Below are 70,228 nucleotides of genomic sequence, written 5' to 3' on the forward strand. Positions count from 1 at the left end.
GGAAGCTGATGGTGCGGTCTGTTGGGTTGATGATGAGGAAACTGATGGTGCGGTTTGTTGGGTTGATGATGAGGAATCTGATGGTGCGGTTTGTTGGGTTGATGATGAAGCTGAAGGTGGTGTTTTTTAGGTTGATGATGAGGAAGCTGATGGTGCGGTTTGTTGGGTTGATGATAAGTAGCTGATGGTGGGGTTTGTTGGGTTGATGATGAGGAAGCTGATGGTGCAGTTTGTTGGGTTGATGAAGAAGCTGATGGTACGGTTTGTTGTGTTGATGAGGAAGCTGATGGTGCAGTTTGTTGGGTTGATGCTGAGGAAGCTGATGGTGCGGTTTGTTGGGTTGATGAGGAAGCTGATTGTGCGGTTTGTTGGGTTGATGATGAGGAAGCTGATGGTGCGGGTTGTTGGGTTGATGATGAGGAAGCTGATGGTACGGTTTGTTGGGTTGGTGATGAGGAAGCTGATGGTGCAGTTTTTTGGGTTGATGAGGAAGCTGATGTTGCAGTTTGTTGGGATGATGAGGACGCTGATGGTGCAGTTTGTTGGGTTAACGAAAAGGAAGCTGATGGTGCAGTTTGTTGGGTTGATGATGAAGCTGATGGTGGGGTTTTTTTGGGTTGATGATGAGGAAGCTGATGGTGTGGTTTGTTGAGTTGATGAGAAAGCTGATCGTGCAGTTTGTTGGGTTGATGAGGAAGCTGATGGTGCGGTTTGTTGTGTTGACGAGGACGCTGATGGTGCAGTTTGTTGGGTTAACGAAAAGGAAGATGATGGTGGGGTTTGTTGGGTTGATGATGAGGAAGCTGATGGTGCGGTTTGTTGGGTTGATGAGGAAGCTGATGGTGCAGTTTGTTGGTTTCATGAGGAAGCTGATGGTGCGGCTTGTTGGGTTGGTGATGAGGAAGCTGATGGTGCGGTTTGTTGGGTTGATGATGAGGAAGCTGATGGTGCAGTTTGTTGGGTTGATGATGAGCAATCTGATGGTGCGGTTTGTTGGGTTGATGATGAAGCTGATGGTGGGGTTTTTTTGGGTTGATGATGAGGAAGCTGATGGTGTGGTTTGTTGAGTTGATGAGAAAGCTGATCGTGCAGTTTGTTGGGTTGATGAGGAAGCTGATGGTGCGGTTTGTTGTGTTGATGAGAAAGCTGATCGTGCAGTTTGTTGGGTTGATGAGGAAGCTGATGGTGCGGTTTGTTGTGTTGATGAGGAAGCTGATGGTGGGGTTTGTTGGGTTGATGATGAGAAAGCTGATGGTGCGGTTTGTTGGGTTGATGATTAGGAAGCTGATGGTGCAGTTTGTTGGGTTAATGCGGAAGCAGATGGTGCGGTTTGTTGTGTTCATGATGAGGAAGCTGATGGTGTGGTTTGTTGGGTTGATGAGGAAGCTGATGGTGGGGTTTGTTGGGTTGATGATGAGAAAGCTGATGGTGCGGTTTGTTGGGTTGATGATGAGGAAGCTGATGGTGCGGTTTGTTGGGTTAACGATAAGGAAGCTGATGGTGGGGTTTGTTGGGTTGATGATGAGGAAGCTGATGGTGCGGTTTGTTGGGTTGATGAGGAAGCTGATGGTGCGGTATGTTGGGTTAATGGTGAGGAAGTTGATGGTGTGGTTTGTTGGGTTGATGAGGAAGCTGATGGGGTTTGTTGGGTTGATGATGAGGAAGCTGATGGTGCGGCTTCTTGGGTTGATGAGGAAGCTGATGGTGCGGTTTGTTGGGTTGATGATGAGGAAGCTGATGGTGCAGTTTGTTGGGTTAACGATAAGGAAGCTGATGGTGGGGTTTGTTGGGTTGATGATGAGGAAGCTGATGGTGCGGTTTGTTGGGTTGATGAGGAAGCTGATGGTGCGGTTTGTTGGGTTGATGATGAGGAAGCTGATGGTGCGGTTTGTTGGGTTGATGATGAGGAATCTGATGGTGCGGTTTGTTGGGTTGATGATGAAGTTGATGGGGTTTTTTCGGTTGATGGTGAGGAAGCTGATGGTGCGGTTTGTTGGGTTGATGTTAAGGAGCTGATGGTGGGGTTTGTTGGGTTGATGATGAGGAAGCTGATGGTGCGGTTTGTTGGCTTGATGAGGAAGCTGATGGTGCAGTTTGTTGGGTTGGTGAAGAAGCTGATGGTGCGGTTTGTTGTGTTGATGAGGAAGCTGATGGTGCGGTTTGTTGGGTTGGTGATGAGGAAGCTGATGGTGCGGTTTGTTGGGTTGATGATGAGGAAGCTGATGGTGCGGTTTGTTGGTTTCATGAGGAAGCTGATGGTGCGGCTTGTTGGGTTGGGGATGAGGAAGCTGATGGAGGGGTTTGTTGGGTTGATGATAAGGAAACTGATGTTGGGGTTTGTTGGGTTGATGATGAGGAGGCTGATGGTGCGGTTTGTAGGGTTGATGAGGAAGCTGATGGTGCGGTTTGTTGGGTTGATGATGAGGAAGCTGATGGTGAGGTTTGTTGGGTTGATGATGAAGCTGATGGTGGGGTTTGTTGGGTTGTTGAGGAAGATGACGGTGTGGTTTGTTGGGTTGATGAGGAAGCTGATGGTGCGGTTTGTTGGTTTGATGAGGAAACTGGTGGTGCGGTTTGTTGGGTTGATGATGAGGAATCTGATGGTGCGGTTTGTTGGGTTGATGATGAAGCTGATGGTGGGGCTTTTTGGGTTGATGATGAGGAAGCTGATGGTGCGGTTTGTTGGGTTGATGATAAGGAGCTGATGGTGGGGTTTGTTGGGTTGATGATGAGCAAGCTGATGGTGCGGTTTGTTGGCTTGATGAAGAAGCTGATGGTGCAGTTTGTTGGGTTGATGAAGAAGCTGATGGTGCGGTTTAGTTGTGTTGATGAGGAAGCTGATGGTGCAGTTTGTTGGGTTGATGATGAGGAAGCTGATGGTGCGGTTTGTTGGGTTGATGAGGAAGCTGATGGTGCGGTTTGTTGGGTTGATGATGAGGAAGCTGATGGTGCGGTTTGTTGGGTTGATGATGAGGAAGCTGATGGTACAATTTGTTGGGTTGATGATGAGGAAGCTGATGGTGCGGTATGTTGGGTTAATGGTGAGGAAGTTGATGGTGTGGTTTGTTGGGTTGATGAGGAAGCTGATGGGGTTTGTTGGGTTGATGATGAGGAAGCTGATGGTGCGGCTTCTTGGGTTGATGAGGAAGCTGATGGTGCGGTTTGTTGGGTTGATGATGAGGAAGCTGATGGTGCAGTTTGTTGGGTTAACGATAAGGAAGCTGATGGTGGGGTTTGTTGGGTTGATGATGAGGAAGCTGATGGTGCGGTTTGTTGGGTTGATGAGGAAGCTGATGGTGCGGTTTGTTGGGTTGATGATGAGGAAGCTGATGGTGCGGTTTGTTGGGTTGATGATGAGGAATCTGATGGTGCGGTTTGTTGTGTTGATGATGAAGCTGATGGTGGGGTTTTTTGGGTTGATGATGAGGAAGCTGATGGTGCGGTTTGTTGGGTTGATGATAAGGAGCTGATGGTGGGGTTTGTTGGGTTGATGATAAGGAAGCTGATGGAGCAGTTTGTTGGCTTGATGAGGAAGCTGATGGTGCGGTTTGTTGTGTTGATGAGGAAGCTGATGCTGCAGTTTGTTGGGTTGATGATGAGGAAGCTGACCGTGCGGTTTGTTGGGTTGATGATGAGGAAGCTGATGGTGCGGTTTGTTGGTTTCATGAGGAAGCTGATGGTGCGGCTTGTTGGGTTGGTGATGCGGAAGCTGATGGTGCGGTCTGTTGGGTTGATGATGAGGAAACTGATGGTGCGGTTTGTTGGGTTGATGATGAGGAATCTGATGGTGCGGTTTGTTGGGTTGATGAGGAAGCTGATGGTGGGGTTTTTTAGGTTGATGATGAGGAAGCTGATGGTGCGGTTTGTTGGGTTGATGATAAGTAGCTGATGGTGGGGTTTGCTGGGTTGATGATGAGGAAGCTGATGGTGCAGTTTGTTGGGTTGATGAAGAAGCTGATGGTGCGGTTTGTTGTGTTGACGAGGAAGCTGATGGTGCAGTTTGTTGGGTTGATGATGAGGAAGCTGATGGTGCGGTTTGTTGGGTTGATGCTGAGGAAGCTGATGGTGCGGTTTGTTGGGTTGATGAGGAAGCTGATGGTGCGGTTTGTTGGGTTGATGATGAGGAAGCTGATGGTGCAGGTTGTTGGGTTGACGATGAGGAAGCTGATGGTACGGTTTGTTGGGTTGGTGATGAGGAAGCTGATGGTGCGATATGTTGGGTTAATGATGAGGAAGCTGATGGTGCGGTTTGTTGGGTTGATGAGTAAGCTGATGGGGTTTGTTGGGTTGATGATGAGGAAGCTGATGGTGCGGTTTTTTGGGTTGATGAGGAAGCTGATGTTGCAGTTTGTTGGGATGATGATGAGGACGCTGATGGTGCAGTTTGTCGGGTTAACGAAAAGGAAGATGATGGTGGGGTTTGTTGGGTTGATGATGAGGAAGCTGATGGTGCGGTTTGTTGGGTTGATGAGGAAGCTGATGCGGTTTGTTGGTTTCATGAGGAAGCTGATGGTGCGGCTTGTTGGGTTGGTGTTGAGGAAGCTGATGGTGCGGTTTGTTGGGTTGATGATGAGGAAGCTGATGGTGCGGTTTGTTGGTTTGATGATGAGCAATCTGATGGTGCGGTTTGTTGGGTTGATGATGAAGCTGATGGTGGGGTTTTTTTGGGTTGATGATGAGGAAGCTGATGGTGTGGTTTGTTGAGTTGATGAGAAAGCTGATCGTGCAGTTTGTTGGGTTGAGGAGGAAGCTGATGGTGCGGTTTGTTGTGTTGATGAGGAAGCTGATGGTGCAATTTGTTGGGTTGATGATTAGGAAACTGATGGTGCAGTTTGTTGGGTTAATGAGGAAGCAGATGGTGCGGTTTGTTGTGTTCATGATGAGGAAGCTGATGGTTTGGTTTGTTGGGTTGATGTGGAAGCTGATGGTGGGGTTTGTTGGGTTGATGATGAGAAAGCTGATGGTGCGGTTTGTTGGGTTGATGATGAGGAAGCTGATGGTGTGGTTTGTTGGGTTAACGATAAGGAAGCTGATGGTGGGGTTTGTTGGGTTGATGATGAGGAAGCTGATGGTGCGGTTTGTTGGGTTGATGAGGAAGCTGATGGTGTGGCTTGTTGGTTTCATGAGGAAGCTGATGGTGCAGCTTGTTTGGTTGGTGATGAGGAAGCTGATGGTGCGGTTTGTTGGGTTGATGATGAGGAAGTTGATGGTGCGGTTTGTTGGGTTGATGATGAGGAATCTGATGGTGCGGTTTGTTGGGTTGATGATGAAGTTGATGGGGTTTTTTCGGTTGATGATGAGGAAGCTGATGGTGTGGTTTGTTGGTTTCTTGAGGAAGCTGATGGTGCGGCTTGTTGGGTTGGGGATGAGGAAGCTGATGGAGGGGTTTGTTGGGTTGATGATAAGGAAACTTATGGTGGGGTTTGTTGGGTTGATGATGAGGAGGCTGATGGTGCGATTTGTAGGGTTGATGAGGAAGCTGATGGTGCGGTTTGTTGGGTTGATGATAAGGAAGCTGATGGTGCGGTTTGTTGGGTTGATGATGAAGCTGATGGTCGGGTTTGTTGGGTTGTTGAGGAAGATGACGGTGTGGTTTGTTGGGTTGATGAGGAAGCTGATGGTGCGGTTTGTTGGTTTGATGAGGAAACTGGTGGTGCGGTTTGTTGGGTTGATGATGAGGAATGTGATGGTGCGGTTTGTTGGGTTGATGATGAAGCTGATGGTGGGGTTTTTTGGGTTGATGATGAGGAAGCTGATGGTGCGGTTTGTTGGGTTGATGATAAGGGGCTGATGGTGGGGTTTGTTGGGTTGATGATGAGCAAGCTGATGGTGCGGTTTGTTGGCTTGATGAAGAAGCTGATGGTGCAGTTTGTTGGGTTGATGAAGAAGCTGATGGGGCGGCTTAGTTGTGTTGATGAGGAAGCTGATGGTGCAGTTTGTTGGGTTGATGATGAGGAAGCTGATGGTGCGGTTTGTTGGGTTGATGATGAGGAAGCTGATGGTGCGGTTTGTTGGGTTGAAGATGAGGAAGCTGATGGTACGGTTTGTTGGGTTGATGATGAGGAAGCTGATGGTGCGGTATGTTGGGTTAATGATGAGGAAGCTGATGGTGCGGCTTGTTGGGTTGATGATGAGGAAGCTGATGGTGCAGTTTGTTGGGTTAACGAAAAGGAAGATGATGGTGGGGTTTTTTGGGTTGATGATGAGGAAGCTGATGTTGCGGTTTGTTGGGTTGATGAGGAAGCTGATGGTGCGGTTTGTTGGGTTGATGATGAGGAAGCTGATGGTTCGGTTTGCTGGGTTGTTGATGAGGAATCTGATGGTGCGGTTTGTTGGGTTGATGATGAAGCTGATGGTCGGGTTTTTTGGGTTGATGATGAGGAAGCTGATGGTGCGGTTTGTTGGGTTGATGATAAGGAGCTGATGGTGGGGTTTGTTGGGTTGATGATAAGCAAGCTGATGGTGCAGTTTGTTGGCTTGATGAGGAAGCTGATGGTGCGGTTTGTTGTGTTGATGAGGAAGCTGATGCTGCAGTTTGTTGGGTTGATGATGAGGAAGCTGATCGTGCGGTTTGTTGGGTTGATGATGAGGAAGCTGATGGTGCAGTTTGTTCGTTTCATGAGGAAGCTGATGGTGCGGCTTGTTGGGTTGATGATGAGGAAACTGATGGTGCGGTTTGTTGTGTTGATGATGAGGAATCTGATGGTGCGGTTTGTTGGGTTGATGATGAAGCTGATGGTGGGGTTTTTTAGGTTGATGATGAGGAAGCTGATGGTGCGGTTTGTTGGGTTGATGATAAGTAGCTGATGGTGGTGTTTGTTCGGTTGATGATGAGGAAGCTGATGGTGCGGTGTGTTGGCTTGATGAGGAAGCTGATGGTGCAGTTTGTTGGCTTGATGAAGAAGCTGATGGTGCGGTTTGTTGTGTTGATGAGGAAGCTGATGGTGCAGTTTGTTGGGTTGATGATGAGGAAGCTGATGGTGCGGTTTGTTGGGTTGATGCTGAGGAAGCTGATGGTGCGGTTTGTTGGGTTGATGAGGATGCTGATGGTGCGGTTTGTTGGGTTGATGATGAGGAAGCTGATGGTGCGGGTTGTTGGGTTGATGATGAGGAAGCTGATGGTACGGTTTGTTGGGTTGATGATGAGGAAGCTGATGGTGCGGTTTGTTGGGTTGATGCTGAGGAAGCTGATGGTGCGGTTTGTTGGGTTGATGAGGAAGCTGATGGTGCGGTTTGTTGGGTTGATGATGAGGAAGCTGATGGTGCGGGTTGTTGGGTTGATGATGTGGAAGCTGATGGTACGGTTTGTTGGGTTGATGATGAGGAAGCTGATGGTGCGATATGTTGGGTTAATGATGAGGAAGCTGATGGTGCGGTTTGTTGGGTTGATGAGTAAGCTGATGGGGTTTGTTGGGTTGATGATGAGGAAGCTGATGGTGCAGTTTTTTGGGTTGATGAGGAAGCTGATGTTGCAGTTTGTTGGGATGATGATGAGGACGCTGATGGTGCAGTTTGTTGGGTTAACGAAAAGGAAGATTATGGTGGGGTTTGTTGGGTTGATGATGAGGAAGCTGATGGTGCGGTTTGTTGGGTTGATGAGGAAGCTGATGGTGCGGTTTGTTGGTTTCATGAGGAAGCTGATGGTGCGGCTTGTTGGGTTGGTGATGAGGAAGCTGATGGTGCGGTTTGTTGGGTGGATGATGAGGAACCTGATGGTGCGGTTTGTTGGGTTGATGATGAGCAATCTGATGGTGTGGTTTGTTGGGTTGATGATGAAGCTGATGGTGGGGTTTTTTTGGGTTGCTGATGAGGAAGCTGATGGTGTGGTTTGTTGAGTTGATGAGAAAGCTGATCGTGCAGTTTGTTGGGTTGATGAGGAAGCTGATGGTGCGGTTTGTTGGGTTCATGATGAGGAAGCTGATGGTGTGGTTTGTTGGGTTGATGAGGAAGCTGATGGTGGGGTTTGTTGGGTTGATGATGAGAAAGCTGATGGTGCGGTTTGTTGGGTTGATGATGAGGAAGCTGATGGTGCGGTATGTTGGGTTAATGATGAGGAAGCTGATGGTGCGGCTTGTAGGGTTGATGATGAGGAAGCTGACGGTGCGGTTTGTTGGATTGATGAGGAAGCTGATGGTGCAGTTTGTTGGGTTGATGAGGAAGCTGATGGTGCATTTTGTTGGGTTGATGAGGAAGCTGATGGTGCAGTTTGTTGGGTTGATGATGAGGAAACTCATGGTGCGGTTTGTTGGGTTGATGATGAGGAACCTCATGGTGCAGTTTGTTGAGTTGATGAGGAAGCTGATGATGCGGTTTGTTGGGTTGATGAGGAAGCTGATAGTGTGGTTTTTTGGGGTGATGAAAAGGAAGCTGATGGTTGGGTTTGTTGGGTTGATAAGGAAGCTGATGGTGGGGTTTGTTGGGTTGATGATGAGGAAGCTGATGGTGCAGTTTGTTTGGTTGATGAGGAAGCTGATGGTGGGGTTTGTTGGGTTGATGATAAGGAAACTGATGGTGGGGTTTGTTGGGTTGATGATGAGGAGGCTGATGGTACGGTTTGTTGGGTTGATGACGAGGAAGCTGTTGGTGAGGTTTGTTGGGTTGATGATGAGGAAGCTGATGGTGCGGTTTGTATGGTTGACGATGAAGCTGATGGTGCGGTTTGTTGGGTTGATGAGGAAGATGATGGTGTGGTTTGTTGTGTTGATGAGGAAGCTGATGGTGCGGTTTTTTGTGTTGATGAGGAAGCTGATGGTGCAGTTGTTGGGTTGATGATGAGGAAGCTGATGGAGCGGTTTGTTGGGTTAATGAGGAAGCTGATGGTGCGGTTTGTTAGGTTGATGATGAGGAAGCTGATGGTGCGGTTTGTTGGGTTGATGAGGAACCTGGTGGTGCGGTTTGTTGCGTTGATGATAAGGAGCTGATGGTGGGGTTTGTTGGGTTGATGATGAGGAAGCTGATGGTGCGGTTTGTTGGCTTGATGAGGAAGCTGATGGTGCAGTTTGTTGGGTTGATGAAGAAGCTGATGGTTCGGTTTGTTGTGTTGATGAGGAAGCTGATGGTACAGTTTGTTGGGTTGATGATGAGGAAGCTGATGGTGCGGTTTGTTGGGTTGATGATGAGGAAGCTGATGGTGCGGTTTGTTGGGTTGATGAGGAAGCTGATGGTGCGGTTTGTTGGGTTGATGATGAGGAAGCTGATGGTGCGGTTTGTTGGGTTGATGATGAGGAAGCTGATGGTACGGTTTGTTGGGTTGATGATGAGGAAGCTGATGGTGTGGTATGTTGGGTTAATGATGATGAAGCTGATGGTGCAGTTTGTTGGGTTGATGAGGAAGCTGATGGGGTTTGTTGGGTTGATGATGAGGAAGCTGATGGTGCAGTTTGTTGGGTTAATGAGGAAGCAGATGGTGCGATTTGTTGGGTTCATGATGAGGAAGCTGATGGTGTGGTTTGTTGGGTTGATGAGGAAGCTGATGGTGGGGTTTGTTGGGTTGATGATGAGGAAGCTGATGGTGGGGTTTGTTGGGTTGATGATGAGGAAGCTGATGGTGCGGTTTGTTGGGTTGATGAGGAAGCTGATGGTGCGGTTTGTTGGGTTGATGATGAGGAAGCTGATGGTGCGGTTTGTTGGGTTGATGATGAGGAAGCTGATGGTACGGTTTGTTGGGTTGATGATGAGGAAGCTGATGGTGTGGTATGTTGGGTTAATGATGATGAAGCTGATGGTGCAGTTTGTTGGGTTGATGAGGAAGCTGATGGGGTTTGTTGGGTTGATGATGAGGAAGCTGATGGTGCAGTTTGTTGGGTTAATGAGGAAGCAGATGGTGCGATTTGTTGGGTTCATGATGAGGAAGCTGATGGTGTGGTTTGTTGGGTTGATGAGGAAGCTGATGGTGGGGTTTGTTGGGTTGATGATGAGGAAGCTGATGGTGGGGTTTGTTGGGTTGATGATGAGGAAGCTGATGGTGCGGTTTGTTGGGTTAATGATGAGGAAGCTGATGGTGGGGTTTGTAGGGCTGATGATGAGGAAGCTGATGGTGGGGTTTGTAGGGCTGATGATGAGGAAGCTGATGGTGCGGTTTGTTGGATTGATGAGGAAGCTGATGGTGCAGTTTGTTGGGTTGATGAGGAAGCTGATGGTGCAGTTTGTTGGGTTGATGATGAGGAAACTCATGGTGCAGCTTGTTGGGTTGATGAGGAAGCTGATGATGCGGTTTGTTGGGTTGATGAGGAAGCTGATGGTGCGATTTTTTGGGTTGATGATAAGGAAGCTGATGGTGGGGTTTGTTGGGTTGATGATGAGGAAGCTGATGGTGCATTTTGTTGGGTTGGTGAGGAAGCTAATGGTGGGGTTTGTTGGGTTGATGATAAGGAAGCTGATGGTGGGGTTTGTTGGGTTGATGAGGAGGAGGCTGATGGTGCGATTTGTTGGGTTGATGAGGAAGCTGATGGTGCGGTTTGTTGGGTTGATGATAAGGAAGCTGATGGTGGGGTTTGTTGGGTTGATGAATAGGAAGCTGATGGTGAGGTTTGTTGGGTTGATGATGAGGAAGCTGATGGTGCGTTTTGTTGGGTTGATGATGAAGCTGATGGTGCGTTTGTTGGGTTGATGAGGAAGATGATGGTTTGGTTTGTTGGGTTGATGAGGAAGCTGATGGTGCAGTTTGTTGGGTTGATGATGAGGAAGCTGATGGTGCCGTTTGTTGAGTTAACGATAAGGAAGCTGATGGTGGGGTTTGTTGGGTTGATGATGAGGAAGCTGATGGTGCGATTTGTTGGGTTGATGAGGAAGCTGATGGTGCGGTTTGTTGGTTTCATGAGGAAGCTGATCGTGCGGTTTGTTGGGTTGATGATGAGGAAGCTGATGGTGCGGTTTGTTGGGTTGATGATGAGGAAGCTGATGGTGCAGTTTGTTGGGTTGATGATGAAGCTGATGATGCGGTTTGTTGGGTTGATGAGGAAGATGATGGTGTGGTTTGTTGGATTGATGAGGAAGCTGATGGTGCGGTTTGTTGTGTTGATGAGGTAGCTGATGGTGCAGTTTGTTGGGTTGATGATGAGGAAGCTGATGGTGCGGTTTTTTGGGTTAATGAGGAAGCTGATGGTGCGGTTTGTTACGTTGATGATGAGGAAGCTGATGGTGCGGTTTGTTGGGTTGATGCGGAAGCTGATGGTGCGGTTTGTTGGGTTGATGAAAAGGAGCTGATGGTGGTGTTTGTTGGGTTGATGATGAGGAAGCTGATGGTGCGGTTTGTTGGCTTGATGAGGAATCTGATGGTGCAGTTTGTTGGGTTGCTGAAGAAGCTGATGGTTCGGTTTGTTGTGTTGATGAGGAAGCTGATGGTGCAGTTTGTTGGGTTGATGATGAGGAAGCTGATGGTGCGGTTTGTTGGGTTGATGATGAGGAAGCTGATGGTGCGGTTTGTTGGGTTGATGAGGAAGCTGATGGTGCGGTTTGTTGGGTTGATGATGAGGAAGCTGATGGTGCGGTTTGTTGGTTTGATGATGAGGAAGCTGATGGTACGGTTTGTTGGTTTGATGATGAGGAAGCTGATGGTGCGGTTTGTTGGGTTGATGAGGAAGCTGATGGTGCAGTTTGTTGGGCTGATGATGAGGAAGCTGATGGTACGGTTTGTTGGTTTGATGAAGAGGAAGCTGATGGTGCGGTTTGTTGGGTTGATGAGGAAGCTGATGGTGCGGTTTGTTGGGTTAATGATGAGGAAGCTGATGGTGCGGTTTGTTGGGTTGATGAGGAAACTCATGGTGCGGGTTGTTGGGTTGATGATGAGGAACCTCATGGTGCAGTTTGTTGAGTTGATGAGGAAGCTGATGATGCGGTTTGTTGGGTTGATGAGGAAGCTGATAGTGTGGTTTTTTGGGGTGATGAAAAGGAAGCTGATGGTGGAGTTTGTTGGGTTGATAAGGAAGCTGATGGTGGGGTTTGTTGGGTTGATGATGAGGAAGCTGATGGTGCAGTTTGTTTGGTTGATGAGGAAGCTGATGGTGGGGTTTGTTGGGTTGATGATAAGGAAACTGATGGTGGGGTTTGTTGGGTTGATGATGAGGAGGCTGATGGTACGGTTTGTTGGGTTGATGACGAGGAAGCTGTTGGTGAGGTTTGTTGGGTTGATGATGAGGAAGCTGATGGTGCGGTTTGTATGGTTGACGATGAAGCTGATGGTGCGGTTTGTTGGGTTGATGAGGAAGATGATGGTGTGGTTTGTTGTGTTGATGAGGAAGCTGATGGTGCGGTTTTTTGTGTTGATGAGGAAGCTGATGGTGCAGTTGTTGGGTTGATGATGAGGAAGCTGATGGTGCGGTTTGTTGGGTTAATGAGGAAGCTGATGGTGCGGTTTGTTAGGTTGATGATGAGGAAGCTGATGGTGCGGTTTGTTGGGTTGATGAGGAACCTGGTGGTGCGGTTTGTTGGGTTGATGATAAGGAGCTGATGGTGGGGTTTGTTGGTTTGATGATGAGGAAGCTGATGATGCGGTTTGTTGGCTTGATGAGGAAGCTGATGGTGCAGTTTGTTGGGTTGATGAAGAAGCTGATGGTTCGGTTTGTTGTGTTGATGAGGAAGCTGATGGTACAGTTCGTTGGGTTGATGATGAGGAAGCTGATGGTGCGGTTTGTTGGGTTGATGATGAGGAAGCTGATGGTGCGGTTTGTTGGGTTGATGAGGAAGCTGATGGTGCGGTTTGTTGGGTTGATGATGAGGAAGCTGATGGTGCGGTTTGTTGGGTTGATGATGAGGAAGCTGATGGTATGGTTTGTTGGGTTGATGATGAGGAAGCTGATGGTGCGGTATGTTGGGTTAATGATGATGAAGCTGATGGTGCAGTTTGTTGGGTTGATGAGCAAGCTGATGGGGTTTGTTGGGTTGATGATGAGGAAGCTGATGGTGCAGTTTGTTGGGTTAATGAGGAAGCTGATGGTGGGGTTTGTTGGGTTGATGATGAGAAAGCTGATGGTGCGGTTTGTTGGGTTGATGATGAGGAAGCTGATGGTGCGGTATGTTGGGTTAATGATGAGGAAGCTGATGGTGCGGTTTGTAGGGCTGATGATGAGGAAGCTGACGGTGCGGTTTGTTGGATTGATGAGGAAGCTGATGGTGCAGTTTGTTGGGTTGATGAGGAAGCTGATGGTGCGGTTTGTTGGGTTGATGAAAAGGAGCTGATGGTGGGGTTTGTTGGGTTGATGATGAGGAAGCTGATGGTGCGGTTTGTTGGGTTGATGAAGAAGCTGATGGGGCGGCTTAGTTGTGTTGATGAGGAAGCTGATGGTGCAGTTTGTTGGGTTGATGATGAGGAAGCTGATGGTGCGGTTTGTTGGGTTGATGATGAGGAAGCTGATGGTGCGGTTTGTTGGGTTGAAGATGAGGAAGCTGATGGTACGGTTTGTTGGGTTGATGATGAGGAAGCTGATGGTGCGGTATGTTGGGTTAATGATGAGGAAGCTGATGGTGCGGCTTGTTGGGTTGATGATGAGGAAGCTGATGGTGCAGTTTGTTGGGTTAACGAAAAGGAAGATGATGGTGGGGTTTTTTGGGTTGATGATGAGGAAGCTGATGTTGCGGTTTGTTGGGTTGATGAGGAAGCTGATGGTGCGGTTTGTTGGGTTGATGATGAGGAAGCTGATGGTTCGGTTTGCTGGGTTGTTGATGAGGAATCTGATGGTGCGGTTTGTTGGGTTGATGATGAAGCTGATGGTCGGGTTTTTTGGGTTGATGATGAGGAAGCTGATGGTGCGGTTTGTTGGGTTGATGATAAGGAGCTGATGGTGGGGTTTGTTGGGTTGATGATAAGCAAGCTGATGGTGCAGTTTGTTGGCTTGATGAGGAAGCTGATGGTGCGGTTTGTTGTGTTGATGAGGAAGCTGATGCTGCAGTTTGTTGGGTTGATGATGAGGAAGCTGATCGTGCGGTTTGTTGGGTTGATGATGAGGAAGCTGATGGTGCAGTTTGTTCGTTTCATGAGGAAGCTGATGGTGCGGCTTGTTGGGTTGATGATGAGGAAACTGATGGTGCGGTTTGTTGTGTTGATGATGAGGAATCTGATGGTGCGGTTTGTTGGGTTGATGATGAAGCTGATGGTGGGGTTTTTTAGGTTGATGATGAGGAAGCTGATGGTGCGGTTTGTTGGGTTGATGATAAGTAGCTGATGGTGGTGTTTGTTCGGTTGATGATGAGGAAGCTGATGGTGCGGTGTGTTGGCTTGATGAGGAAGCTGATGGTGCAGTTTGTTGGCTTGATGAAGAAGCTGATGGTGCGGTTTGTTGTGTTGATGAGGAAGCTGATGGTGCAGTTTGTTGGGTTGATGATGAGGAAGCTGATGGTGCGGTTTGTTGGGTTGATGCTGAGGAAGCTGATGGTGCGGTTTGTTGGGTTGATGAGGATGCTGATGGTGCGGTTTGTTGGGTTGATGATGAGGAAGCTGATGGTGCGGGTTGTTGGGTTGATGATGAGGAAGCTGATGGTACGGTTTGTTGGGTTGATGATGAGGAAGCTGATGGTGCGGTTTGTTGGGTTGATGCTGAGGAAGCTGATGGTGCGGTTTGTTGGGTTGATGAGGAAGCTGATGGTGCGGTTTGTTGGGTTGATGATGAGGAAGCTGATGGTGCGGGTTGTTGGGTTGATGATGTGGAAGCTGATGGTACGGTTTGTTGGGTTGATGATGAGGAAGCTGATGGTGCGATATGTTGGGTTAATGATGAGGAAGCTGATGGTGCGGTTTGTTGGGTTGATGAGTAAGCTGATGGGGTTTGTTGGGTTGATGATGAGGAAGCTGATGGTGCAGTTTTTTGGGTTGATGAGGAAGCTGATGTTGCAGTTTGTTGGGATGATGATGAGGACGCTGATGGTGCAGTTTGTTGGGTTAACGAAAAGGAAGATTATGGTGGGGTTTGTTGGGTTGATGATGAGGAAGCTGATGGTGCGGTTTGTTGGGTTGATGAGGAAGCTGATGGTGCGGTTTGTTGGGTTGATGATGAGCAATCTGATGGTGTGGTTTGTTGGGTTGATGATGAAGCTGATGGTGGGGTTTTTTTGGGTTGCTGATGAGGAAGCTGATGGTGTGGTTTGTTGAGTTGATGAGAAAGCTGATCGTGCAGTTTGTTGGGTTGATGAGGAAGCTGATGGTGCGGTTTGTTGGGTTCATGATGAGGAAGCTGATGGTGTGGTTTGTTGGGTTGATGAGGAAGCTGATGGTGGGGTTTGTTGGGTTGATGATGAGAAAGCTGATGGTGCGGTTTGTTGGGTTGATGATGAGGAAGCTGATGGTGCGGTATGTTGGGTTAATGATGAGGAAGCTGATGGTGCGGCTTGTAGGGTTGATGATGAGGAAGCTGACGGTGCGGTTTGTTGGATTGATGAGGAAGCTGATGGTGCAGTTTGTTGGGTTGATGAGGAAGCTGATGGTGCATTTTGTTGGGTTGATGAGGAAGCTGATGGTGCAGTTTGTTGGGTTGATGATGAGGAAACTCATGGTGCGGTTTGTTGGGTTGATGATGAGGAACCTCATGGTGCAGTTTGTTGAGTTGATGAGGAAGCTGATGATGCGGTTTGTTGGGTTGATGAGGAAGCTGATAGTGTGGTTTTTTGGGGTGATGAAAAGGAAGCTGATGGTTGGGTTTGTTGGGTTGATAAGGAAGCTGATGGTGGGGTTTGTTGGGTTGATGATGAGGAAGCTGATGGTGCAGTTTGTTTGGTTGATGAGGAAGCTGATGGTGGGGTTTGTTGGGTTGATGATAAGGAAACTGATGGTGGGGTTTGTTGGGTTGATGATGAGGAGGCTGATGGTACGGTTTGTTGGGTTGATGACGAGGAAGCTGTTGGTGAGGTTTGTTGGGTTGATGATGAGGAAGCTGATGGTGCGGTTTGTATGGTTGACGATGAAGCTGATGGTGCGGTTTGTTGGGTTGATGAGGAAGATGATGGTGTGGTTTGTTGTGTTGATGAGGAAGCTGATGGTGCGGTTTTTTGTGTTGATGAGGAAGCTGATGGTGCAGTTGTTGGGTTGATGATGAGGAAGCTGATGGTGCGGTTTGTTGGGTTAATGAGGAAGCTGATGGTGCGGTTTGTTAGGTTGATGATGAGGAAGCTGATGGTGCGGTTTGTTGGGTTGATGAGGAACCTGGTGGTGCGGTTTGTTGCGTTGATGATAAGGAGCTGATGGTGGGGTTTGTTGGGTTGATGATGAGGAAGCTGATGGTGCGGTTTGTTGGCTTGATGAGGAAGCTGATGGTGCAGTTTGTTGGGTTGATGAAGAAGCTGATGGTTCGGTTTGTTGTGTTGATGAGGAAGCTGATGGTACAGTTTGTTGGGTTGATGATGAGGAAGCTGATGGTGCGGTTTGTTGGGTTGATGATGAGGAAGCTGATGGTGCGGTTTGTTGGGTTGATGAGGAAGCTGATGGTGCGGTTTGTTGGGTTGATGATGAGGAAGCTGATGGTGCGGTTTGTTGGGTTGATGATGAGGAAGCTGATGGTACGGTTTGTTGGGTTGATGATGAGGAAGCTGATGGTGTGGTATGTTGGGTTAATGATGATGAAGCTGATGGTGCAGTTTGTTGGGTTGATGAGGAAGCTGATGGGGTTTGTTGGGTTGATGATGAGGAAGCTGATGGTGCAGTTTGTTGGGTTAATGAGGAAGCAGATGGTGCGATTTGTTGGGTTCATGATGAGGAAGCTGATGGTGTGGTTTGTTGGGTTGATGAGGAAGCTGATGGTGGGGTTTGTTGGGTTGATGATGAGGAAGCTGATGGTGGGGTTTGTTGGGTTGATGATGAGGAAGCTGATGGTGCGGTTTGTTGGGTTGATGAGGAAGCTGATGGTGCGGTTTGTTGGGTTGATGATGAGGAAGCTGATGGTGCGGTTTGTTGGGTTGATGATGAGGAAGCTGATGGTACGGTTTGTTGGGTTGATGATGAGGAAGCTGATGGTGTGGTATGTTGGGTTAATGATGATGAAGCTGATGGTGCAGTTTGTTGGGTTGATGAGGAAGCTGATGGGGTTTGTTGGGTTGATGATGAGGAAGCTGATGGTGCAGTTTGTTGGGTTAATGAGGAAGCAGATGGTGCGATTTGTTGGGTTCATGATGAGGAAGCTGATGGTGTGGTTTGTTGGGTTGATGAGGAAGCTGATGGTGGGGTTTGTTGGGTTGATGATGAGGAAGCTGATGGTGGGGTTTGTTGGGTTGATGATGAGGAAGCTGATGGTGCGGTTTGTTGGGTTAATGATGAGGAAGCTGATGGTGGGGTTTGTAGGGCTGATGATGAGGAAGCTGATGGTGGGGTTTGTAGGGCTGATGATGAGGAAGCTGATGGTGCGGTTTGTTGGATTGATGAGGAAGCTGATGGTGCAGTTTGTTGGGTTGATGAGGAAGCTGATGGTGCAGTTTGTTGGGTTGATGATGAGGAAACTCATGGTGCAGCTTGTTGGGTTGATGAGGAAGCTGATGATGCGGTTTGTTGGGTTGATGAGGAAGCTGATGGTGCGGTTTGTTGGGTTGATGAAGAAGCTGATGGGGCGGCTTAGTTGTGTTGATGAGGAAGCTGATGGTGCAGTTTGTTGGGTTGATGATGAGGAAGCTGATGGTGCGGTTTGTTGGGTTGATGATGAGGAAGCTGATGGTGCGGTTTGTTGGGTTGAAGATGAGGAAGCTGATGGTACGGTTTGTTGGGTTGATGATGAGGAAGCTGATGGTGCGGTATGTTGGGTTAATGATGAGGAAGCTGATGGTGCGGCTTGTTGGGTTGATGATGAGGAAGCTGATGGTGCAGTTTGTTGGGTTAACGAAAAGGAAGATGATGGTGGGGTTTTTTGGGTTGATGATGAGGAAGCTGATGTTGCGGTTTGTTGGGTTGATGAGGAAGCTGATGGTGCGGTTTGTTGGGTTGATGATGAGGAAGCTGATGGTTCGGTTTGCTGGGTTGTTGATGAGGAATCTGATGGTGCGGTTTGTTGGGTTGATGATGAAGCTGATGGTCGGGTTTTTTGGGTTGATGATGAGGAAGCTGATGGTGCGGTTTGTTGGGTTGATGATAAGGAGCTGATGGTGGGGTTTGTTGGGTTGATGATAAGCAAGCTGATGGTGCAGTTTGTTGGCTTGATGAGGAAGCTGATGGTGCGGTTTGTTGTGTTGATGAGGAAGCTGATGCTGCAGTTTGTTGGGTTGATGATGAGGAAGCTGATCGTGCGGTTTGTTGGGTTGATGATGAGGAAGCTGATGGTGCAGTTTGTTCGTTTCATGAGGAAGCTGATGGTGCGGCTTGTTGGGTTGATGATGAGGAAACTGATGGTGCGGTTTGTTGTGTTGATGATGAGGAATCTGATGGTGCGGTTTGTTGGGTTGATGATGAAGCTGATGGTGGGGTTTTTTAGGTTGATGATGAGGAAGCTGATGGTGCGGTTTGTTGGGTTGATGATAAGTAGCTGATGGTGGTGTTTGTTCGGTTGATGATGAGGAAGCTGATGGTGCGGTGTGTTGGCTTGATGAGGAAGCTGATGGTGCAGTTTGTTGGCTTGATGAAGAAGCTGATGGTGCGGTTTGTTGTGTTGATGAGGAAGCTGATGGTGCAGTTTGTTGGGTTGATGATGAGGAAGCTGATGGTGCGGTTTGTTGGGTTGATGCTGAGGAAGCTGATGGTGCGGTTTGTTGGGTTGATGAGGATGCTGATGGTGCGGTTTGTTGGGTTGATGATGAGGAAGCTGATGGTGCGGGTTGTTGGGTTGATGATGAGGAAGCTGATGGTACGGTTTGTTGGGTTGATGATGAGGAAGCTGATGGTGCGGTTTGTTGGGTTGATGCTGAGGAAGCTGATGGTGCGGTTTGTTGGGTTGATGAGGAAGCTGATGGTGCGGTTTGTTGGGTTGATGATGAGGAAGCTGATGGTGCGGGTTGTTGGGTTGATGATGTGGAAGCTGATGGTACGGTTTGTTGGGTTGATGATGAGGAAGCTGATGGTGCGATATGTTGGGTTAATGATGAGGAAGCTGATGGTGCGGTTTGTTGGGTTGATGAGTAAGCTGATGGGGTTTGTTGGGTTGATGATGAGGAAGCTGATGGTGCAGTTTTTTGGGTTGATGAGGAAGCTGATGTTGCAGTTTGTTGGGATGATGATGAGGACGCTGATGGTGCAGTTTGTTGGGTTAACGAAAAGGAAGATTATGGTGGGGTTTGTTGGGTTGATGATGAGGAAGCTGATGGTGCGGTTTGTTGGGTTGATGAGGAAGCTGATGGTGCGGTTTGTTGGGTTGATGATGAGCAATCTGATGGTGTGGTTTGTTGGGTTGATGATGAAGCTGATGGTGGGGTTTTTTTGGGTTGCTGATGAGGAAGCTGATGGTGTGGTTTGTTGAGTTGATGAGAAAGCTGATCGTGCAGTTTGTTGGGTTGATGAGGAAGCTGATGGTGCGGTTTGTTGGGTTCATGATGAGGAAGCTGATGGTGTGGTTTGTTGGGTTGATGAGGAAGCTGATGGTGGGGTTTGTTGGGTTGATGATGAGAAAGCTGATGGTGCGGTTTGTTGGGTTGATGATGAGGAAGCTGATGGTGCGGTATGTTGGGTTAATGATGAGGAAGCTGATGGTGCGGCTTGTAGGGTTGATGATGAGGAAGCTGACGGTGCGGTTTGTTGGATTGATGAGGAAGCTGATGGTGCAGTTTGTTGGGTTGATGAGGAAGCTGATGGTGCATTTTGTTGGGTTGATGAGGAAGCTGATGGTGCAGTTTGTTGGGTTGATGATGAGGAAACTCATGGTGCGGTTTGTTGGGTTGATGATGAGGAACCTCATGGTGCAGTTTGTTGAGTTGATGAGGAAGCTGATGATGCGGTTTGTTGGGTTGATGAGGAAGCTGATAGTGTGGTTTTTTGGGGTGATGAAAAGGAAGCTGATGGTTGGGTTTGTTGGGTTGATAAGGAAGCTGATGGTGGGGTTTGTTGGGTTGATGATGAGGAAGCTGATGGTGCAGTTTGTTTGGTTGATGAGGAAGCTGATGGTGGGGTTTGTTGGGTTGATGATAAGGAAACTGATGGTGGGGTTTGTTGGGTTGATGATGAGGAGGCTGATGGTACGGTTTGTTGGGTTGATGACGAGGAAGCTGTTGGTGAGGTTTGTTGGGTTGATGATGAGGAAGCTGATGGTGCGGTTTGTATGGTTGACGATGAAGCTGATGGTGCGGTTTGTTGGGTTGATGAGGAAGATGATGGTGTGGTTTGTTGTGTTGATGAGGAAGCTGATGGTGCGGTTTTTTGTGTTGATGAGGAAGCTGATGGTGCAGTTGTTGGGTTGATGATGAGGAAGCTGATGGTGCGGTTTGTTGGGTTAATGAGGAAGCTGATGGTGCGGTTTGTTAGGTTGATGATGAGGAAGCTGATGGTGCGGTTTGTTGGGTTGATGAGGAACCTGGTGGTGCGGTTTGTTGCGTTGATGATAAGGAGCTGATGGTGGGGTTTGTTGGGTTGATGATGAGGAAGCTGATGGTGCGGTTTGTTGGCTTGATGAGGAAGCTGATGGTGCAGTTTGTTGGGTTGATGAAGAAGCTGATGGTTCGGTTTGTTGTGTTGATGAGGAAGCTGATGGTACAGTTTGTTGGGTTGATGATGAGGAAGCTGATGGTGCGGTTTGTTGGGTTGATGATGAGGAAGCTGATGGTGCGGTTTGTTGGGTTGATGAGGAAGCTGATGGTGCGGTTTGTTGGGTTGATGATGAGGAAGCTGATGGTGCGGTTTGTTGGGTTGATGATGAGGAAGCTGATGGTACGGTTTGTTGGGTTGATGATGAGGAAGCTGATGGTGTGGTATGTTGGGTTAATGATGATGAAGCTGATGGTGCAGTTTGTTGGGTTGATGAGGAAGCTGATGGGGTTTGTTGGGTTGATGATGAGGAAGCTGATGGTGCAGTTTGTTGGGTTAATGAGGAAGCAGATGGTGCGATTTGTTGGGTTCATGATGAGGAAGCTGATGGTGTGGTTTGTTGGGTTGATGAGGAAGCTGATGGTGGGGTTTGTTGGGTTGATGATGAGGAAGCTGATGGTGGGGTTTGTTGGGTTGATGATGAGGAAGCTGATGGTGCGGTTTGTTGGGTTGATGAGGAAGCTGATGGTGCGGTTTGTTGGGTTGATGATGAGGAAGCTGATGGTGCGGTTTGTTGGGTTGATGATGAGGAAGCTGATGGTACGGTTTGTTGGGTTGATGATGAGGAAGCTGATGGTGTGGTATGTTGGGTTAATGATGATGAAGCTGATGGTGCAGTTTGTTGGGTTGATGAGGAAGCTGATGGGGTTTGTTGGGTTGATGATGAGGAAGCTGATGGTGCAGTTTGTTGGGTTAATGAGGAAGCAGATGGTGCGATTTGTTGGGTTCATGATGAGGAAGCTGATGGTGTGGTTTGTTGGGTTGATGAGGAAGCTGATGGTGGGGTTTGTTGGGTTGATGATGAGGAAGCTGATGGTGGGGTTTGTTGGGTTGATGATGAGGAAGCTGATGGTGCGGTTTGTTGGGTTAATGATGAGGAAGCTGATGGTGGGGTTTGTAGGGCTGATGATGAGGAAGCTGATGGTGGGGTTTGTAGGGCTGATGATGAGGAAGCTGATGGTGCGGTTTGTTGGATTGATGAGGAAGCTGATGGTGCAGTTTGTTGGGTTGATGAGGAAGCTGATGGTGCAGTTTGTTGGGTTGATGATGAGGAAACTCATGGTGCAGCTTGTTGGGTTGATGAGGAAGCTGATGATGCGGTTTGTTGGGTTGATGAGGAAGCTGATGGTGCGATTTTTTGGGTTGATGATAAGGAAGCTGATGGTGGGGTTTGTTGGGTTGATGATGAGGAAGCTGATGGTGCATTTTGTTGGGTTGGTGAGGAAGCTAATGGTGGGGTTTGTTGGGTTGATGATAAGGAAGCTGATGGTGGGGTTTGTTGGGTTGATGAGGAGGAGGCTGATGGTGCGATTTGTTGGGTTGATGAGGAAGCTGATGGTGCGGTTTGTTGGGTTGATGATAAGGAAGCTGATGGTGGGGTTTGTTGGGTTGATGAATAGGAAGCTGATGGTGAGGTTTGTTGGGTTGATGATGAGGAAGCTGATGGTGCGTTTTGTTGGGTTGATGATGAAGCTGATGGTGCGTTTGTTGGGTTGATGAGGAAGATGATGGTTTGGTTTGTTGGGTTGATGAGGAAGCTGATGGTGCAGTTTGTTGGGTTGATGATGAGGAAGCTGATGGTGCCGTTTGTTGAGTTAACGATAAGGAAGCTGATGGTGGGGTTTGTTGGGTTGATGATGAGGAAGCTGATGGTGCGATTTGTTGGGTTGATGAGGAAGCTGATGGTGCGGTTTGTTGGTTTCATGAGGAAGCTGATCGTGCGGTTTGTTGGGTTGATGATGAGGAAGCTGATGGTGCGGTTTGTTGGGTTGATGATGAGGAAGCTGATGGTGCAGTTTGTTGGGTTGATGATGAAGCTGATGATGCGGTTTGTTGGGTTGATGAGGAAGATGATGGTGTGGTTTGTTGGATTGATGAGGAAGCTGATGGTGCGGTTTGTTGTGTTGATGAGGTAGCTGATGGTGCAGTTTGTTGGGTTGATGATGAGGAAGCTGATGGTGCGGTTTTTTGGGTTAATGAGGAAGCTGATGGTGCGGTTTGTTACGTTGATGATGAGGAAGCTGATGGTGCGGTTTGTTGGGTTGATGCGGAAGCTGATGGTGCGGTTTGTTGGGTTGATGAAAAGGAGCTGATGGTGGTGTTTGTTGGGTTGATGATGAGGAAGCTGATGGTGCGGTTTGTTGGCTTGATGAGGAATCTGATGGTGCAGTTTGTTGGGTTGCTGAAGAAGCTGATGGTTCGGTTTGTTGTGTTGATGAGGAAGCTGATGGTGCAGTTTGTTGGGTTGATGATGAGGAAGCTGATGGTGCGGTTTGTTGGGTTGATGATGAGGAAGCTGATGGTGCGGTTTGTTGGGTTGATGAGGAAGCTGATGGTGCGGTTTGTTGGGTTGATGATGAGGAAGCTGATGGTGCGGTTTGTTGGTTTGATGATGAGGAAGCTGATGGTACGGTTTGTTGGTTTGATGATGAGGAAGCTGATGGTGCGGTTTGTTGGGTTGATGAGGAAGCTGATGGTGCAGTTTGTTGGGCTGATGATGAGGAAGCTGATGGTACGGTTTGTTGGTTTGATGAAGAGGAAGCTGATGGTGCGGTTTGTTGGGTTGATGAGGAAGCTGATGGTGCGGTTTGTTGGGTTAATGATGAGGAAGCTGATGGTGCGGTTTGTTGGGTTGATGAGGAAACTCATGGTGCGGGTTGTTGGGTTGATGATGAGGAACCTCATGGTGCAGTTTGTTGAGTTGATGAGGAAGCTGATGATGCGGTTTGTTGGGTTGATGAGGAAGCTGATAGTGTGGTTTTTTGGGGTGATGAAAAGGAAGCTGATGGTGGAGTTTGTTGGGTTGATAAGGAAGCTGATGGTGGGGTTTGTTGGGTTGATGATGAGGAAGCTGATGGTGCAGTTTGTTTGGTTGATGAGGAAGCTGATGGTGGGGTTTGTTGGGTTGATGATAAGGAAACTGATGGTGGGGTTTGTTGGGTTGATGATGAGGAGGCTGATGGTACGGTTTGTTGGGTTGATGACGAGGAAGCTGTTGGTGAGGTTTGTTGGGTTGATGATGAGGAAGCTGATGGTGCGGTTTGTATGGTTGACGATGAAGCTGATGGTGCGGTTTGTTGGGTTGATGAGGAAGATGATGGTGTGGTTTGTTGTGTTGATGAGGAAGCTGATGGTGCGGTTTTTTGTGTTGATGAGGAAGCTGATGGTGCAGTTGTTGGGTTGATGATGAGGAAGCTGATGGTGCGGTTTGTTGGGTTAATGAGGAAGCTGATGGTGCGGTTTGTTAGGTTGATGATGAGGAAGCTGATGGTGCGGTTTGTTGGGTTGATGAGGAACCTGGTGGTGCGGTTTGTTGGGTTGATGATAAGGAGCTGATGGTGGGGTTTGTTGGTTTGATGATGAGGAAGCTGATGATGCGGTTTGTTGGCTTCATGAGGAAGCTGATGGTGCAGTTTGTTGGGTTGATGAAGAAGCTGATGGTTCGGTTTGTTGTGTTGATGAGGAAGCTGATGGTACAGTTCGTTGGGTTGATGATGAGGAAGCTGATGGTGCGGTTTGTTGGGTTGATGATGAGGAAGCTGATGGTGCGGTTTGTTGGGTTGATGAGGAAGCTGATGGTGCGGTTTGTTGGGTTGATGATGAGGAAGCTGATGGTGCGGTTTGTTGGGTTGATGATGAGGAAGCTGATGGTATGGTTTGTTGGGTTGATGATGAGGAAGCTGATGGTGCGGTATGTTGGGTTAATGATGATGAAGCTGATGGTGCAGTTTGTTGGGTTGATGAGCAAGCTGATGGGGTTTGTTGGGTTGATGATGAGGAAGCTGATGGTGCAGTTTGTTGGGTTAATGAGGAAGCTGATGGTGGGGTTTGTTGGGTTGATGATGAGAAAGCTGATGGTGCGGTTTGTTGGGTTGATGATGAGGAAGCTGATGGTGCGGTATGTTGGGTTAATGATGAGGAAGCTGATGGTGCGGTTTGTAGGGCTGATGATGAGGAAGCTGACGGTGCGGTTTGTTGGATTGATGAGGAAGCTGATGGTGCAGTTTGTTGGGTTGATGAGGAAGCTGATGGTGCGGTTTGTTGGGTTGATGAAAAGGAGCTGATGGTGGGGTTTGTTGGGTTGATGATGAGGAAGCTGATGGTGCGGTTTGTTGGCTTGATGAGGAATCTGATGGTGCAGTTTGTTGGGTTGATGAAGAAGCTGATGGTTCGGTTTGTTGTGTTGATGAGGAAGCTGATGGTGCAGTTTGTTGGGTTGATGATGAGGAAGCTGATGGTGCGGTTTGTTGGGTTGATGATGAGGAAGCTGATGGTGCGGTTTGTTGGGTTGATGATGAGGAAGCTGATGGTGCGGTTTGTTGGGTTGATGATGAAGCTGATGGTGCGGTTTGTTGGTTTGATGATGAGGAAGCTGATGGTGCGGTTTGTTGGGTTGATGAGGAAGCTGATGGGGTTTGTTGGGTTGATGATGAGGAAGCTGATGGTGCGGCTTCTTGGGTTGATGAGGAAGCTGATGGTGCGGTTTGTTGGGTTGATGATGAGGAAGCTGATGGTGCAGTTTGTTGGGTTAACGATAAGGAAGCTGATGGTGGGGTTTGTTGGGTTGATGATGAGGAAGCTGATGGTGCGGTTTGTTGGGTTGATGAGGAAGCTGATGGTGCGGTTTGTTGGGTTGATGATGAGGAAGCTGATGGTGCGGTTTGTTGGGTTGATGATGAGGAATCTGATGGTGCGGTTTGTTGGGTTGATGATGAAGTTGATGGGGTTTTTTCGGTTGATGGTGAGGAAGCTGATGGTGCGGTTTGTTGGGTTGATGTTAAGGAGCTGATGGTGGGGATTGTTGGGTTGATGATGAGGAAGCTGATGGTGCGGTTTGTTGGCTTGATGAGGAAGCTGATGGTGCAGTTTGTTGGGTTGGTGAAGAAGCTGATGGTGCGGTTTGTTGTGTTGATGAGGAAGCTGATGGTGCGGTTTGTTGGGTTGGTGATGAGGAAGCTGATGGTGCGGTTTGTTGGGTTGATGATGAGGAAGCTGATGGTGCGGTTTGTTGGTTTCATGAGGAAGCTGATGGTGCGGCTTGTTGGGTTGGGGATGAGGAAGCTGATGGAGGGGTTTGTTGGGTTGATGATAAGGAAACTGATGTTGGGGTTTGTTGGGTTGATGATGAGGAGGCTGATGGTGCGGTTTGTAGGGTTGATGAGGAAGCTGATGGTGCGGTTTGTTGGGTTGATGATGAGGAAGCTGATGGTGAGGTTTGTTGGGTTGATGATGAAGCTGATGGTGGGGTTTGTTGGGTTGTTGAGGAAGATGACGGTGTGGTTTGTTGGGTTGATGAGGAAGCTGATGGTGCGGTTTGTTGGTTTGATGAGGAAACTGGTGGTGCGGTTTGTTGGGTTGATGATGAGGAATCTGATGGTGCGGTTTGTTGGGTTGATGATGAAGCTGATGGTGGGGCTTTTTGGGTTGATGATGAGGAAGCTGATGGTGCGGTTTGTTGGGTTGATGATAAGGAGCTGATGGTGGGGTTTGTTGGGTTGATGATGAGCAAGCTGATGGTGCGGTTTGTTGGCTTGATGAAGAAGCTGATGGTGCAGTTTGTTGGGTTGATGAAGAAGCTGATGGTGCGGTTTAGTTGTGTTGATGAGGAAGCTGATGGTGCAGTTTGTTGGGTTGATGATGAGGAAGCTGATGGTGCGGTTTGTTGGGTTGATGAGGAAGCTGATGGTGCGGTTTGTTGGGTTGATGATGAGGAAGCTGATGGTGCGGTTTGTTGGGTTGATGATGAGGAAGCTGATGGTACAATTTGTTGGGTTGATGATGAGGAAGCTGATGGTGCGGTATGTTGGGTTAATGGTGAGGAAGTTGATGGTGTGGTTTGTTGGGTTGATGAGGAAGCTGATGGGGTTTGTTGGGTTGATGATGAGGAAGCTGATGGTGCGGCTTCTTGGGTTGATGAGGAAGCTGATGGTGCGGTTTGTTGGGTTGATGATGAGGAAGCTGATGGTGCAGTTTGTTGGGTTAACGATAAGGAAGCTGATGGTGGGGTTTGTTGGGTTGATGATGAGGAAGCTGATGGTGCGGTTTGTTGGGTTGATGAGGAAGCTGATGGTGCGGTTTGTTGGGTTGATGATGAGGAAGCTGATGGTGCGGTTTGTTGGGTTGATGATGAGGAATCTGATGGTGCGGTTTGTTGGGTTGATGATGAAGCTGATGGTGGGATTTTTTGGGTTGATGATGAGGAAGCTGATGGTGCGGTTTGTTGGGTTGATGATAAGGAGCTGATGGTGGGGTTTGTTGGGTTGATGATAAGGAAGCTGATGGAGCAGTTTGTTGGCTTGATGAGGAAGCTGATGGTGCGGTTTGTTGTGTTGATGAGGAAGCTGATGCTGCAGTTTGTTGGTTTGATGATGAGGAAGCTGATGGTGCGGTTTGTTGGGTTGATGAGGAAGCTGATGGGGTTTGTTGGGTTGATGATGAGGAAGCTGATGGTGCGGCTTCTTGGGTTGATGAGGAAGCTGATGGTGTGGTTTGTTGGGTTGATGATGAGGAAGCTGATGGTGCAGTTTGTTGGGTTAACGATAAGGAAGCTGATGGTGGGGTTTGTTGGGTTGATGATGAGGAAGCTGATGGTGCGGTTTGTTGGGTTGATGAGGAAGCTGATGGTGCGGTTTGTTGGGTTGATGATGAGGAAGCTGATGGTGCGGTTTGTTGGGTTGATGATGAGGAATCTGATGGTGCGGTTTGTTGGGTTGATGATGAAGTTGATGGGGTTTTTTCGGTTGATGGTGAGGAAGCTGATGGTGCGGTTTGTTGGGTTGATGTTAAGGAGCTGATGGTGGGGATTGTTGGGTTGATGATGAGGAAGCTGATGGTGCGGTTTGTTGGCTTGATGAGGAAGCTGATGGTGCAGTTTGTTGGGTTGGTGAAGAAGCTGATGGTGCGGTTTGTTGTGTTGATGAGGAAGCTGATGGTGCGGTTTGTTGGGTTGGTGATGAGGAAGCTGATGGTGCGGTTTGTTGGGTTGATGATGAGGAAGCTGATGGTGCGGTTTGTTGGTTTCATGAGGAAGCTGATGGTGCGGCTTGTTGGGTTGGGGATGAGGAAGCTGATGGAGGGGTTTGTTGGGTTGATGATAAGGAAACTGATGTTGGGGTTTGTTGGGTTGATGATGAGGAGGCTGATGGTGCGGTTTGTAGGGTTGATGAGGAAGCTGATGGTGCGGTTTGTTGGGTTGATGATGAGGAAGCTGATGGTGAGGTTTGTTGGGTTGATGATGAAGCTGATGGTGGGGTTTGTTGGGTTGTTGAGGAAGATGACGGTGTGGTTTGTTGGGTTGATGAGGAAGCTGATGGTGCGGTTTGTTGGTTTGATGAGGAAACTGGTGGTGCGGTTTGTTGGGTTGATGATGAGGAATCTGATGGTGCGGTTTGTTGGGTTGATGATGAAGCTGATGGTGGGGCTTTTTGGGTTGATGATGAGGAAGCTGATGGTGCGGTTTGTTGGGTTGATGATAAGGAGCTGATGGTGGGGTTTGTTGGGTTGATGATGAGCAAGCTGATGGTGCGGTTTGTTGGCTTGATGAAGAAGCTGATGGTGCAGTTTGTTGGGTTGATGAAGAAGCTGATGGTGCGGTTTAGTTGTGTTGATGAGGAAGCTGATGGTGCAGTTTGTTGGGTTGATGATGAGGAAGCTGATGGTGCGGTTTGTTGGGTTGATGAGGAAGCTGATGGTGCGGTTTGTTGGGTTGATGATGAGGAAGCTGATGGTGCGGTTTGTTGGGTTGATGATGAGGAAGCTGATGGTACAATTTGTTGGGTTGATGATGAGGAAGCTGATGGTGCGGTATGTTGGGTTAATGGTGAGGAAGTTGATGGTGTGGTTTGTTGGGTTGATGAGGAAGCTGATGGGGTTTGTTGGGTTGATGATGAGGAAGCTGATGGTGCGGCTTCTTGGGTTGATGAGGAAGCTGATGGTGCGGTTTGTTGGGTTGATGATGAGGAAGCTGATGGTGCAGTTTGTTGGGTTAACGATAAGGAAGCTGATGGTGGGGTTTGTTGGGTTGATGATGAGGAAGCTGATGGTGCGGTTTGTTGGGTTGATGAGGAAGCTGATGGTGCGGTTTGTTGGGTTGATGATGAGGAAGCTGATGGTGCGGTTTGTTGGGTTGATGATGAGGAATCTGATGGTGCGGTTTGTTGGGTTGATGATGAAGCTGATGGTGGGATTTTTTGGGTTGATGATGAGGAAGCTGATGGTGCGGTTTGTTGGGTTGATGATAAGGAGCTGATGGTGGGGTTTGTTGGGTTGATGATAAGGAAGCTGATGGAGCAGTTTGTTGGCTTGATGAGGAAGCTGATGGTGCGGTTTGTTGTGTTGATGAGGAAGCTGATGCTGCAGTTTGTTGGGTTGATGATGAGGAAGCTGACCGTGCGGTTTGTTGGGTTGATGATGAGGAAGCTGATGGTGCGGTTTGTTGGTTTCATGAGGAAGCTGATGGTGCGGCTTGTTGGGTTGGTGATGCGGAAGCTGATGGTGCGGTCTGTTGGGTTGATGATGAGGAAACTGATGGTGCGGTTTGTTGGGTTGATGATGAGGAATCTGATGGTGCGGTTTGTTGGGTTGATGAGGAAGCTGATGGTGGGGTTTTTTAGGTTGATGATGAGGAAGCTGATGGTGCGGTTTGTTGGGTTGATGATAAGTAGCTGATGGTGGGGTTTGCTGGGTTGATGATGAGGAAGCTGATGGTGCAGTTTGTTGGGTTGATGAAGAAGCTGATGGTGCGGTTTGTTGTGTTGACGAGGAAGCTGATGGTGCAGTTTGTTGGGTTGATGATGAGGAAGCTGATGGTGCGGTTTGTTGGGTTGATGCTGAGGAAGCTGATGGTGCGGTTTGTTGGGTTGATGAGGAAGCTGATGGTGCGGTTTGTTGGGTTGATGATGAGGAAGCTGATGGTGCAGGTTGTTGGGTTGACGATGAGGAAGCTGATGGTACGGTTTGTTGGGTTGGTGATGAGGAAGCTGATGGTGCGATATGTTGGGTTAATGATGAGGAAGCTGATGGTGCGGTTTGTTGGGTTGATGAGTAAGCTGATGGGGTTTGTTGGGTTGATGATGAGGAAGCTGATGGTGCGGTTTTTTGGGTTGATGAGGAAGCTGATGTTGCAGTTTGTTGGGATGATGATGAGGACGCTGATGGTGCAGTTTGTCGGGTTAACGAAAAGGAAGATGATGGTGGGGTTTGTTGGGTTGATGATGAGGAAGCTGATGGTGCGGTTTGTTGGGTTGATGAGGAAGCTGATGCGGTTTGTTGGTTTCATGAGGAAGCTGATGGTGCGGCTTGTTGGGTTGTTGTTGAGGAAGCTGATGGTGCGGTTTGTTGGGTTGATGATGAGGAAGCTGATGGTGCGGTTTGTTGGTTTGATGATGAGCAATCTGATGGAGCTGTTTGTTGGGTTGATGATGAAGCTGATGGTGGGGTTTTTTTGGGTTGATGATGAGGAAGCTGATGGTGTGGTTTGTTGAGTTGATGAGAAAGCTGATCGTGCAGTTTGTTGGGTTGAGGAGGAAGCTGATGGTGCGGTTTGTTGTGTTGATGAGGAAGCTGATGGTGCAATTTGTTGGGTTGATGATTAGGAAACTGATGGTGCAGTTTGTTGGGTTAATGAGGAAGCAGATGGTGCGGTTTGTTGTGTTCATGATGAGGAAGCTGATGGTTTGGTTTGTTGGGTTGATGTGGAAGCTGATGGTGGGGTTTGTTGGGTTGATGATGAGAAAGCTGATGGTGCGGTTTGTTGGGTTGATGATGAGGAAGCTGATGGTGTGGTTTGTTGGGTTAACGATAAGGAAGCTGATGGTGGGGTTTGTTGGGTTGATGATGAGGAAGCTGATGGTGCGGTTTGTTGGGTTGATGAGGAAGCTGATGGTGTGGCTTGTTGGTTTCATGAGGAAGCTGATGGTGCAGCTTGTTTGGTTGGTGATGAGGAAGCTGATGGTGCGGTTTGTTGGGTTGATGATGAGGAAGTTGATGGTGCGGTTTGTTGGGTTGATGATGAGGAATCTGATGGTGCGGTTTGTTGGGTTGATGATGAAGTTGATGGGGTTTTTTCGGTTGATGATGAGGAAGCTGATGGTGTGGTTTGTTGGTTTCATGAGGAAGCTGATGGTGCGGCTTGTTGGGTTGGGGATGAGGAAGCTGATGGAGGGGTTTGTTGGGTTGATAAGGAAACTTATGGTGGGGTTTGTTGGGTTGATGATGAGGAGGCTGATGGTGCGATTTGTAGGGTTGATGAGGAAGCTGATGGTGCGGTTTGTTGGGTTGATGATAAGGAAGCTGATGGTGGGGTTTGTTGGGTTGATGATGAGGAAGCTGACGGTGTGGTTTGTTGGGTTGATGAGGAAGCTGATGGTGCGGTTTGTTGGTTTGATGAGGAAACTGGTGGTGCGGTTTGTTGGGTTGATGATGAGGAATGTGATGGTGCGGTTTGTTGGGTTGATGATGAAGCTGATGGTGGGGTTTTTTGGGTTGATGATGAGGAAGCTGATGGTGCGGTTTGTTGGGTTGATGATAAGGGGCTGATGGTGGGGTTTGTTGGGTTGATGATGAGCAAGCTGATGGTGCGGTTTGTTGGCTTGATGAAGAAGCTGATGGTGCAGTTTGTTGGGTTGATGAAGAAGCTGATGGGGCGGCTTAGTTGTGTTGATGAGGAAGCTGATGGTGCAGTTTGTTGGGTTGATGATGAGGAAGCTGATGGTGCGGTTTGTTGGGTTGATGATGAGGAAGCTGATGGTGCGGTTTGTTGGGTTGATGAGGAAGCTGATGGTGCGGTTTGTTGGGTTGATGATGAGGAAGCTGATGGTGCGGTTTGTTGGGTTGAAGATGAGGAAGCTGATGGTACGGTTTGTTGGGTTGATGATGAGGAAGCTGATGGTGCGGTATGTTGGGTTAATGATGAGGAAGCTGATGGTGCGGCTTGTTGGGTTGATGAGGAAGCTGATGGGGTTTGTTGGGTTGATGATGAGGAAGCTGATGTTGCGGTTTGTTGGGTTGATGAGGAAGCTGATGGTGCGGTTTGTTGGGTTGATGATGAGGAAGCTGATGGTTCGGTTTGCTGGGTTGTTGATGAGGAATCTGATGGTGCGGTTTGTTGGGTTGATGATGAAGCTGATGGTCGGGTTTTTTGGGTTGATGATGAGGAAGCTGATGGTGCGGTTTGTTGGGTTGATGATAAGGAGCTGATGGTGGGGTTTGTTGGGTTGATGATAAGCAAGCTGATGGTGCAGTTTGTTGGCTTGATGAGGAAGCTGATGGTGCGGTTTGTTGTGTTGATGAGGAAGCTGATGCTGCAGTTTGTTGGGTTGATGATGAGGAAGCTGATCGTGCGGTTTGTTGGGTTGATGATGAGGAAGCTGATGGTGCAGTTTGTTCGTTTCATGAGGAAGCTGATGGTGCGGCTTGTTGGGTTGATGATGAGGAAACTGATGGTGCGGTTTGTTGTGTTGATGATGAGGAATCTGATGGTGCGGTTTGTTGGGTTGATGATGAAGCTGATGGTGGGGTTTTTTAGGTTGATGATGAGAAAGCTGATGGTGCGGTTTGTTGGTTTGATGATAAGTAGCTGATGGTGGTGTTTGTTCGGTTGATGATGAGGAAGCTGATGGTGCGGTGTGTTGGCTTGATGAGGAAGCTGATGGTGCAGTTTGTTGGCTTGATGAAGAAGCTGATGGTGCGGTTTGTTGTGTTGATGAGGAAGCTGATGGTGCAGTTTGTTGGGTTGATGATGAGGAAGCTGATGGTGCGGTTTGTTGGGTTGATGCTGAGGAAGCTGATGGTGCGGTTTGTTGGGTTGATGAGGATGCTGATGGTGCGGTTTGTTGGGTTGATGATGAGGAAGCTGATGGTGCGGGTTGTTGGGTTGATGATGAGGAAGCTGATGGTACGGTTTGTTGGGTTGATGATGAGGAAGCTGATGGTGCGGTTTGTTGGGTTGATGCTGAGGAAGCTGATGGTGCGGTTTGTTGGGTTGATGAGGAAGCTGATGGTGCGGTTTGTTGGGTTGATGATGAGGAAGCTGATGGTGTGGGTTGTTGGGTTGATGATGTGGAAGCTGATGGTACGGTTTGTTGGGTTGATGATGAGGAAGCTGATGGTGCGATATGTTGGGTTAATGATGAGGAAGCTGATGGTGCGGTTTGTTGGGTTGATGAGTAAGCTGATGGGGTTTGTTGGGTTGATGATGAGGAAGCTGATGGTGCAGTTTTTTGGGTTGATGAGGAAGCTGATGTTGCAGTTTGTTGGGATGATGATGAGGACGCTGATGGTGCAGTTTGTTGGGTTAACGAAAAGGAAGATTATGGTGGGGTTTGTTGGGTTGATGATGAGGAAGCTGATGGTGCAGTTTGTTGGGTTGACGAGGAAGCTGATGGTGCGGTTTGTTGGTTTCATGAGGAAGCTGATGGTGGGGTTTGTTGGGTTGATGATGAGCAATCTGATGGTGTGGTTTGTTGGGTTGATGATGAAGCTGATGGTGGGGTTTTTTTGGGTTGCTGATGAGGAAGCTGATGGTGTGGTTTGTTGAGTTGATGAGAAAGCTGATCGTGCAGTTTGTTGGGTTGATGAGGAAGCTGATGGTGCGGTTTGTTGGGTTCATGATGAGGAAGCTGATGGTGTGGTTTGTTGGGTTGATGAGGAAGCTGATGGTGGGGTTTGTTGGGTTGATGATGAGAAAGCTGATGGTGCGGTTTGTTGGGTTGATGATGAGGAAGCTGATGGTGCGGTATGTTGGGTTAATGATGAGGAAGCTGATGGTGCGGCTTGTAGGGTTGATGATGAGGAAGCTGACGGTGCGGTTTGTTGGATTGATGAGGAAGCTGATGGTGCAGTTTGTTGGGTTGATGAGGAAGCTGATGGTGCATTTTGTTGGGTTGATGAGGAAGCTGATGGTGCAGTTTGTTGGGTTGATGATGAGGAAACTCATGGTGCGGTTTGTTGGGTTGATGATGAGGAACCTCATGGTGCAGTTTGTTGAGTTGATGAGGAAGCTGATGATGCGGTTTGTTGGGTTGATGAGGAAGCTGATAGTGTGGTTTTTTGGGGTGATGAAAAGGAAGCTGATGGTTGGGTTTGTTGGGTTGATAAGGAAGCTGATGGTGGGGTTTGTTGGGTTGATGATGAGGAAGCTGATGGTGCAGTTTGTTTGGTTGATGAGGAAGCTGATGGTGGGGTTTGTTGGGTTGATGATAAGGAAACTGATGGTGGGGTTTGTTGGGTTGATGATGAGGAGGCTGATGGTACGGTTTGTTGGGTTGATGACGAGGAAGCTGTTGGTGAGGTTTGTTGGGTTGATGATGAGGAAGCTGATGGTGCGGTTTGTATGGTTGACGATGAAGCTGATGGTGCGGTTTGTTGGGTTGATGAGGAAGATGATGGTGTGGTTTGTTGTGTTGATGAGGAAGCTGATGGTGCGGTTTTTTGTGTTGATGAGGAAGCTGATGGTGCAGTTGTTGGGTTGATGATGAGGAAGCTGATGGTGCGGTTTGTTGGGTTAATGAGGAAGCTGATGGTGCGGTTTGTTAGGTTGATGATGAGGAAGCTGATGGTGCGGTTTGTTGGGTTGATGAGGAACCTGGTGGTGCGGTTTGTTGCGTTGATGATAAGGAGCTGATGGTGGGGTTTGTTGGGTTGATGATGAGGAAGCTGATGGTGCGGTTTGTTGGCTTGATGAGGAAGCTGATGGTGCAGTTTGTTGGGTTGATGAAGAAGCTGATGGTTCGGTTTGTTGTGTTGATGAGGAAGCTGATGGTACAGTTTGTTGGGTTGATGATGAGGAAGCTGATGGTGCGGTTTGTTGGGTTGATGAGGAAGCTGATGGTGCGGTTTGTTGGGTTGATGAGGAAGCTGATGGTGCGGTTTGTTGGGTTGATGATGAGGAAGCTGATGGTGCGGTTTGTTGGGTTGATGATGAGGAAGCTGATGGTACGGTTTGTTGGGTTGATGATGAGGAAGCTGATGGTGTGGTATGTTGGGTTAATGATGATGAAGCTGATGGTGCAGTTTGTTGGGTTGATGAGGAAGCTGATGGGGTTTGTTGGGTTGATGATGAGGAAGCTGATGGTGCAGTTTGTTGGGTTAATGAGGAAGCAGATGGTGCGATTTGTTGGGTTCATGATGAGGAAGCTGATGGTGTGGTTTGTTGGGTTGATGAGGAAGCTGATGGTGGGGTTTGTTGGGTTGATGATGAGGAAGCTGATGGTGGGGTTTGTTGGGTTGATGATGAGGAAGCTGATGGTGCGGTTTGTTGGGTTAATGATGAGGAAGCTGATGGTGGGGTTTGTAGGGCTGATGATGAGGAAGCTGATGGTGGGGTTTGTAGGGCTGATGATGAGGAAGCTGATGGTGCGGTTTGTTGGATTGATGAGGAAGCTGATGGTGCAGTTTGTTGGGTTGATGAGGAAGCTGATGGTGCAGTTTGTTGGGTTGATGATGAGGAAACTCATGGTGCAGCTTGTTGGGTTGATGAGGAAGCTGATGATGCGGTTTGTTGGGTTGATGAGGAAGCTGATGGTGCGATTTTTTGGGTTGATGATAAGGAAGCTGATGGTGGGGTTTGTTGGGTTGATGATGAGGAAGCTGATGGTGCATTTTGTTGGGTTGGTGAGGAAGCTAATGGTGGGGTTTGTTGGGTTGATGATAAGGAAGCTGATGGTGGGGTTTGTTGGGTTGATGAGGAGGAGGCTGATGGTGCGATTTGTTGGGTTGATGAGGAAGCTGATGGTGCGGTTTGTTGGGTTGATGATAAGGAAGCTGATGGTGGGGTTTGTTGGGTTGATGAATAGGAAGCTGATGGTGAGGTTTGTTGGGTTGATGATGAGGAAGCTGATGGTGCGTTTTGTTGGGTTGATGATGAAGCTGATGGTGCGTTTGTTGGGTTGATGAGGAAGATGATGGTTTGGTTTGTTGGGTTGATGAGGAAGCTGATGGTGCAGTTTGTTGGGTTGATGATGAGGAAGCTGATGGTGCCGTTTGTTGAGTTAACGATAAGGAAGCTGATGGTGGGGTTTGTTGGGTTGATGATGAGGAAGCTGATGGTGCGATTTGTTGGGTTGATGAGGAAGCTGATGGTGCGGTTTGTTGGTTTCATGAGGAAGCTGATCGTGCGGTTTGTTGGGTTGATGATGAGGAAGCTGATGGTGCGGTTTGTTGGGTTGATGATGAGGAAGCTGATGGTGCAGTTTGTTGGGTTGATGATGAAGCTGATGATGCGGTTTGTTGGGTTGATGAGGAAGATGATGGTGTGGTTTGTTGGATTGATGAGGAAGCTGATGGTGCGGTTTGTTGTGTTGATGAGGAAGCTGATGGTGCAGTTTGTTGGGTTGATGATGAGGAAGCTGATGGTGCGGTTTTTTGGGTTAATGAGGAAGCTGATGGTGCGGTTTGTTACGTTGATGATGAGGAAGCTGATGGTGCGGTTTGTTGGGTTGATGCGGAAGCTGATGGTGCGGTTTGTTGGGTTGATGAAAAGGAGCTGATGGTGGTGTTTGTTGGGTTGATGATGAGGAAGCTGATGGTGCGGTTTGTTGGCTTGATGAGGAATCTGATGGTGCAGTTTGTTGGGTTGCTGAAGAAGCTGATGGTTCGGTTTGTTGTGTTGATGAGGAAGCTGATGGTGCAGTTTGTTGGGTTGATGATGAGGAAGCTGATGGTGCGGTTTGTTGGGTTGATGATGAGGAAGCTGATGGTGCGGTTTGTTGGGTTGATGAGGAAGCTGATGGTGCGGTTTGTTGGGTTGATGATGAGGAAGCTGATGGTGCGGTTTGTTGGTTTGATGATGAGGAAGCTGATGGTACGGTTTGTTGGTTTGATGATGAGGAAGCTGATGGTGCGGTTTGTTGGGTTGATGAGGAAGCTGATGGTGCAGTTTGTTGGGCTGATGATGAGGAAGCTGATGGTACGGTTTGTTGGTTTGATGAAGAGGAAGCTGATGGTGCGGTTTGTTGGGTTGATGAGGAAGCTGATGGTGCGGTTTGTTGGGTTAATGATGAGGAAGCTGATGGTGCGGTTTGTTGGGTTGATGAGGAAACTCATGGTGCGGGTTGTTGGGTTGATGATGAGGAACCTCATGGTGCAGTTTGTTGAGTTGATGAGGAAGCTGATGATGCGGTTTGTTGGGTTGATGAGGAAGCTGATAGTGTGGTTTTTTGGGGTGATGAAAAGGAAGCTGATGGTGGGGTTTGTTGGGTTGATAAGGAAGCTGATGGTGGGGTTTGTTGGGTTGATGATGAGGAAGCTGATGGTGCAGTTTGTTTGGTTGATGAGGAAGCTGATGGTGGGGTTTGTTGGGTTGATGATAAGGAAACTGATGGTGGGGTTTGTTGGGTTGATGATGAGGAGGCTGATGGTACGGTTTGTTGGGTTGATGACGAGGAAGCTGTTGGTGAGGTTTGTTGGGTTGATGATGAGGAAGCTGATGGTGCGGTTTGTATGGTTGACGATGAAGCTGATGGTGCGGTTTGTTGGGTTGATGAGGAAGATGATGGTGTGGTTTGTTGTGTTGATGAGGAAGCTGATGGTGCGGTTTTTTGTGTTGATGAGGAAGCTGATGGTGCAGTTGTTGGGTTGATGATGAGGAAGCTGATGGTGCGGTTTGTTGGGTTAATGAGGAAGCTGATGGTGCGGTTTGTTAGGTTGATGATGAGGAAGCTGATGGTGCGGTTTGTTGGGTTGATGAGGAACCTGGTGGTGCGGTTTGTTGGGTTGATGATAAGGAGCTGATGGTGGGGTTTGTTGGTTTGATGATGAGGAAGCTGATGATGCGGTTTGTTGGCTTGATGAGGAAGCTGATGGTGCAGTTTGTTGGGTTGATGAAGAAGCTGATGGTTCGGTTTGTTGTGTTGATGAGGAAGCTGATGGTACAGTTCGTTGGGTTGATGATGAGGAAGCTGATGGTGCGGTTTGTTGGGTTGATGATGAGGAAGCTGATGGTGCGGTTTGTTGGGTTGATGAGGAAGCTGATGGTGCGGTTTGTTGTGTTGATGAGGAAGCTGATGGTGCAGTTTGTTGGGTTGATGATGAGGAAGCTGATGGTATGGTTTGTTGGGTTGATGATGAGGAAGCTGATGGTGCGGTATGTTGGGTTAATGATGATGAAGCTGATGGTGCAGTTTGTTGGGTTGATGAGGAAGCTGATGGGGTTTGTTGGGTTGATGATGAGGAAGCTGATGGTGCAGTTTGTTGGGTTAATGAGGAAGCTGATGGTGGGGTTTGTTGGGTTGATGATGAGAAAGCTGATGGTGCGGTTTGTTGGGTTGATGATGAGGAAGCTGATGGTGCGGTATGTTGGGTTAATGATGAGGAAGCTGATGGTGCGGTTTGTAGGGCTGATGATGAGGAAGCTGACGGTGCGGTTTGTTGGATTGATGAGGAAGCTGATGGTGCAGTTTGTTGGGTTGATGAGGAAGCTGATGGTGCGGTTTGTTGGGTTGATGAAAAGGAGCTGATGGTGGGGTTTGTTGGGTTGATGATGAGGAAGCTGATGGTGCGGTTTGTTGGCTTGATGAGGAATCTGATGGTGCAGTTTGTTGGGTTGATGAAGAAGCTGATGGTTCGGTTTGTTGTGTTGATGAGGAAGCTGATGGTGCAGTTTGTTGGGTTGATGATGAGGAAGCTGATGGTGCGGTTTGTTGGGTTGATGATGAGGAAGCTGATGGTGCGGTTTGTTGGGTTGATGATGAGGAAGCTGATGGTGCGGTTTGTTGGGTTGATGATGAAGCTGATGGTGCGGTTTGTTGGGTTGATGATGAGGAAGCTGATGGTGCGGTTTGTTGGTTTGATGAGGAAGCTGATGGTGCGGTTTGTTGGGTTGATGAGGAAGCTGATGGTGCAGTTTGTTGGGCTGATGATGAGGAAGCTGATGGTACGGTTTGTTGGTTTGATGAAGAGGAAGGTGATGGTGCGGTTTGTTGGGTTGATGAGGAAGCTGATGGTGCGGTTTGTTGGGTTAATGATGAGGAAGCTGATGGTGCGGTTTGTTGGGTTGATGAGGAAGCTGATGGTGCGGTTTGTTGGGTTGATGATGAGGAAGCTGATGGTGCCGTTTGTTGGGTTAACGATAAGGAAGCTGATGGTGTGGTATGTTGGGTTAATGATGAGGAAGCTGATGGTGCGGTTTGTTGGGTTGATGAGGAAGCTGATCGTGCGGTTTGTTGGGTTGATGATGAGGAAGCTGATGGTGCGGTTTCTTGGGTTGATGATGAGGAATCTGATGGTGCGGTTTGTTGGGTTGATGATGAAGCTGATGGTGGGGTTTTTTGGGTTGATGAGGAAGCTGATCGTGCAGTTTGTTGGGTTGATGAGTAAGCTGATGATACAGTTTGTTGGGTTAATGAGGAAGCAGATGGTGCGGTTTGTTGTGTTGATGATGAGGAAGCAGATGGTGCGGTTTTTTGGTTTGATGAGGAAGCTGATGGTGGGGTTTGTTGGGTTGATGATGAGGAAGCTGATGCTGCGGTTTTTTGGGTTGAAAAGGAAGCCGATGGTAGGGTTTGTTGGGTTGATGATGAGGAAACTGATGGTGGGGTTTGTTGGGTTGATGATGAGGAGGGTGATGGTGCGGTTTGTTGGGTTGATGAGGAAGCCAATGGTGCGGTTTGTTGGGTTGATGATAAGGAAGCTGATGGTGGGGTTTGTTGGGTTGATGAAGAGGAAGCTGATGGTGAGGTTTGTTGGGTTGATGATGAAGCTGATGGTGGGGTTTGTTGGGTTGATGATGAGAAAGCTGATGGTGCGGTTTGTTGGGTTGATGATGAGGAAGCTGATGGTGTGGTATGTTGGGTTAATGATGAGGAAGCTGATGGTGCGGTTTGTAGGGTTGATGATGAGGAAGCTGATGGTGCAGTTTGTTGGGTTGATGAGGAAGCTGATGGTGCAGTTTGTTGGGTTGATGAGGAAGCTGATGGTGCAGTTTGTTGGGTTGATGATGAGGAATCTCATGGTGCGGTTTGTTGGGTTGATGATGAGGAAGCTGATGGAGCGGTTTGTTGGGTTGATGATGAGGAAGCTGATGGAGCGGTTTGTTGGGTTGATGAGGAAGCTGATGGTGCGGTTTGTTGGGTTGATGATGAGGAAGCTGATGGTGCGGTTTGTTGGGTTGATGAGGAAGCTGATGGGGTTTGTTGGGTTGATGATGAGGAAGCTGATGGTGCGGTTTGTTGGGTTGATGAGGAAGCTGATGGTGCAGTTTGTTGGGTTGATGATGAGGAAGCTGATGGTGCGGCTTGTTGGGTTGGTGATGAGGAAGCTGATGGTGGGGTTTGTTGGGTTGATGATAAGGAAACTGATGGTGGGCTTTGTTGGGTTGATGATGAGGAGGCTGATGGTGCGGGTTCTTGGGTTGATGAGGAAGCTGATGGTTCGGTTTGTTGGGTTGATAATAAGGAAGCTGATGGTGGGGTTTGTTGGGTTGGTGATGAGGAAGCTGATGGTGCGGTTTGTTGGGTTGATGATGAAGCTGATGGTGGGGTTTGTTGGGTTGATGAGGAAGATGACGGTGTGGTTTGTTGCGTTGATGAGGAAGCTGATGGTGCGGTTTGTTGGGTTGATGAGGAAACTGGTGGTGCGGTTTGTTGGGTTGATGATGAGGAATCTGATGGTGCAGTTTGTTGGGTTGATGATGAAGCTGATGGTGGGGTTTTATGGGTTGATGATGAGGAAGCTGATGGTGCGGTTTGTTGGGTTGATGATAAGGAGCTGATGGTGGGGTTTGTTGGGTTGATGATGAGGAAGCTGATGGTCCGGTTCGTTGGCTTGATGAGGAAGCTGATGGTGTGGTTTAGTTGTGTTGATGAGGAAGCTGATGGTGCAGTTTGTTGGGTTGATGATGAGGAAGCTGATGGTGCGGTTTGTTGGGTTGGTGATGAGGAAGCTTATGGTGCGGTTTGTTGGGTTGATGATGAAGCTGATGGTGGGGTTTGTTGGGTTGATGAGGAAGATGACGGTGTGGTTTGTTGCGTTGATGAGGAAGCTGATGGTGCGGTTTGTTGGGTTGATGAGGAAACTGGTGGTGCGGTTTGTTGGGTTGATGATGAGGAATCTGATGGTGCGGTTTGTTGGGTTGATGATGAAGCTGATGCTGGGGTTTTTTGGGTTGATGATGAGGAAGCTGATGGTGCGGTTTTTTGGGTTGGTGATGAGGAAGCTTATGGTGCGGTTTGTTGGGTTGATGAGGAAGCTGATGGTGCGGTTTGTTGGGTTGATGATGAGGAAGCTGATGGTGCGGTTTGTTGGGTTGATGATGAGGAAGCTGATGGTTCGGTTTGTTGGGTTGATGATGAGGAAGCTGATGGTGCGGTATGTTAGGTTAATGATGAGGAAGCTGATGGTGCGGTTTGTTGGGTTCATGATGAGGAAGCTGATGGTGTGGTTTGTTGGGTTGATGATGAGGAAGCTGATGGTGCCGTTTGTTGGGTTAACGATAAGGAAGCTGATGGTGTGGTATGTTGGGTTAATGATGAGGAAGCTGATGGTGCGGTTTGTTGGGTTGATGAGGAAGCTGATCGTGCGGTTTGTTGGGTTGATGATGAGGAAGCTGATGGTGCGGTTTCTTGGGTTGATGATGAGGAATCTGATGGTGCGGTTTGTTGGGTTGATGATGAAGCTGATGGTGGGGTTTTTTGGGTTGATGAGGAAGCTGATCGTGCAGTTTGTTGGGTTGATGAGTAAGCTGATGATACAGTTTGTTGGGTTAATGAGGAAGCAGATGGTGCGGTTTGTTGTGTTGATGATGAGGAAGCAGATGGTGCGGTTTTTTGGTTTGATGAGGAAGCTGATGGTGGGGTTTGTTGGGTTGATGATGAGGAAGCTGATGCTGCGGTTTTTTGGGTTGAAAAGGAAGCCGATGGTAGGGTTTGTTGGGTTGATGATGAGGAAACTGATGGTGGGGTTTGTTGGGTTGATGATGAGGAGGGTGATGGTGCGGTTTGTTGGGTTGATGAGGAAGCCGATGGTGCGGTTTGTTGGGTTGATGATAAGGAAGCTGATGGTGGGGTTTGTTGGGTTGATGAAGAGGAAGCTGATGGTGAGGTTTGTTGGGTTGATGATGAAGCTGATGGTGGGGTTTGTTGGGTTGATGATGAGAAAGCTGATGGTGCGGTTTGTTGGGTTGATGATGAGGAAGCTGATGGTGTGGTATGTTGGGTTAATGATGAGGAAGCTGATGGTGCGGTTTGTAGGGTTGATGATGAGGAAGCTGATGGTGCAGTTTGTTGGGTTGATGAGGAAGCTGATGGTGCAGTTTGTGGGTTGATGAGGAGGAAGCTGATGGTGCGGTTTGTTGGGTTGATGATGAGGAAGCTGATGGAGCGGTTTGTTGGGTTGATGAGGAAGCTGATGGTGCGGTTTGTTGGGTTGATGATGAGGAAGCTGATGGTGCGGTTTGTTGGGTTGATGAGGAAGCTGATGGGGTTTGTTGGGTTGATGATGAGGAAGCTGATGGTGCGGTTTGTTGGGTTGATGAGGAAGCTGATGGTGCAGTTTGTTGGGTTGATGATGAGGAAGCTGATGGTGCGGCTTGTTGGTTTGGTGATGAGGAAGCTGATGGTGGGGTTTGTTGGGTTGATGATAAGGAAACTGATGGTGGGCTTTGTTGGGTTGATGATGAGGAGGCTGATGGTGCGGGTTCTTGGGTTGATGAGGAAGCTGATGGTTCGGTTTGTTGGGTTGATAATAAGGAAGCTGATGGTGGGGTTTGTTGGGTTGGTGATGAGGAAGCTGATGGTGCGGTTTGTTGGGTTGATGATGAAGCTGATGGTGGGGTTTGTTGGGTTGATGAGGAAGATGACGGTGTGGTTTGTTGCGTTGATGAGGAAGCTGATGGTGCGGTTTGTTGGGTTGATGAGGAAACTGGTGGTGCGGTTTGTTGGGTTGATGATGAGGAATCTGATGGTGCGGTTTGTTGGGTTGATGATGAAGCTGATGGTGGGGTTTTATGGGTTGATGATGAGGAAGCTGATGGTGCGGTTTGTTGGGTTGATGATAAGGAGCTGATGGTGGGGTTTGTTGGGTTGATGATGAGGAAGCTGATGGTCCGGTTCGTTGGCTTGATGAGGAAGCTGATGGTGTGGTTTAGTTGTGTTGATGAGGAAGCTGATGGTGCAGTTTGTTGGGTTGATGATGAGGAAGCTGATGGTGCGGTTTGTTGGGTTGGTGATGAGGAAGCTTATGGTGCGGTTTGTTGGGTTGATGATGAAGCTGATGGTGGGGTTTGTTGGGTTGATGAGGAAGATGACGGTGTGGTTTGTTGCGTTGATGAGGAAGCTGATGGTGCGGTTTGTTGGGTTGATGAGGAAACTGGTGGTGCGGTTTGTTGGGTTGATGATGAGGAATCTGATGGTGCGGTTTGTTGGGTTGATGATGAAGCTGATGCTGGGGTTTTTTGGGTTGATGATGAGGAAGCTGATGGTGCGGTTTTTTGGGTTGGTGATGAGGAAGCTTATGGTGCGGTTTGTTGGGTTGATGAGGAAGCTGATGGTGCGGTTTGTTGGGTTGATGATGAGGAAGCTGATGGTGCGGTTTGTTGGGTTGATGATGAGGAAGCTGATGGTTCGGTTTGTTGGGTTGATGATGAGGAAGCTGATGGTGCGGTATGTTAGGTTAATGATGAGGAAGCTGATGGTGCGGTTTGTTGGGTTGATGAGGAAGCTGATGGGGTTTGTTGGGTTGATGATGAGGAAGCGGATGGTGCGGTTTGTTGGGTTGATGATGAGGAAGCTGATGGTGGGGTTTGTTGGGTTGATGATGAGGAAGCTGGTGGTGCTGTTTGTTGTGTTGATGAGGAAGCTGAGGGTGCGGTTTGTTGGTTTCATGAGGAAGCTGATGGTGCGCTTTGTTGGGTTGATGATGAGGAAGCTGATGGTGCGGTATGTTGGGTTAATGATGAGGAAGCTGAAGGTGCGGTTTGTTGGGTTGATGATGAGGAAGCTGATGGTGCGGTTTGTTGGGTTGATGAGAAAGCTGATTGTGCGGTTTGTTGGGCTGATGATGAAGCTGATGGTGGGGTTTGTTGGGTTGGTGAGGAAGATGATGGTGCGGTTTGTTGGGTTGATGATGAAGCTGATGGTGCGGTTTGTTGGGTTGATGAGGAAGCTGATGGTGCGGTTTGTTGGGTTGATGATGAGGAAGCTGATGGTGCGGTTTTTTGGGTTGATGATGAGGAAGCTGATGGTGCGGTATGTTGGGTTAATGTTGAGGAAGCTGAAGGTGCGGTTTGTTGGGTTGATGATGAGGAAGCTGATGGTGCGGTTTGTTGGGTTGATGATGAAGCTGATGGTGGTGTTTGTTGGGTTGATGAGGAAGATGACGGTGTGGTTTGTTGCGTTGAACAGGAAACTGATGGTGCAGTTTGTTGGGTTGATGAGGAAACTGGTGGTGCGGTTTGTTGGGTTGATGATGAGGAATCTGATGGTGCGGTTTGTTGGGTTGATGATGAAGCTGATGGTGGGGTTTTTTGGGTTGGTGATGAGGAAGCTGATGTTGCAGTCTGTTGGGTTGATGATGAGGAAACTGATGGTGCGGTTTGTTGGGTTGATGATGAGGAATCTGATGGTGCGATTTGTTGGGTTGATGATGAAGCTGATGGTGGGGTTTTTTGGGTTGATGATGAGGAAGCTGATGGTGCGGTTTGTTGGGTTGATGATAAGTAGCTGATGGTGGGGTTTGTTGGGTTGATGATGAGGAAGCTGATGGTGCGGATTGTTGGCTTGATGAGGAAGCTGATGGTGCAGTTTGTTGGGTTGATGAAGAAGCTGATGGTGCGGTTTGTTGTTTTGAACAGGAAACTGATGGTGCAGTTTGTTGGGTTGATGATGAGGAAGCTGATGGTGCGGTTTTATTGGGTTGATGCTGAGGAAGCTGATGGTGCGGTTTGTTGGGTTGATGAGGAAGCTGATGGTGCGGTTTGTTGGGTTGATGATGAGGAAGCTGATGGTGCGGGTTGTTGGGTTGATGATGAGGAAGCTGATGGTACGGTTTGTTGGGTTGATGGTGAGGAAGCTGATGGTGCGGTATGTTGGGTTAATGATGAGGAAGCTGATGGTGCGGTTTGTTGGGTTGATGAGAAAGCTGATGGGGTTTGTTGGGTTGATGATGAGGAAGCTGATGGTGCGGTTTTTTGGGTTGATGAGGAAGCTGATGTTGCAGTTTGTTCGGTTGATGATTAGGACGCTGATGGTGCAGTTTGTTGGGTTTACGATAAGGAAGATGATGGTGGGGTTTGTTGCGTTGATGATGAGGAAGCTGATGGTGCGGTTTGTTTGGTTGATGAGGAAGCAGATGGTGCGGTTTGTTGGGTTCATGATGAGGAAGCTGATGGTGTGGTTTGTTGGGTTGATGAGGAAGCTGATGGTGGGGTTTGTTGGGTTGATGATGAGAAAGCTGATGGTGCGGTTTGTTGGGTTGATGATGAGGAAGCTGATGGTGCGGTATGTTGGGTTAATGATGAGGAAGCTGATGGTGCGGCTTGTAGGGTTGATGATGAGGAAGCTGACGGTGCGGTTTGTTGGATTGATGAGGAAGCTGATGGTGCAGTTTGTTGGGTTGATGAGGAAGCTGATGGTGCATTTTGTTGGGTTGATGAGGAAGCTGATGGTGCAGTTTGTTGGGTTGATGATGAGGAAACTCATGGTGCGGTTTGTTGGGTTGATGATGAGGAACCTCATGGTGCAGTTTGTTGAGTTGATGAGGAAGCTGATGATGCGGTTTGTTGGGTTGACGAGGAAGCTGATAGTGTGGTTTTTTGGGGTGATGAAAAGGAAGCTGATGGTGGGGTTTGTTGGGTTGATAAGGAAGCTGATGGTGGGGTTTGTTGGGTTGATGATGAGGAAGCTGATGGTGCAGTTTGTTTGGTTGATGAGGAAGCTGATGGTGGGGTTTGTTGGGTTGATGATAAGGAAACTGATGGTGGGGTTTGTTGGGTTGATGATGAGGAGGCTGATGGTACGGTTTGTTGGGTTGATGATAAGGAAACTGATGGTGGGGTTTGTTGGGTTGATGATGAGGAGGCTGATGGTACGGTTTGTTGGGTTGATGACGAGGAAGCTGTTGGTGAGGTTTGTTGGGTTGATGATGAGGAAGCTGATGGTGCGGTTTGTATGGTTGACGATGAAGCTGATGGTGCGGTTTGTTGGGTTGATGAGGAAGATGATGGTGTGGTTTGTTGTGTTGATGAGGAAGCTGATGGTGCGGTTTTTTGTGTTGATGAGGAAGCTGATGGTGCAGTTGTTGGGTTGATGATGAGGAAGCTGATGGTGCGGTTTATTGGGTTAATGAGGAAGCTGATGGTGCGGTTTGTTAGGTTGATGATGAGGAAGCTGATGGTGCGGTTTGTTGGGTTGATGAGGAACCTGGTGGTGCGGTTTGTTGGGTTGATGATAAGGAGCTGATGGTGGGGTTTGTTGGGTTGATGATGAGGAAGCTGATGGTGCGGTTTGTTGGCTTGATGAGGAAGCTGATGGTGCAGTTTGTTGGGTTGATGAAGAAGCTGATGGTTCGGTTTTATTGTGTTGATGATGAGGAAGCTGATGGTACGGTATGTTGGGTTGATGATGAGGAAGCTGATGGTGCGGTTTGTTGGGTTGATGATGAGGAAGCTGATGGTGCGGTTTGTTGGGTTGATGAGGAAGCTGATGGTGCGGTTTGTTGGGTTGATGATGAGGAAGCTGATGGTGCGGTTTGTTGGGTTGATGATGAGGAAGCTGATGGTACGGTTTGTTGGGTTAATGATGAGGAAGCTGATGGTGCAGTTTGTTGGGGTAATGAGGAAGCTGATGGTGCAGTTTGTTGGGTTGATGATGAAGCTGATGGTGGGGTTTGTTGGGTTGATGAGGAAGATGACGGTGTGGTTTGTTGCGTTAATGAGGAAGCTGATGGTGCGGTTTGTTGGGTTGATGAGGAAACTGGTGGTGCGGTTTGTTGGGTTGATGATGAGGAATCTGATGGTGCGGTTTGTTGGGTTGATGATGAAGCTGATGGTGGCATTTTTTGGGTTGATGATGAGGAAGCTGATGGTGCGGTTTTTTGGGTTGGTGATGAGGAAGCTTATGGTGCGGTTTGTTGGGTTGATGAGGAAGCTGATGGTGCGGTTTGTTGGGTTGATGATGAGGAAGCTGATGGTGCGGTTTGTTGGGTTGATGATGAGGAAGCTGATGGTTCGGTTTGTTGGGTTGATGATGAGGAAGCTGATGGTGCGGTATGTTAGGTTAATGATGAGGAAGCTGACGGTGCGGTTTGTTGGGTTGATGAGGAAGCTGATGGGGTTTGTTGGGTTGATGATGAGGAAGCGGATGGTGCGGTTTGTTGGGTTGATGAGGAAGCTGATGGTGCGGTTTGTTGGGTTGATGATGAGGAAGCTGATGGTGGAGTTTGTTGGGTTGATGATGAGGAAGCTGGTGGTGCTGTTTGTTGAGTTGATGAGGAAGCTGAGGGTGCGGTTTGTTGGTTTCATGAGGAAGCTGATGGTGCGGCTTGTTGGGTTGGTGATGAGGAAGCTGATGGTGCAGTTTGTTGGGTTGATGATGAAGCTGATGGTGGAGTTTTTTGGGTTGCTGATGAGGAAGCTGATGGTGCGGTTTGTTAGGTTGATGATAAGGAGCTGATGGTGGGGTTTGTTGGGTTGATGAAGAGAAAGCTGACGGTGCAGTTTTTTGGCTTGTTGAGGAAGCTGATGGTGCAGTTTGTTGGGTTGATGAAGAAGCTGATGGTGCGGTTTGTTGTGTTGATGAGGAAGCTGATGGTGCAGTTTGTTGGGTTGATGATGAGGAAGCTGATGGTGCGGTTTGTTGGGTTGATGATGAGGAAGCTGATGGTGCGGTTTGCTGGTTTCATGAGGAAGCTGATGGTGCGGCTTGTTGGGTTGGTGATGAGGAAGCTGATGGTGCGATTTGTTGGGTTGATGATGAAGCTGATGGTGGGGTTTTTTGGGTTGATGATGAGGAAGCTGATGGTGCGGTTTGTTGGGTTGATGATAAGTAGCTGATGGTGGGGTTTGTTGGGTTGATGATGAGGAAGCTGATGGTGCGGTTTGTTGGCTTGATGAGGAAGCTGATGGTGCAGTTTGTTGGGTTGATGAAGAAGCTGATGGTGCGGTTTGTTGTGTTGATCAGGAAGCTGATGGTGCAGTTTGTTGGGTTGATGATGAGGAAGCTGATGGTGCGGTTTTATTGGGTTGATGCTGAGGAAGCTGATGGTGCGGTTTGTTGGGTTGATGAGGAAGCTGATGGTGCGGTTTGTTGGGTTGATGATGAGGAAGCTGATGGTGCGGGTTGTTGGGTTGATGATGAGGAAGCTGATGGTACGGTTTGTTGGGTTGATGATGAGGAAGCTGATGGTGCGGTATGTTGGGTTAATGATGAGGAAGCTGATGGTGCAGTTTGTTGGGTTGATGAGTAAGCTGATGGGGTTTGTTGGGTTGATGATGAGGAAGCTGATGGTGCGGTTTTTTCGGTTGATGAGGAAGCTGATGTTGCAGTTTGTTCGGTTGATGATTAGGACGCTGATGGTGCAGTTTGTTGGGTTAACGATAAGGAAGATGATGGTGGGGTTTGTTGGGTTGATGATGAGGAAGCTGATGGTGCGGTTTGTTGGGTTGATGAGGAAGCTGATGGTGCGGTTTGTTGGTTTCATGAGGAAGCTGATGGTGCGGCTTGTTTGGTTGGTGATGAGGAAGCTGATGGTGCGGTTTGTTGGATTGATGATGAGGAAGCTGATGGTGCGGTTTGTTGGGTTGATGATGAGGAATCTGATGGTGCGGTTTGTTGGGTTGATGAAGAAGCTGATGGTGGGGTTTTTTTGGGTTGATGATGAGGAAGCTGATGGTGTGGTTTGTTGAGTTGATGAGGAAGCTGATCGTGCAGTTTGTTGGGTTGATGAGGAAGCTGATGGTGCAATTTGTTGGGTTGATGATGAGGAAGCTGATGGTGCGGTTTTATTGGGTTGATGCTGAGGAAGCTGATGGTGCGGTTTGTTGGGTTGATGAGGAAGCTGATGGTGCGGTTTGTTGGGTTGATGATGAGGAAGCTGATGGTGCGGGTTGTTGGGTTGATGATGAGGAAGCTGATGGTACGGTTTGTTGGGTTGATGATGAGGAAGCTGATGGTGCGGTAGGTTGGGTTAATGATGAGGAAGCTGATGGTGCGGTTTGTTGGGTTGATGAGTAAGCTGATGGGGTTTGTTGGGTTGATGATGAGGAAGCTGATGGTGCAGTTTGTTCGGTTGATGATTAGGACGCTGATGGTGCAGTTTGTTGGGTTAACGATAAGGAAGATGATGGTGGGGTTTGTTGGGTTGATGATGAGGAAGCTGATGGTGCGGTTTGTTGGGTTGATGAGGAAGCTGATGGTGCGGTTTGTTGGTTTCATGAGGAAGCTGATGGTGCGGCTTGTTGGGTTGGTGATGAGGAACCTGATGGTGCGGTTTGTTGGATTGATGATGAGGAAGCTGATGGTGCGGTTTGTTGGGTTGAAGATGAGGAATCTGATGGTGCGGTTTGTTGGGTTGATGATGAAGCTGATGGTGGGGTTTTTTTGGGTTGATGATGAGGAAGCTGATGGTGTGGTTTGTTGAGTTGATGAGGAAGCTGATCGTGCAGTTTGTTGGGTTGATGAGGAAGCTGATGGTGCAATTTGTTGGGTTGATGATTAGGAAGCTGATGGTGCAGTTTTTTGGGTTAATGAGGAAGCAGATGATGCGGTTTGTTGGGTTGATGATGAGGAAGCTGATGGTGTGGTTTGTTGGGTTGATGAGGAAGCTGATGGTGGGGTTTGTTGGGTTGATGATGAGAAAGCTGATGGTGCGGTTTGTTGGGTTGATGATGAGGAAGCTGATGGTGCGGTATGTTGGGTTAATGATGAGAAAGCTGATGGTGCGGTTTGTAGGGTTGATGATGAGGAAGCTGACGGTGCGGTTTGTTGAATTGATGAGGAAGCTGATGGTGCAGTTTGTTGGGTTGATGAGGAAGCTGATGGTGCAGTTTGTTGGGTTGATGAGGAAGCTGATGGTGCAGTTTGTTGGGTTGATGATGAGGAACCTCATGGTGCAGTTTGTTGGGTTGATGAGGAAGCTGATGATGCGGTTTGTTGGGTTGATGAGGAAGCTGATGGTGGGGTTTGTTGGGTTGATAAGGAAGCTGATGGTGGGGTTTGTTTGGTTGATGATGAGGAAGCTTATGGTGCAGTTTGTTGGGTTGATGAGGAAGCTGATGGAGGAGTTTGTTGGGTTGATGATCAGGAAACTGATGGTGGGGTTTGTTGGGTTGATGATGAGGAGGCTGATGGTGCTGTTTGTTTTGTTGATGAGGAAGCTGATGGTGCGCTTTGTTGGGTTGATGATAAGGAAGCTGATGGTGGGGTTTGTTGGGTTGATGACGAGGAAGCTGATGGTGCGGTTTGTAGGGTTGATGATGAGGAAGCTGATGCTGCGGTTTGTTGGGTTGATGATGAAGCTGATGGTGTGGTTTGTTGGGTTGATGATGAAGCTGATGGTGCAGCTGTTGGGTTGATGATGAGGAAGCTGATGGTGCGGTTTGTTGGGTTAATGAGGAAGCTGATGGTGCGGTTTGTTAGGTTGATGATGAGGAAGCTGATGGTGCGGTTTGTTGGGTTGGTGAGTAAGCTGATGATGCGGTTTGTTGGGTTGATGAGGAAGCTGATGGAGCGGTTTTTTGGGTTGATGATGAGGAAGCTGATGGTGCGGTTTGTTCGGTTGATGAGGAAGCTGATGGTGCAGTTTGTTCGGTTGATGAGGAAGCTGATGGTGGGGTTTGTTGGGTTGATGATGAGGAAGCTGTTGGTGAGGTTTGTTGGGTTGATGATGAGGAAGCTGATGGTGCAGTTTGTTCAGTTGATGAGTTAGCTGATGGTGTGGTTTGCTGGGTTGATGATGAAGCTGATGGTGGGGTTTTTTGGGTTGGTGATGAGGAAGCTGATGTTGCAGTCTGTTGGGTTGATGATGAGGAAACTGATGGTGCGGTTTGTTGGGTTGATGATGAGGAATCTGATGGTGCGATTTGTTGGGTTGATGATGAAGCTGATGGTGGGGTTTTTTGGGTTGATGATGAGGAAGCTGATGGTGCGGTTTGTTGGGTTGATGATAAGTAGCTGATGGTGGGGTTTGTTGGGTTGATGATGAGGAAGCTGATGGTGCGGATTGTTGGCTTGATGAGGAAGCTGATGGTGCAGTTTGTTGGGTTGATGAAGAAGCTGATGGTGCGGTTTGTTGTTTTGAACAGGAAACTGATGGTGCAGTTTGTTGGGTTGATGATGAGGAAGCTGATGGTGCGGTTTTATTGGGTTGATGCTGAGGAAGCTGATGGTGCGGTTTGTTGGGTTGATGAGGAAGCTGATGGTGCGGTTTGTTGGGTTGATGATGAGGAAGCTGATGGTGCGGGTTGTTGGGTTGATGATGAGGAAGCTGATGGTACGGTTTGTTGGGTTGATGGTGAGGAAGCTGATGGTGCGGTATGTTGGGTTAATGATGAGGAAGCTGATGGTGCGGTTTAGTGGGTTGATGAGAAAGCTGATGGGGTTTGTTGGGTTGATGATGAGGAAGCTGATGGTGCGGTTTTTTGGGTTGATGAGGAAGCTGATGTTGCAGTTTGTTCGGTTGATGATTAGGACGCTGATGGTGCAGTTTGTTGGGTTTACGATAAGGAAGATGATGGTGGGGTTTGTTGCGTTGATGATGAGGAAGCTGATGGTGCGGTTTGTTTGGTTGATGAGGAAGCAGATGGTGCGGTTTGTTGGGTTCATGATGAGGAAGCTGATGGTGTGGTTTGTTGGGTTGATGAGGAAGCTGATGGTGGGGTTTGTTGGGTTGATGATGAGAAAGCTGATGGTGCGGTATGTTGGGTTAATGATGAGGAAGCTGATGGTGCGGCTTGTAGGGTTGATGATGAGGAAGCTGACGGTGCGGTTTGTTGGATTGATGAGGAAGCTGATGGTGCATTTTGTTGGGTTGATGAGGAAGCTGATGGTGCAGTTTGTTGGGTTGATGATGAGGAAACTCATGGTGCGGTTTGTTGGGTTGATGATGAGGAACCTCATGGTGCAGTTTGTTGAGTTGATGAGGAAGCTGATGATGCGGTTTGTTGGGTTGACGAGGAAGCTGATAGTGTGGTTTTTTGGGGTGATGAAAAGGAAGCTGATGGTGGGGTTTGTTGGGTTGATAAGGAAGCTGATGGTGGGGTTTGTTGGGTTGATGATGAGGAAGCTGATGGTGCAGTTTGTTTGGTTGATGAGGAAGCTGATGGTGGGGTTTGTTGGGTTGATGATAAGGAAACTGATGGTGGGGTTTGTTGGGTTGATGATGAGGAGGCTGATGGTACGGTTTGTTGGGTTGATGATAAGGAAACTGATGGTGGGGTTTGTTGGGTTGATGATGAGGAGGCTGATGGTACGGTTTGTTGGGTTGATGACGAGGAAGCTGTTGGTGAGGTTTGTTGGGTTGATGATGAGGAAGCTGATGGTGCGGTTTGTATGGTTGACGATGAAGCTGATGGTGCGGTTTGTTGGGTTGATGAGGAAGATGATGGTGTGGTTTGTTGTGTTGATGAGGAAGCTGATGGTGCGGTTTTTTGTGTTGATGAGGAAGCTGATGGTGCAGTTGTTGGGTTGATGATGAGGAAGCTGATGGTGCGGTTTATTGGGTTAATGAGGAAGCTGATGGTGCGGTTTGTTAGGTTGATGATGAGGAAGCTGATGGTGCGGTTTGTTGGGTTGATGAGGAACCTGGTGGTGCGGTTTGTTGGGTTGATGATAAGGAGCTGATGGTGGGGTTTGTTGGGTTGATGATGAGGAAGCTGATGGTGCGGTTTGTTGGCTTGATGAGGAAGCTGATGGTGCAGTTTGTTGGGTTGATGAAGAAGCTGATGGTTCGGTTTGTTGTGTTGATGATGAGGAAGCTGATGGTACGGTATGTTGGGTTGATGATGAGGAAGCTGATGGTGCGGTTTGTTGGGTTGATGATGAGGAAGCTGATGGTGCGGTTTGTTGGGTTGATGAGGAAGCTGATGGTGCGGTTTGTTGGGTTGATGATGAGGAAGCTGATGGTGCGGTTTGTTGGGTTGATGATGAGGAAGCTGATGGTACGGTTTGTTGGGTTAATGATGAGGAAGCTGATGGTGCAGTTTGTTGGGGTAATGAGGAAGCTGATGGTGCAGTTTGTTGGGTTGATGATGAAGCTGATGGTGGGGTTTGTTGGGTTGATGAGGAAGATGACGGTGTGGTTTGTTGCGTTAATGAGGAAGCTGATGGTGCGGTTTGTTGGGTTGATGAGGAAACTGGTGGTGCGGTTTGTTGGGTTGATGATGAGGAATCTGATGGTGCGGTTTGTTGGGTTGATGATGAAGCTGATGGTGGCATTTTTTGGGTTGATGATGAGGAAGCTGATGGTGCGGTTTTTTGGGTTGGTGATGAGGAAGCTTATGGTGCGGTTTGTTGGGTTGATGAGGAAGCTGATGGTGCGGTTTGTTGGGTTGATGATGAGGAAGCTGATGGTGCGGTTTGTTGGGTTGATGATGAGGAAGCTGATGGTTCGGTTTGTTGGGTTGATGATGAGGAAGCTGATGGTGCGGTATGTTAGGTTAATGATGAGGAAGCTGACGGTGCGGTTTGTTGGGTTGATGAGGAAGCTGATGGGGTTTGTTGGGTTGATGATGAGGAAGCGGATGGTGCGGTTTGTTGGGTTGATGAGGAAGCTGATGGTGCGGTTTGTTGGGTTGATGATGAGGAAGCTGATGGTGGAGTTTGTTGGGTTGATGATGAGGAAGCTGGTGGTGCTGTTTGTTGAGTTGATGAGGAAGCTGAGGGTGCGGTTTGTTGGTTTCATGAGGAAGCTGATGGTGCGGCTTGTTGGGTTGGTGATGAGGAAGCTGATGGTGCAGTTTGTTGGGTTGATGATGAAGCTGATGGTGGAGTTTTTTGGGTTGCTGATGAGGAAGCTGATGGTGCGGTTTGTTAGGTTGATGATAAGGAGCTGATGGTGGGGTTTGTTGGGTTGATGAAGAGAAAGCTGACGGTGCAGTTTTTTGGCTTGTTGAGGAAGCTGATGGTGCAGTTTGTTGGGTTGATGAAGAAGCTGATGGTGCGGTTTGTTGTGTTGATGAGGAAGCTGATGGTGCAGTTTGTTGGGTTGATGATGAGGAAGCTGATGGTGCGGTTTGTTGGGTTGATGATGAGGAAGCTGATGGTGCGGTTTGTTGGGTTGATGATAAGTAGCTGATGGTGGGGTTTGTTGGGTTGATGATGAGGAAGCTGATGGTGCGGTTTGTTGGCTTGATGAGGAAGCTGATGGTGCAGTTTGTTGGGTTGATGAAGAAGCTGATGGTGCGGTTTGTTGCGTTGATCAGGAAGCTGATGGTGCAGTTTGTTGGGTTGATGATGAGGAAGCTGATGGTGCGGTTTTATTGGGTTGATGCTGAGGAAGCTGATGGTGCGGTTTGTTGGGTTGATGAGGAAGCTGATGGTGCGGTTTGTTGGGTTGATGATGAGGAAGCTGATGGTGCGGGTTGTTGGGTTGATGATGAGGAAGCTGATGGTACGGTTTGTTGGGTTGATGATGAGGAAGCTGATGGTGCGGTATGTTGGGTTAATGATGAGGAAGCTGATGGTGCAGTTTGTTGGGTTGATGAGTAAGCTGATGGGGTTTGTTGGGTTGATGATGAGGAAGCTGATGGTGCGGTTTTTTCGGTTGATGAGGAAGCTGATGTTGCAGTTTGTTCGGTTGATGATTAGGACGCTGATGGTGCAGTTTGTTGGGTTAACGATAAGGAAGATGATGGTGGGGTTTGTTGGGTTGATGATGAGGAAGCTGATGGTGCGGTTTGTTGGGTTGATGAGGAAGCTGATGGTGCGGTTTGTTGGTTTCATGAGGAAGCTGATGGTGCGGCTTGTTTGGTTGGTGATGAGGAAGCTGATGGTGCGGTTTGTTGGATTGATGATGAGGAAGCTGATGGTGCGGTTTGTTGGGTTGATGATGAGGAATCTGATGGTGCGGTTTGTTGGGTTGATGAAGAAGCTGATGGTGGGGTTTTTTTGGGTTGATGATGAGGAAGCTGATGGTGTGGTTTGTTGAGTTGATGAGGAAGCTGATCGTGCAGTTTGTTGGGTTGATGAGGAAGCTGATGGTGCAATTTGTTGGGTTGATGATGAGGAAGCTGATGGTGCGGTTTTATTGGGTTGATGCTGAGGAAGCTGATGGTGCGGTTTGTTGGGTTGATGAGGAAGCTGATGGTGCGGTTTGTTGGGTTGATGATGAGGAAGCTGATGGTGCGGGTTGTTGGGTTGATGATGAGGAAGCTGATGGTACGGTTTGTTGGGTTGATGATGAGGAAGCTGATGGTGCGGTAGGTTGGGTTAATGATGAGGAAGCTGATGGTGCGGTTTGTTGGGTTGATGAGTAAGCTGATGGGGTTTGTTGGGTTGATGATGAGGAAGCTGATGGTGCAGTTTGTTCGGTTGATGATTAGGACGCTGATGGTGCAGTTTGTTGGGTTAACGATAAGGAAGATGATGGTGGGGTTTGTTGGGTTGATGATGAGGAAGCTGATGGTGCGGTTTGTTGGGTTGATGAGGAAGCTGATGGTGCGGTTTGTTGGTTTCATGAGGAAGCTGATGGTGCGGCTTGTTGGGTTGGTGATGAGGAACCTGATGGTGCGGTTTGTTGGATTGATGATGAGGAAGCTGATGGTGCGGTTTGTTGGGTTGAAGATGAGGAATCTGATGGTGCGGTTTGTTGGGTTGATGATGAAGCTGATGGTGGGGTTTTTTTGGGTTGATGATGAGGAAGCTGATGGTGTGGTTTGTTGAGTTGATGAGGAAGCTGATCGTGCAGTTTGTTGGGTTGATGAGGAAGCTGATGGTGCAATTTGTTGGGTTGATGATTAGGAAGCTGATGGTGCAGTTTTTTGGGTTAATGAGGAAGCAGATGATGCGGTTTGTTGGGTTGATGATGAGGAAGCTGATGGTGTGGTTTGTTGGGTTGATGAGGAAGCTGATGGTGGGGTTTGTTGGGTTGATGATGAGAAAGCTGATGGTGCGGTTTGTTGGGTTGATGATGAGGAAGCTGATGGTGCGGTATGTTGGGTTAATGATGAGAAAGCTGATGGTGCGGTTTGTAGGGTTGATGATGAGGAAGCTGACGGTGCGGTTTGTTGGATTGATGAGGAAGCTGATGGTGCAGTTTGTTGGGTTGATGAGGAAGCTGATGGTGCAGTTTGTTGGGTTGATGAGGAAGCTGATGGTGCAGTTTGTTGGGTTGATGATGAGGAACCTCATGGTGCAGTTTGTTGGGTTGATGAGGAAGCTGATGATGCGGTTTGTTGGGTTGATGAGGAAGCTGATGGTGGGGTTTGTTGGGTTGATAAGGAAGCTGATGGTGGGGTTTGTTTGGTTGATGATGAGGAAGCTTATGGTGCAGTTTGTTGGGTTGATGAGGAAGCTGATGGAGGAGTTTGTTGGGTTGATGATAAGGAAACTGATGGTGGGGTTTGTTGGGTTGATGATGAGGAGGCTGATGGTGCTGTTTGTTTTGTTGATGAGGAAGCTGATGGTGCGCTTTGTTGGGTTGATGATAAGGAAGCTGATGGTGGGGTTTGTTGGGTTGATGACGAGGAAGCTGATGGTGCGGTTTGTAGGGTTGATGATGAGGAAGCTGATGCTGCGGTTTGTTGGGTTGATGATGAAGCTGATGGTGTGGTTTGTTGGGTTGATGATGAAGCTGATGGTGCAGCTGTTGGGTTGATGATGAGGAAGCTGATGGTGCGGTTTGTTGGGTTAATGAGGAAGCTGATGGTGCGGTTTGTTAGGTTGATGATGAGGAAGCTGATGGTGCGGTTTGTTGGGTTGGTGAGTAAGCTGATGATGCGGTTTGTTGGGTTGATGAGGAAGCTGATGGAGCGGTTTTTTGGGTTGATGATGAGGAAGCTGATGGTGCGGTTTGTTCGGTTGATGAGGAAGCTGATGGTGCAGTTTGTTCGGTTGATGAGGAAGCTGATGGTGGGGTTTGTTGGGTTGATGATGAGGAAGCTGTTGGTGAGGTTTGTTGGGTTGATGATGAGGAAGCTGATGGTGCAGTTTGTTCAGTTGATGAGTTAGCTGATGGTGTGGTTTGCTGGGTTGATGAGGAAGCTGATGGCGCGGTTTGTTGGGTTGATGATAAGGAGCTGATGGTGGGGTTTGTTGGATTGATGATGAGGAAGCTGATGGTGCTGTTTGTTGGCTTGATGAGGAAGCTGATGGTGCAGTTTGTTGGGTTGATGAAGAAGCTGATGGTGCGGTTTGTTGGGTTGATGAGGAAGCTGATGGTGCGGTTTGTTGGGTTGATGATGAGGAAGCTGATGGTGCGGTTTGTTGGGTTGATGATGAGGAAGCTGATGGTTCGGTTTGTTGGGTTGATGAGGAAGCTGATGGGGTTTGTTGGGTTGATGATGAGGAAGCGGATGGTGCGGTTTGTTGGCTTGATGAGGAAGCTGATGGTGCGGTTTGTTGGGTTGGTGATGAGGAAGCTTACGGTGCGGTTTGCTGGGTTGATGAGGAAGCTGATGGTGCGGTTTGTTGGGTTGATGATGAGGAAGCTGATGGTGCGGTTTGTTGGGTTGATGATGAGGAAGCTGATGGTTCGGTTTGTTGGGTTGATGATGAGGAAGCTGATGGTGCGGTATGTTAGGTTAATGATGAGGAAGCTGATGGTGCGGTTTGTTGGGTTGATGAGGAAGCTGATGGGGTTTGTTGGGTTGATGATGAGGAAGCGGATGGTGCGGTTTGTTGGGTTGATGAGGAAGCTGATGGTGCGGTTTGTTGGGTTGATGATAAGGAGCTGATGGTGGGGTTTGTTGGGTTGATGAAGAGAAAGCTGACGGTGCAGTTTTTTGGCTTGTTGAGGAAGCTGATGGTGCAGTTTGTTGGGTTGATGAAGAAGCTGATGGTGCGGTTTGTTGTGTTGATGAGGAAGCTGATGGTGCAGTTTGTTGGGTTGATGATGAGGAAGCTGATGGTGCGGTTTGTTGGGTTGATGATGAGGAAGCTGATGGTGCGGTTTGCTAGTTTCATGAGGAAGCTGATGATGCGATTTGTTGGGTTGATGATGAAGCTGATGGTGGGGTTTTTTGGGTTGATGATGAGGAAGCTGATGTTGCAGTCTGTTGGGTTGATGATGAGGAAACTGATGGTGCGGTTTGTTGGGTTGATGATGAGGAATCTGATGGTGCGATTTGTTGGGTTGATGATGAAGCTGATGGTGGGGTTTTTTGGGTTGATGATGAGGAAGCTGATGGTGCGGTTTGTTGGGTTGATGATAAGTAGCTGATGGTGGGGTTTGTTGGGTTGATGATGAGGAAGCTGATGGTGCGGTTTGTTGGCTTGATGAGGAAGCTGATGGTGCAGTTTGTTGGGTTGATGAAGAAGCTGATGGTGCGGTTTGTTGTGTTGATCAGGAAGCTGATGGTGCAGTTTGTTGGGTTGATGATGAGGAAGCTGATGGTGCGGTTTTATTGGGTTGATGCTGAGGAAGCTGATGGTGCGGTTTGTTGGGTTGATGAGGAAGCTGATGGTGCGGTTTGTTGGGTTGATGATGAGGAAGCTGATGGTGCGGGTTGTTGGGTTGATGATGAGGAAGCTGATGGTACGGTTTGTTGGGTTGATGATGAGGAAGCTGATGGTGCGGTATGTTGGGTTAATGATGAGGAAGCTGATGGTGCAGTTTGTTGGGTTGATGAGTAAGCTGATGGGGTTTGTTGGGTTGATGATGAGGAAGCTGATGGTGCGGTTTTTTCGGTTGATGAGGAAGCTGATGTTGCAGTTTGTTCGGTTGATGATTAGGACGCTGATGGTGCAGTTTGTTGGGTTAACGATAAGGAAGATGATGGTGGGGTTTGTTGGGTTGATGATGAGGAAGCTGATGGTGCGGTTTGTTGGGTTGATGAGGAAGCTGATGGTGCGGTTTGTTGGTTTCATGAGGAAGCTGATGGTGCGGCTTGTTTGGTTGGTGATGAGGAAACTGATGGTGCGGTTTGTTGGATTGATGCTGAGGAAGCTGATGGTGCGGTTTGTTGGGTTGATGATGAGGAATCTGATGGTGCGGTTTGTTGGGTTGATGAAGAAGCTGATGGTGGGGTTTTTTTGGGTTGATGATGAGGAAGCTGATGGTGTGGTTTGTTGAGTTGATGAGGAAGCTGATCGTGCAGTTTGTTGGGTTGATGAGGAAGCTGATGGTGCAATTTGTTGGGTTGATGATTAGGAAGCTGATGGTGCAGTTTTTTGGGTTAATGAGGAAGCAGATGATGCGGTTTGTTGGGTTGATGATGAGGAAGCTGATGGTGTGGTTTGTTGGGTTGATGAGGAAGCTGATGGTGGGGTTTGTTGGGTTGATGATGAGAAAGCTGATGGTGCGGTTTGTTGGGTTGATGATGAGGAAGCTGATGGTGCGGTATGTTGGGTTAATGATGAGAAAGCTGATGGTGCGGTTTGTAGGGTTGATGATGAGGAAGCTGACGGTGCGGTTTGTTGGATTGATGAGGAAGCTGATGGTGCAGTTTGTTGGGTTGATGAGGAAGCTGATGGTGCAGTTTGTTGGGTTGATGAGGAAGCTGATGTTGCAGTTTGTTCGGTTGATGATTAGGACGCTGATGGTGCAGTTTGTTGGGTTAACGATAAGGAAGATGATGGTGGGGTTTGTTGGGTTGATGATGAGGAAGCTGATGGTGCGGTTTGTTGGGTTGATGATGAGGAATCTGATGGTGCGGTTTGTTGGGTTGATGAAGAAGCTGATGGTGGGGTTTTTTTGGGTTGATGATGAGGAAGCTGATGGTGTGGTTTGTTGAGTTGATGAGGAAGCTGATCATGCAGTTTGTTGGGTTCATGAGGAAGCTGATGGTGCAATTTGTTGGGTTGATGATTAGGAAGCTGATGGTGCAGTTTTTTGGGTTAATGAGGAAGCAGATGATGCGGTTTGTTGGGTTGATGATGAGGAAGCTGATGGTGTGGTTTGTTGGGTTGATGAGGAAGCTGATGGTGGGGTTTGTTGGGTTGATGATGAGAAAGCTGATGGTGCGGTTTGTTGGGTTGATGATGAGGAAGCTGATGGTGCGGTATGTTGGGTTAATGATGAGAAAGCTGATGGTGCGGTTTGTAGGGTTGATGATGAGGAAGCTGACGGTGCGGTTTGTTGGATTGATGAGGAAGCTGATGGTGCAGTTTGTTGGGTTGATGAGGAAGCTGATGGTGCAGTTTGTTGGGTTGATGAGGAAGCTGATGTTGCAATTTGTTCGGTTGATGATTAGGACGCTGATGGTGCAGTTTGTTGGGTTAATGATAAGGAAGATGATGGTGGGGTTTGTTGGGTTGATGAGGAAGCTGATGGTGCGGTTTGTTGGTTTCATGAGGAAGCTGATGGTGCGGCTTGTTGCGTTGGTGATGAGGAAGCTGATGGTGCGGTTTGTTGGATTGATGATGAGGAAGCTGATGGTGCGGTTTGTTGGGTTGATGATGAGGAATCTGATGGTGTGGTTTGTTGAGTTGATGAGGAAGCTGATCGTGCAGTTTGTTGGGTTGATGAGGAAGCTGATGGTGCAATTTGTTGGGTTGATGATTAGGAAGCTGATGGTGCAGTTTTTTGGGTTAATGAGGAAGCAGATGATGCGGTTTGTTGGGTTGATGATGAGGAAGCTGATGGTGTGGTTTGTTGGGTTGATGAGGAAGCTGATGGTCGGGTTTGTTGGGTTGATGATGAGAAAGCTGATGGTGCGGTTTGTTGGGTTGATGATGAGGAAGCTGATGGTGCGGTATGTTGGGTTAATGATGAGAAAGCTGATGGTGCGGTTTGTAGGGTTGATGATGAGGAAGCTGACGGTGCGGTTTGTTGGATTGATGAGGAAGCTGATGGTGCAGTTTGTTGGGTTGATGAGGAAGCTGATGGTGCAGTTTGTTGGGTTGATGAGGAAGCTGATGGTGCAGTTTGTTGGGTTGATGATGAGGAAACTCATGGTGCGGTTTGTTGGGTTGATGATGAGGAACCTCATGGTGCAGTTTGTTGGGTTGATAAGGAAGCTGATGATGCGGTTTGTTGGGTTGATGAGGAAGCTGATGGTGGGGTTTGTTGGGTTGATAAGGAAGCTGATGGTGGGGTTTGTTTGGTTGATGATGAGGAAGCTTATGGTGCAGTTTGTTGGGTTGATGAGGAAGCTGATGGTGGGGTTTGTTGGGTTGATGATAAGGAAACTGATGGTGGGGTTTGTTGGGTTGATGATGAGGAGGCTGATGGTGCGGTTTGTTTTGTTGATGAGGAAGCTGATGGTGCGCTTTGTTGGGTTGATGATAAGGAAGCTGATGGTGGGGTTTGTTGGGTTGATGACGAGGAAGCTGATGGTGCGGTTTGTAGGGTTGATGATGAGGAAGCTGATGCTGCGGTTTGTTGGGTTGATGATGAAGCTGATGGTGTGGTTTGTTGGGTTGATGAGGAAGCTGATGGTGCGGTTTGTTGTGTTGATGATGAAGCTGATGGTGCAGCTGTTGGGTTGATGATGAGGAAGCTGATGGTGCGGTTTGTTGGGTTAATGAGGAAGCTGATGGTGCGGTTTGTTAGGTTGATGATGAGGAAGCTGATGGTGCGGTTTGTTGGGTTGATGAGGAAGCTGATGGTGCGGTTTGTTGGGTTGATGATGAGGAAGCTGATGGTGCGGTTTTTTGGGTTGATGATGAGGAAGCTGATGGTGCGGTATGTTGGGTTAATGATGAGGAAGCTGATGGTGCGGTTTGTTGGGTTGATGATGAGGAAGCTGATGGTGCGGTTTGTTGGGTTGATGAGAAAGCTGATGGTGCGGTTTGTTGGGTTGATGAGGAAGCTGATGGTGCAGTTTGTTGGGTTAATGAGGAAGCTGATGGTGCAGTTTGTTGGGTTGATGATGAGGACGCTGATGGTGCGGTTTGTTGGGTTGATGATTAGGAACTTGGTGCAGTTTGTTGGGTTGGTGAGTAAGCTGATGATGCGGTTTGTTGGGTTGATGAGGAAGCTGATGGAGCGGTTTTTTGGGTTGATGATAAGGAAACTGATGGTGGCGTTTTTTGGGTTGATAAGGAAGCTGATGGTGGGGTTTGTTGGGTTGCTGATGAGGAAGCTGATGGTGCAGTTTGTTCGGTTGATGAGGAAGCTGATGGGGTTTGTTGGGTTGATGATGAGGAAGCTGTTGGTGAGGTTTGTTGGGTTGATGATGAGGAAGCTGATGGTGCAGTTTGTTCAGTTGATGAGTTAGCTGATGGTGTGGTTTGCTGGGTTGATGAGGAAGCTGATGGCGCGGTTTGTTGGGTTGATGATAAGGAGCTGATGGTGGGGTTTGTTGGATTGATGATGAGGAAGCTGATGGTGCTGTTTGTTGGCTTGATGAGGAAGCTGATGGTGCAGTTTGTTGGGTTGATGAAGAAGCTGATGGTGCGGTTTGTTGGGTTGATGATGAGGAATCTGATGGTGCGGTTTGTTGGGTTGATGATGAGGAAGCTGATGGTGCGGTATGTTGGGTTGATGATGAAGCTGATGGTGGGTTTCTTTGGGTTGATGATGAGGAAGCTGATGGTGCAGTTTGTTGGGTTGATGATGAGGAAGCTGATGGTGCGGTTTGTTGGGTTGATGATGAGGAAGCTGATGGTGCGGTTTTTTGGTTTCATGAGGAAGCTGATGGTGCGGCTTGTTGGGTTGGTGATGAGGAAGCTGATGTTGCAGTCTGTTGGGTTGATGATGAGGAAACTGATGGTGCGGTTTGTTGGGTTGATGATGAGGAATCTGATGGTGCGGTTTGTTGGGTTGATGATGAAGCTGATGGTGGGGTTTTTTGGGTTGATGATGAGGAAGCTGATGGTGCGGTTTGTTGGGTTGATGATAAGTAGCTGATGGTGGGGTTTGTTGGGTTGATGATGAGGAAGCTGATGGTGCGGTTTGTTGGCTTGATGAGGAAGCTGATGGTGCAGTTTGTTGGGTTGATGAAGAAGCTGATGGTGCGGTTTGTTGTGTTGATCAGGAAGCTGATGGTGCAGTTTGTTGGGTTGATGATGAGGAAGCTGATGGTGCGGTTTTATTGGGTTGATGCTGAGGAAGCTGATGGTGCGGTTTGTTGGGTTGATGAGGAAGCTGATGGTGCGGTTTGTTGGGTTGATGATGAGGAAGCTGATGGTGCGGGTTGTTGGGTTGATGATGAGGAAGCTGATGGTACGGTTTGTTGGGTTGATGATGAGGAAGCTGATGGTGCGGTATGTTGGGTTGATGAGGAAGCTGATGTTGCAGTTTGTTCGGTTGATGATTAGGACGCTGATGGTGCAGTTTGTTGGGTTAACGATAATGAAGATGATGGTGGGGTTTGTTGGGTTGATGATGAGGAAGCTGATGGTGCGGTTTGTTGGGTTGATGAGGAAGCTGATGGTGCGGTTTGTTGGTTTCATGAGGAAGCTGATGGTGCGGCTTGTTGGGTTGGTGATGAGGAAGCTGATGGTGCGGTTTGTTGGGTTGATGATGAGGAAGCTGATGGTGCGGTTTGTTGGGTTGGTGATGAGGAATCTGATGGTGAGGTTTGTTGGGTTGATGATGAAGCTGATGGTGGGGTTTTTTTGGGTTGATGATGAGGAAGCTGATGGTGTGGTTTGTTGAGTTGATGAGGAAGCTGATCGTGCAGTTTGTTGGGTTGATGAGGAAGCTGATGGTGCGGTTTGTTGTGTTGATGAAGAAGCTGATGGTGCAATTTGTTGGGTTGATGATTAGGAAGCTGATGGTGCAGTTTTTTGGGTTAATGAGGAAGCAGATGATGCGGTTTGTTGGGTTGATGATGAGGAAGCTGATGGTGTGGTTTGTTGGGTTGATGAGGAAGCTGATGGTGCGGTTTGTTGGGTTGATGATGAGGAAGCTGATGGTGCGGTATGTTGGGTTAATGATGAGAAAGCTGATGGTGCGGTTTGTAGGGTTGATGAGGAAGCTGATGGTGCGGTTTGTTGGATTGATGAGGAAGCTGATGGTGCAGTTTGTTGGGTTGATGAGGAAGCTGATGGTGCAGTTTGTTGGGTTGATGAGGAAGCTGATGGTGCAGTTTGTTGGGTTGATGATGAGGAACCTCATGGTGCTGTTTGTTGGGTTGATGAGGAAGCTGATGATGCGGTTTGTTGGGTTGATGAGGAAGCTGATGGTGCGGTTTTTTGGGTTGATGATAAGGAAGCTGATGGTGGGGTTTGTTGGGTTGATGATGAGGAGGCTGATGGTGCGGTTTGTTTTGTTGATGAGGAAGCTGATGGTGCGGTTTGTTGGGTTGATGATAAGGAAGCTGATGGTGGGGTTTGTTGGGTTGATGACGAGGAAGCTGATGGTGCGGTTTGTAGGGTTGATGATGAGGAAGCTGATGCTGCGGTTTGTTGGGTTGATGATGAAGCTGATGGTGTGGTTTGTTGGGTTGATGAGGAAGCTGATGGTGCGGTTTGTTGTGTTGATGATGAAGCTGATGGTGCAGTTTGTTGGGTTGATGATGAGGAAGCTGATGGTGCGGTTTGTTGGGTTAATGAGGAAGCTGATGGTGCGGTTTGTTAGGTTGATGATGAGGAAGCTGATGGTGTGGTTTGTTGGGTTGTTGAGGAAGCTGATGGTGCGGTTTGTTGGGTTGATGATGAGGAAGCTGATGGTGCGGTTTTTTGGGTTGATGATGAGGAAGCTGATGGTGCGGTATGTTGGGTTAATGATGAGGAAGCTGATGGTGCGGTTTGTTGGGTTGATGATGAGGAAGCTGATGGTGCGGTTTGTTGGGTTGATGAGGAAGCTGATGGTGCAGTTTGTTGGGTTAATGAGGAAGCTGATGGTGCAGTTTGTTGGGTTGATGAGGATGCTGATGGTGCAGTTTGTTGGGTTAATGAGGAAGCTGATGGTGCAGTTTGTTGGGTTGATGATGAGGACGCTGATGGTGCGGTTTGTTGGGTTGATGATTAGGAACTTGATGGTGCAGTTTGTTGGGTTGGTGAGGAAGCTGATGATGCGGTTTGTTGGGTTGATGAGGAAGCTGATGGAGCGGTTTTTTGGGTTGATGATAAGGAAACGGATGGTGGGCTTTTTGGGTTGATAAGGAAGCTGATGGTGGGGTTTGTTGGGTTGCTGATGAGGAAGCTGATGGTGCAGTTTGTTCGGTTGATGATGAGGAAGCTGATGGTGCAGTTTGTTCAGTTGATGAGTTAGCTGATGGTGTGGTTTGCTGGGTTGATGAGGAAGCTGATGGCGCGGTTTGTTGGGTTGATGATAAGGAGCTGATGGTGGGGTTTGTTGGATTGATGATGAAGAAGCTGATGGTGCGGTTTGTTGGGTTGATGAGGATGCTGATGGTGCAGTTTGTTGGGTTAATGAGGAAGCTGATGGTGCAGTTTGTTGGGTTGATGATGAGGACGCTGATGGTGCGGTTTGTTGGGTTGATGATTAGGAACTTGATGGTGCAGTTTGTTGGGTTGGTGAGGAAGCTGATGATGCGGTTTGTTGGGTTGATGAGGAAGCTGATGGAGCGGTTTTTTGGGTTGATGATAAGGAAACTGATGGTGGGGCTTTTTGGGTTGATAAGGAAGCTGATGGTGGGGTTTGTTGGGTTGCTGATGAGGAAGCTGATGGTGCAGTTTGTTCGGTTGATGAGGAAGCTGATGGTGGGGTTTGTTGGGTTGATGATGAGGAAGCTGATGGTGAGGTTTGTTGGGTTGATGATGAGGAAGCTGATGGTGCAGTTTGTTCAGTTGATGAGTTAGCTGATGGTGTGGTTTGCTGGGTTGATGAGGAAGCTGATGGCGCGGTTTGTTGGGTTGATGATAAGGAGCTGATGGTGGGGTTTGTTGGATTGATGATGAAGAAGCTGATGGTGCGGTTTGTTGGGTTGATGAGGATGCTGATGGTGCAGTTTGTTGGGTTAATGAGGAAGCTGATGGTGCAGTTTGTTGGGTTGATGATGAGGACGCTGATGGTGCGGTTTGTTGGGTTGATGATTAGGAACTTGATGGTGCAGTTTGTTGGGTTGGTGAGGAAGCTGATGATGCGGTTTGTTGGGTTGATGAGGAAGCTGATGGAGCGGTTTTTTGGGTTGATGATAAGGAAACTGATGGTGGGGTTTTTTGGGTTGATAAGGAAGCTGATGGTGGGGTTTGTTCGGTTGCTGATGAGGAAGCTGATGGTGCAGTTTGTTCGGTTGATGAGGAAGCTGATGGTGGGGTTTGTTGGGTTGATGATGAGGAAGCTGATGGCGAGGTTTGTTGGGTTGATGATGAGGAAGCTGATGGTGCAGTTTGTTCAGTTGATGAGTTAGCTGATGGTGTGGTTTGCTGGGTTGATGAGGAAGCTGATGGCGCGGTTTGTTGGGTTGATGATAAGGAGCTGATGGTGGGGTTTGTTGGATTGATGATGAGGAAGCTGATGTTGCTGTTTGTTGGCTTGATGAGGAAGCTGATGGTGCAGTTTGTTGGGTTGATGAAGAAGCTGATGGTGCGGTTTGTTGGGTTGATGAGGAAGCTGATGGTGCGGTTTGTTGGGTTGATCATGAGGAAGCTGATGGTGCGGTTTGTTGGGTTGATGATGAGGAAGCTGATGGTGCGGTTTGTTGGGTTGATGATGAGGAAGCTGATGGTGCGGTATGTTGGGTTGATGATGAGAAAGCTGATGGTGCGGTTTGTTGGTTTAATGAGGAAGCTGATGGTGCAGTTTGTTGGATTGATGAGGAAGCTGATGGTGTGGTTTGTTGTGTTGATGTGGAAGCTGACGGTGCAGTTTGTTGGGTTGATGATGAGGAAGTTGATGGTGCGGTTAGTTGGGTTGATGAGGAAGCTGATGGTGCAGTTTGTTGGGTTGATAATGAGGAAGCTGATGGTGCGGTTTTTTGGGTTGATGAGGAAGCTGATGGTCCGGTTTGTTGGGTTGATGATGAGGAAGCTGATGGTGCAGTTTGTTGGGTTGATGATGAGGAAGCTGATGGTGCGATTTGTTGGGCTGATGATGAGGAAGTTGATGGTGCGGTTTGTTGTGTTGATGATGAGGAAGCTGATGGTACAGTTTGTTCAGTTGATGAGTTAGCTGATGGTGTGGTTTGCTGGGTTGATGAGGAAGCTGATGGCGCGGTTTGTTGGGTTGATGATAAGGAGCTGATGGTGGGGTTTGTTGGATTGATGATGAGGAAGCTGATGTTGCTGTTTGTTGGCTTGATGAGGAAGCTGATGGTGCAGTTTGTTGGGTTGATGAAGAAGCTGATGGTGCGGTTTGTTGGGTTGATGAGGAAGCTGATGGTGCGGTTTGTTGGGTTGATCATGAGGAAGCTGATGGTGCGGTTTGTTGGGTTGATGATGAGGAAGCTGATGGTGCGGTTTGTTGGGTTGATGATGAGGAAGCTGATGGTGCGGTATGTTGGGTTGATGATGAGAAAGCTGATGGTGCGGTTTGTTGGTTTAATGAGGAAGCTGATGGTGCAGTTTGTTGGATTGATGAGGAAGCTGATGGTGTGGTTTGTTGTGTTGATGTGGAAGCTGACGGTGCAGTTTGTTGGGTTGATGATGAGGAAGTTGATGGTGCGGTTAGTTGGGTTGATGAGGAAGCTGATGGTGCAGTTTGTTGGGTTGATAATGAGGAAGCTGATGGTGCGGTTTTTTGGGTTGATGAGGAAGCTGATGGTCCGGTTTGTTGGGTTGATGATGAGGAAGCTGATGGTGCAGTTTGTTGGGTTGATGATGAGGAAGCTGATGGTGCGATTTGTTGGGCTGATGATGAGGAAGTTGATGGTGCGGTTTGTTGTGTTGATGATGAGGAAGCTGATGGTACAGTTTGTTGGGTTGATGATGAGGAAGCTGATGGTGCGGTTTGTTGGGTTGATGATGAGGAAGCTGATGGTGCAGTTTGTTGGGTTAATTATAAGGAAGCTGATGGTGGGGTTTGTTGGGTTGATGATGAGGAAGCTGATGGTGCGGTTTGTTGGGTTGATGATGAAGCTGATGGTGGAGTTTGTTGGGTTGATGATGAGGAATCTGATGGTGTGAGTTTTTGGATTGATGAGGAAGCTGATGGTGTGGTTTGTTGGGCTGATGATGAATCTGATGATGCCGTTTCTTTTTTGCAGTGCTGGGACTCTACCAGTTACATTCCGCTGCCTGGAAGACAACCTGGGAATTGACAAGCGAGTGACCCGATTTGTTCTTCCAGTTGGAGCGACCATCAACATGGATGGAACGGCTCTCTACGAGGCTGTGGCTGCTATATTCATTGCCCAGATGAACAATATTCAGTTGGATGCCGGACAGATAGTGACTGTGAGGTGCGTTCTAAACCATCACCATCTTGTCCCCTGTAAGACAGCAAAACCCCTTCTCAACCAAGTAGGTTCAACCCTCCATCAACTGGTAAAGATTGTGAGGGAGTTAACCAGAACCACTATATCCGAGTCCTGAATTCATAATGACGTTCAGAGTCTGCAGTAATCCAGATCCATTCTATCTGCTTCAGTGTGAACCCGTGGAAAGTGGCTTCTGTATGAAAAAGAATTCAAGCTACTTTTTATAGAAATTGTCCCAATGTCCAAACTCAATGAATGCTTTAACATCACTGTGTAGCAACAGCTGACAATGATATGGCACCATTAATATAGTGAAACATCCCACGGTGCTTTCACAGGGGAGGAGTGGGGCAACTGACACTGAACACGAGTTAGCAAAGGGGCCCGAAGAGACAGGTTTTAGTGTCACCAATCTTACAGCACAGAAGGAGGCCATTCAGACCATCTTGCCAGTGCCAGCTCTTTGAAAGAGCTATCCAATTCTGTTTTGAAAGTTATTATTGAATCTGCCTCCACCACCTTTTAAGGCAATGCATTCCAGTGTAGGAATTGACGAATTCCTAACCAATAACTGAGGTCGACTCAGGAGATCAATCAAACAGGTCTTTAATGTAAGACTAATCGAGTTCAAACAGTTTGTTGAGATCGATACAGGAGAACCATGAAAACAGGTCTTAACAAGATGGAGATTCCACAAGGACTGCCCGGACAGTCACGTGGTTTGCGACGTGACGTCATCGCGTTTGCCCGCGCTCTTAAAGGGGCCACGCTCCGTACATACAAACACTATATACAAAACACCTTAATGTCTAACACAATGGTACAGGCTTAGGCTGGTGTTTAAAAATGAGTCCGACGGGGTGAAGTGTATTCAAAGTTTGTGTATTGGAGTCTCTCCGGAGGTCTTGTCTGCCGCTGTGATCGACGTGGCGATGGCAGGGGTAGCGAAGCTTCCAGCGTCGAGTCCCGCGTAGGCTGGGGCACTGGTGTGTAGTCCTCGTGGGTGTCGAGCGGGTCGCGGGGCCCAGGCGTGCCGTCTGCTGGGGTTGGATATTGGATCGTGGGGGGGGGGTGGTAGTGGGTAGTGGGTTACTGGGGCCCCCGAGGGTGCGAGGTCTCGTATGAAGACTGTGTCCTCCCGCCCGTCCGGGTACGCAATGTAAGCATACTGGGGGTTGGCGTGGAGGAGGTCGACCCTCTCGACCAGGGGGTCCGTTTTATGGGTCCTCACGTGTCTTCTCAGTAGGACCGGCCCTGGGGACGTCAGCCATGGCGGTAGCGATGTCCCCGATGTGGACTTCCTTGGGAAGACAAACATTTTCTCATGAGGGGTGGCGTTAGTGGCAGTGCAGAGCAGTGACCGAATAGAGTGGAGCGCATCGGGGAGCACATCCTGCCAGCGGGAGGTCGGAAGGCCCCTAGACTTTAAGGCTAGCAGGGCGGCCTTCCAAACTGTCACATTCTCTCTTTCCACCTGTCCGTTCCCCCGGGGGTTGTAACTGGTGGTCCTGCTTGTGGCAATACCCCTAGCGAGCAGGTACTGGCGGAGTTCGTCGCTCATAAACGATGAGTCCCGGTCGCTATGGATATAGCTGGGGAAACCGAACAGGGTGAAGAGGTCGTTCAGACATTTAATGACCGTGGCACTGGTCATGTCCGGGCAGGGGATGGCGAACGGGAAACGGGAGTACTCATCAATAATGTTGAGGAAGTACACATTGTGGTCGGAGGAGGGGAGAGGCCCTTTAAAATCAACGCTCAGGCGCTCGAAGGGGCGAGTGGCTTTTATCAGGTGAGCCCTGTCTGGTCTATAAAAGTGCGGCTTGCACTCAGCGCAGACTTGGCAGTTCCTGGTCATGGTCCTGACCTCCTCAATGGAGTAAGGCAGGTTGCGGGCCTTGATGAAGTGGAAGAACCTGGTGACCCCCGGGTGGCAGAGGTCATTGTGGAGGGCCCGCAGTCTATCGATCTGCACGCTGGCGCAAGTGCCACGCGATAGAGCATCCGGGGGTTCATTGAGCTTCCCGGGCCGGTACAAGATCTCGTAATTGTAGGTGGAAAGTTCGATTCTCCACCTCAAGATCTTGTCGTTTTTGATTTTGCCCCTCTGCTTGTTGTTAAACATAAAAGCAACTGAACGCTGGTCAGTGAGCAGGGTAAATCGTTTTCCGGCCAGGTAGTGCCTCCAATGACGCACAGCCTCCACAATAGCCTGGGCCTCCTTCTCAACAGCGGAGTGTCTGGTCTCCGGGCCCTGGAGGGTTCGTGAAAAGAAGGCCACGGGTCTCCCTGCCTGATTAAGG

Source organism: Somniosus microcephalus, chromosome 15, assembly GCF_052327205.1.
Source record: "Somniosus microcephalus isolate GS21.2 chromosome 15, FLI_Smic_1.0, whole genome shotgun sequence".
Taxonomy (NCBI): domain Eukaryota; kingdom Metazoa; phylum Chordata; class Chondrichthyes; order Squaliformes; family Somniosidae; genus Somniosus; species Somniosus microcephalus.